The sequence below is a fragment of the Mesoplodon densirostris genome, chromosome 19 (assembly GCF_025265405.1).
Source record: "Mesoplodon densirostris isolate mMesDen1 chromosome 19, mMesDen1 primary haplotype, whole genome shotgun sequence".
NCBI classification, from domain to species: domain Eukaryota; kingdom Metazoa; phylum Chordata; class Mammalia; order Artiodactyla; family Ziphiidae; genus Mesoplodon; species Mesoplodon densirostris.
The window spans coordinates 6,184,774-6,254,631 of NC_082679.1; the positions used below are offsets into that span (position 1 = coordinate 6,184,774).

The 69,858-nt window shown below is 50.9% G+C and overlaps 4 protein-coding genes across 4 annotated transcripts; 3 read left to right on the forward strand and 1 right to left on the reverse strand.

Moving 5' to 3' along the window:
• Positions 1-413: 413 nt before the first annotated feature.
• Positions 414-6,795, reverse strand: LOC132479528 (myeloid cell surface antigen CD33-like). Its single transcript, XM_060083050.1, has 7 exons — positions 6,744-6,795; positions 6,297-6,677; positions 5,817-6,095; positions 5,541-5,588; positions 4,156-4,252; positions 3,135-3,216; positions 414-584 (listed from the first exon to the last, which is right to left on the reverse strand). Exons 1-7 carry the CDS (start codon positions 6,775-6,777, stop codon positions 414-416), a joined length of 1,092 nt encoding a protein of 363 aa, XP_059939033.1. The 5' UTR covers positions 6,778-6,795.
• Positions 6,796-26,251: 19,456 nt separating this feature from the next.
• Positions 26,252-33,469, forward strand: CTU1 (cytosolic thiouridylase subunit 1). Its single transcript, XM_060084150.1, is given in 4 exon segments — positions 26,252-26,362; positions 30,073-30,617; positions 32,097-32,569; positions 32,572-33,469. Coding segments are annotated over 3 exon segments (1,050 nt in total). The 5' UTR covers positions 26,252-26,362; positions 30,073-30,109; the 3' UTR covers positions 32,641-33,469.
• Positions 33,470-46,255: 12,786 nt separating this feature from the next.
• Positions 46,256-50,449, forward strand: KLK14 (kallikrein related peptidase 14). Its single transcript, XM_060083091.1, has 5 exons — positions 46,256-46,295; positions 47,141-47,306; positions 48,860-49,113; positions 49,561-49,697; positions 50,294-50,449. Exons 1-5 carry the CDS (start codon positions 46,256-46,258, stop codon positions 50,447-50,449), a joined length of 753 nt encoding a protein of 250 aa, XP_059939074.1.
• A 13,937-nt stretch (positions 50,450-64,386) lies between these two features.
• On the forward strand, positions 64,387-68,862 carry LOC132480436 (kallikrein-12-like). Its single transcript, XM_060084667.1, has 5 exons — positions 64,387-64,423; positions 64,886-65,036; positions 65,883-66,139; positions 67,737-67,870; positions 68,806-68,862. Exons 1-5 carry the CDS (start codon positions 64,387-64,389, stop codon positions 68,860-68,862), a joined length of 636 nt encoding a protein of 211 aa, XP_059940650.1.
• The last annotated feature ends 996 nt before the right edge of the window (positions 68,863-69,858 follow it).

A 69,858-nucleotide genomic window follows, 5' to 3' on the forward strand; every position in this document is an offset into this window, starting at 1 on the left:
CCTCAGTAAGATCCCCAAATATAACATAACTTGCAACTTTTAGGGTGTACGCTTAGGTCACAATGTATTAAGACTTCTGTTGCATAGTTTGCACTTTCGTTTAATCCTCACAACCACCTTGTGATGCTGGACTTCTCACATCCATTTCACCAAAGCAGAAAACCAAGATGTAGAGGGGTAAGGTGTCTTGTATGATATCATACTCTTAATGAGTGAAAAAGCATGGATTTGATGCCAGGTCTCTCTGAATGCAAAGCCTAAGATAGTTTCCAATATAGCAGGAAACTCACTAACAGTAGTTCATAAACCCATCACCTATGGGGTTGTTAAGTCTCTAAGGATTAGCCTGTGGGTCCCCCGTTCCTGTAGAGGATATGGACGCTCTGGCTGAGGCTGATGCTGCATTTGGTTCCTTACTTGGTCCTGATCTCCGTGTATTCTGAGTGGGTGCTCTCCTGAGGATGCATCCTATGAAAGGTGAGGGAGGCGTAATGCAGTTCCTGCTCCATCTCCAAGGTGGGGGTGGCCCCTGCCGAGCTTGTGGGGTCAGGAGGATCCTCTAACTCGGACTCTTGCTGGTGATCCTGTATGAGGGCAAAGGAAGGGGTCAGATCAAGGTAGTTTCGGGGGGAGAAGGGTCCAGGAAGTGAACTTGACTCTGGGACAGAGCATTTATTCATTCTTCCATTTTGTCACCAAACGTTTCTGAAGGTTCCATTTATTCAGTCATCCAACAAATATAATGCTATGGATTGTTTTCCAGTTCTGCTGAGCACTCACACAGACCTATGTAGAAAATATTACTATGTTACAGGGAGAGAAACTAAGTCTCAGAGAGGGTAGGTTCTTCCCAAGGTCACACATCTATTGATCACAAACTCAACTCCTGGCCCTCTGAGGTTTCCTGTGTACCCAACGTTGGATACACAGGAGGGTGTTTACGGAAAAACTCACTTCTCCTGTGTGTCTCTCCTTTACTCTCACACTATTATCACACTCACAACACTTCTGGCACCAGATGTGTGGGTTCTTTGTACCCCCACACCAAGGAATTCTCCCACACCAGCTGGGTGTCCTACAATGTAACTCAATTCTGACACTATCTGCCTGGAGATAGTGTCAGATCCCACAGGTTAAGGGCTCAGGCCCATGAGACTGCCTCCCCCCCCACCACTTCAGATGTCAATCACAAGTCCAGGTTGTCACCTGTGCTTCTGACCAACTGGCTATAAATCAGAGGTTCCTATGACCTCCTCCTCAGGTTTGATTAATTTGCTAGAGTGGCTCACAAAACTCAGGAAAACCGTTTACTTACTAGATTACTAGTTTATTATAAAAGGATAGAGCTTAGGAAGGCATGAAAAGTCCGATGAAGAAATACACAGGGCAAGGTATGTGGGAAGGGGTACAGACTTTCCATCCCCTCTCCAGACACATCACTCTCCCAGCACCTCCACTTGTTCACCAGCCAGAAGCTCCCTGTACCCCATACTATTGGGATTTTTATGGAGGCTTCCTCATGATTAAGTGATGCATCTCTCCAATGCATCAGGCTTGTCCCAACCTCTGAGCCCAGCACCTGTGGCTCCCTCTGTTTAGAGCCCTTCAACGACTCTCTTTCAGGGGCTCACACTGTGTTCCTTCACTTCCTGCAGGTGTTTTCTCAAAGACTCCCACCCCCAGGACTCTCCCTCCCATTCTTCCATTGCATTTCCCTCCATAGCTCTTATTTCCTGTGTATTTTCACTACTTACCTGTTCATTGCTTTCACCACAACCGCCCCACTCCCCTCTCAATAAATGTAAGTCCTTGACAGCAAGGGACATTTTCCACTTGTAACATATGTCTCTGTAAAAATGCAGGTATTACCCAATGCTCAGAACAATCAACAAGTGGGAGATAGTTGCTGAAGGAATAAGTGAATGCATGGGTGATGGATTTGCTCAAAAACCTCAGTGATGGCCACATTAGTCATAGCTCAAGAAATAAATGAAAGTCAGGGTTCAGAGGATGAGCATGAGTAGGGCTGGTTGATACGGACATGTGAGGAGAAGGGGACAGATGGGCAATGATTCTGAGATGCAAAAAGCTTACTTTGCTTGAGCGAGCCTGTTTGGGTGAAGTGCAGCATTAAAGCTGACTCTGGTTTTCCTGCCCTAAATGTCAATCAAGTTGTTTGGCAGTGTGGAGAAACAGTGCATTTCAGACTTGGGCAGGATGGGACGACTGTCTTTGATGCAGGTAATACAGATGCAGGTAATACAGATGCAGGTAATGCAGATGTTTGGGGGAAGGTGGGGAGGCTTCAGCAGGATAAGAACTAAGTGGGGAGCTCAGCTCAAAGGGAGTGTTTGTATCAAGCTGTATTTAGAAGAAACGCAGACATGCTTTGCAGTGTATCAGTGCAGGAAGAGGTGATGGGGGAAAGGGCTAGATCTCTGGCTGGAAATCAGGAACAAGAGTACCATTGATGAATTGGAGAACTCAGCAGAAGTATGTTTAGGGATGTATTAACCATGTGTTTCTGATGTTTTGACAACTGGGGCTTTGTTAACCCTCTAGGGATTGCCCCTGCCAGTGCTAGTCAATTTCTAGAGATTCTAAGGGATCTGCCTGCAAGCCTGCCCTTCATATTGCAAATCGATCAGCCCAAACCACTTCCTTTATCAAACTCTTACTCTCTGGACCATTATCCTCCTGCTCTCATCACCCTGGGGCCAGGTACCAGACAACTAGAGACAACCCCTACACCCCAGAGCATTCTGAAATCATTCAAACAAGACAGTCCTCAGTCTGCTTACCCTGCCTGTTCCTTCCCACGTAAACCACAAAATCTCTTGCCCAGGTTTCCTCCTCACTCCCTCTGCCTCTTGACAGACCCTGGTACTGCCTCTCATGGCCCTGCACGGTGTGGCATGCCCCCTCCTCTTGGGAACTGTAATACCTGTCTTTTTTGCGGCAATCGTCTCCTGATCTGTTGACCTCACATACAGGAATAATAATAAATCCTACACTTTCAAAGAAGCAGGAAGGGAAAGAGCTCATTTCTGGACATGCTGAATGGAGCATGGCTGTGGGCCACCCCGGGAGACATGCAGGGCAGGCCGCATTGCCAGGATGCCCATGTCACTCACCAGGGAAGGTGACCCTGTGGCAGGGTGGATGTCCTCCATACCCACTGCAGTCCTGGCTGCCTTCTTCCCGTAGGTCTTCACTCTGATGGGAGACACTAGGGTCTGTGACACAGGTTATCTCTTTTGAGGCTGGAGTGAGTGACTAACGCAGGTCAAGAGTAGGGTGAGCCCAATATATCCAGAGAAAACCATAATTCGAAAAGATACATGCACCCCAACGTTCATAGCAGCACATTTACAATAGCCTGGACGTGGAAGCAACCTAAATGTCCATCGACAGAGGAATGGATAAAGAAGATGTGGTACGTATATACAATAGAATATTACTCAGCCATGAAAAAGAACAAAATAATGACATTTTCTGTGACATGGATGGACCTAGAGATTGTCATACTGAGTGAAGTAAGTCAGACAGAGAAAGACAAATGTCATATGATATGGCTTATATGTGGAATCTAAAAAAATGGTACAAATGGACTTATTTACAAAACAGAAATAGAGTCACAGACGTAGAAAACAAACTTATGGTTACCAAGGGGGAAAAGGGGTGGGATAAATTGGGAGATTGGGATTGACATATACACACTGTTATATATAAAGCAGATAACTAATAAGGACCTACTATATAGCACAGGGAACTCTACGCAATACTTTGTAATGACCCATATGGGAATAGAATCTAAAAAAGAGTGGATAGATGCGTATGCATAACTTATTCACTTTGCTGCACACCAGAAACTAACACAACACTGTAAATCAATTCTACTCCAATAAAAATTAAACAAATAAAAATTAGAAGTGTAGATGGAGCCCAGGAGTCTTTATAACAAGACTGTAACAAGGTCCCTTCTCCCTCCCGGCTTCTGGATCTGGGACCAGGGCTGGGAACACACTCATGCCTGGCTAGGTGTCTACTAGCTGGATCCTCACTACCCCTGCACCACCCCACCCTTGCTCTGGGTCCTCACAACCCCTCCAGGCCCTTCTTCTCCTCCACTGGCCCACACCCAACCCAGCTCACGTGAAGAAGATGAGGCAGAGGCAGAGAGCAAGCAGCGTGGTGACACCAGCTCCCCCAATGGCCCCCTCAATCACTCCTGCCCTGGTCCCCGATTTTCCTGCAGACAAGAGAGACTTGGGGAGAATTCCAATCTTGATGAGCAGGCATACGTCTCCTCCTCTCCTCAGCAGGTAGAGAGGGGTGCCCCTCCCTTCCCACCGAGGGTTCAGCCCCTAGGTTCCCCCACCATTTGTAGGACCTCAGCCTTTTCCAGAAGGACACAGTCTATGCCACACTTCCTCTCCAGCCCACGTACTCCCAACAAACTTCAGCTCTTCGTGGAGTCAGCTATTTCTCCATCCAGAGTCTCTCTGCAAAAGACTCCAGACCTGGCCACAGCAGAGCCATGAGGCTCTGTGCCCCGTGGACATTCCAGAGAGACAGACAGACAGAGAGCATTGTGGGATGCTGAAAGGCCTTGTCTCTCCTTCCTTCCGGGGAGGGTGCCTAAATCTGCTCTCCTGGCCTCTATTGACCCTGTCACTCAGGGTCCACGGTGATCTATTGTGCCTTCAGAAGGAGGTGGAAGCAGGAAGCTTCTCAGACCTCCAGGTCAGACCCAGACAGCTCTCCTGGCCCTGCCTGGTGGCTCCCCAACACCCAGGGCAAGGGATGTGCGTCTGGGCATCACCTGTCAACAGTTTGGTGGGCACTGCTGAGAGAGCCCTAATGGGGCTCACTGTCCAGTTGGGGGGCCAGATGTTATGACGAGTGGGAATGCAGCAGTGAGGGGAGCGCTGGGCTCCAGAGAGGGGTCAGGGTGAGGGCTGAGGGGCTGACAGTCAAGAAAATGGCCCAAAGAGATGTTGGGACAATGAAACTATTCTGTATGATACTATAATGGCAGATACATGTCATTATACATTTGTCCAAACCCATGAAATGTACAACACCAAGAGTGGACCCTAATGTCAATTATGGACTTTGGTTGAAAATGATGTGTCAATGGAGATTCATCAGTTGTAACAGGTACCCCCTGGTGGGGGGAGGCCGTGTGTGTGTGGGAAAGTGCAGCGGGGAGAAGGGAAGTCTCTTTACCTTCTGATGAATTCTGCTACGAACCTAAATCTGTTCCTGAAAATAAAGTCTACTTAAAAAATGCCCCCCCAAGGCCTTCGGTGACTGGAGAAAGATAAAGACCATATCTAGAATGGGCAGGGAGGAAGGTGTGGGTCACATTGGCAAGACCAGAGTCGGAGGATACTGCAGGAAGAGACCTAATGGGGGCTTCTAGTGTCCACACCCGACCTGCACCATTTGAGCTCTGAAAGTGCAGCTCTGACCCAACCTGGAAGAGACCCCACTCCAGCCAATGCCCCATGGATGGGTGGGGTGCTCCTTCTTACCTGTGCCATCCCCTAAGCACTCATCTCTTGCTGGGCTCTGTGGAGCACCTAGGAATGGAAGACAGAATGTCCTTCCGTGAGAGGACTGGGGTGAGATAAGGGTAGGAATCCCGCACACACACACCCAGAAGCCACAGAAATGCAGGAGGGACAGGGCTTCTGTCCTTCTAGGCCTCCTCCTCAGCCGGGTCTCCAGGGCAAGAACACCAAGCATCCCCAGCCTGACTCACCTGCCCCCATACCCTCACGCCCCGGGCGTCATGGTGCAGCACTCACAGGTGACATTGAGCTGGATGATCCTCTCCACGATCACACCACTTGTGGGGAACTTCACCTGACAGGTGAGGTTGGTGCCATTGTCCTGGGGCTGTGGGGTGATGGTGAGCACTGAGGAGAGGTGGGTCCTGGGGCCCAGGGAGGTGAGGGCAGCTGACATCCAGGAGAAGATGGGGGGCGTGCCCCGCTCACAGGCCCAGGGCACAGAGCAGGTCAGGTTTCTGGGGCGGCCAGACTCCAGCGTCCCAGAAATGAGGATGTGGGGTGTGTGCATCAGGGCTGATGATGGGAGGGGGAGACGGGGTCAGGAGGAGGATTAGAGGTGCAGCCCTGAGATAAGCTTCAGGCTTTGGTCCAGCCCCTCTTCCTGAGCCCCCACTTGCTTTACCCCCGACCCCTCCCAGGAGGGGGTCCTATCCGAGTCCTGCCCTGGGGCTCCATGTCCTTCCCCTGAGGCCTCTCCCGGACCCCACTCCTTACCCGTCACATGCAAGGAGAGCTGGTTAAACTTATAACTCCGTAACGTTCTTCCTCTTTCCACACGAAAAAAATATGAACCTTCATCCCTCCTCCTGGCGTCTCTGATGTCCAGGGAGCAACTGTTGTCTCCACGGTCCCCTAGGAGGTGGAATCGGCCTTGGGTCTCTTCCTGAACTTTACGATCTGGGTTGTTTGTGGCCACAGGGGCATCCAGCTTCTCATCGGCCCCTTCCTGGAACCAGTAGCCGTGAGCTGGAACAGACTTCTCCCGGTATCTCTGGGGGTAGTAGAAGGAGCAGGGCACGTGGACACACAGGCCCTCCTGCACCGTCACGGACTCCTGCACCTCCAGCCGGTAACTCCAGTCCTGAGCCAGGGACCCTGCGGGGGAACGAGGATCAGCCGCAGCCCCTGCCCCGCCCACCCCTCTCCCTGCAGCCCACCCACCTGCCCACAGCAGGGACAGCAGCAGCGGCAGCATCTCTGAGACGGAGGGCTTCTGGGCGTCCTGTGTGTGAAAAGAGAAGGGGGAGGAGAGAGGGAGGGAAGGCTGCGGGGAGACCCACGGGAAGCGGGGAGGAACTCGAGACCCAGCTGTTCACAGAAGAGGAAGTGCAGAGCCGGAGCTCATCCCCGCCCCGCACCCCCCCCCACCCCCCACCCCCCACCCCCACCGCACAGAGCGGACGGACAGCCCTCGGTCCAGAGACCCCGGAGACCTGCCCGGAGAGGAGCAGGCAAGGAGGAGACCCCTGTCCTGCCCCCCATCTCGGGTGGGTCCTTCCAGCGCCAGAGCCTCTGAGGACACGGAGGCGTAGGACACGGTGAGCACCCTAAGGTCCTCCCGTCTGAGCACCGCTGTCTACACCAGGGAGCCGCTCAGCTCCTGTCTTGACCTGGAGGGTCACAGCCTCACCTAGACCCTCGGGTGGTCGGTCCTGCAAGATGTAGGGCTCTTTAGGGTCTGTGTGAGCGTCTGGGGCAGAAGACAAGAAGGGGCTCCTGGGTGACGTGAAGGCAGCAGCCAATCATCCATTCACTCCTTCACCCAACACTGAGCATCTTGGGCTGCTGACCTGGAGACCAGAAGGGATACGGCTGGCCTGGTCCCTGCCCAGGAGATGCTCCCACCCGGTCCCATCACTTCCTCCCCAAACAGGCAGCACTGTCGGGCTTTAGAGCTGCATCACTGGTGAGATCGCCATGTGTCCTGGTAGCATACTGGGTATTTTCTTTTCATGAGTATGATTTTTTTTAATCTAGTAAAAAAAATAACTCTTTTCAAGTTGAAAACCTTGAAATTCTGTACCTATAAAACAACCAATCCTTATTCCTTCTCCCTGCCAGCTCCTGGCAACCACAGTTCTATTTTCCATCTCGAGGAATTTGACTACTTTGGCTACCCCATATAAGTGGAAACATGGAGTGTCTGTCTTTTTTTCACTAGGTTGTTGAACTTACCATAATGTCCTCAAAGTTCATCCATGTGGTAGCAAGTGTCAGAAATTCCCTCCTTTTTCAGGCTGAATAATATTCCATGGTTTTGCTTATCCCTTCATCTGTTGAGGGGCCGTTGGGTTGCTTCCATCATTTGGCTAATAGTGAATAATGCTACTAGGAACACGAGTGTGCAAATATCTCCTGGAGTCCCTGCTCTCAGTTCTCTTTGAGCGATATCCAGAAGTGAAAGTCAGGATCATATGTTAATTCTAGATTTAAGTTTTTGAGGAAGTATCATACTCTTTTTTTTTTTTTTTTTGCGGTACGCGGGCCTCTCACTGTCGTGGCCTCTCCCGCTGCGGAGCACAGGCTCCAGACGCGCAGGCTCAGCGGCCATGCCTCACGGGCCCAGCCGCTCCGCGGCATGTGGGATCTTCCTGGACCGGGGCACAAACCCGTGTCCCCTGCATCGGCAGGCGGACTCTCAACCACTGCGCCACCAGGGAAGACCGGAAATTTTTTTTTTACCGAACCTCCAAATTATTATGTTTTTCAATTTAATTTAATTTTTATTTTGTATTGGAGTATAGTTGATTTACAATGTTGTGTTAGTTTCAGCTGTACAGCAAGGTGATTCAGTTATACATATACATATATCTATTCTTTTTCAGATTTTTTTCCAATATAGGTTATTGCAGAATATTGAGTAGCGTTCCCTGTGCTATGCATTGTCCTTGTTGATTATCGATTTTATATACAGTAGTGTGTATGTGTTAGTCCCAAACTCCTAATTTATCCCTCCCCCATCCCCTTTCCCCTTTGGTAACCATAGAAAACCATGTTTTCTATATCTGTGAGTCTGTTTCTGTTATTCATATAGTTATTATAGCTTAGTTATTCATATAGTTATTCAATAGTGCTGTTCATAGCAGCACTATTCACAATAGCCAAGACATGGAAGCAACCTAAGTGTTCATCCACAGATAAATGGATAAAGATGTGATATATATATATATGAATATATATAATGGAATATTACCTAGCCATAAAAAGAATGAAATAATGCCATTTGCAGCAACATGGATGGACCTAGAGATTATCATACTAAGTGAAGTAAGTCAGACAGAGACAAACATTATATAATACCACTTACATGTGGAATCTAAAAAATAATACAAATGAATTTGTACAGACTCTCAACCACTGCGCCACCAGGGAAGCCCCTCTTTTTAGTTTTTTAAGGAACCTCCATACTGTTCTCCATAGTGGCCGCACCAGTTTACATTTCCATCCACAGTGCAGAGGGGCTCCCTTTTCTCCACACCCTCTCCAGCATTTATTATCTGTAGACTTTTTTTTTTTTTTTTTTCTTTTTTTGCGGTATGTGGGCCTCTCACTGTTGTGGCCTCTCCCGTTGCGGAGCACAGGCTCCGGACGCACAGGCCCAGCGGCCATGGCTCACGGGCCCAGCCGCTCCGCGGCATATGGGATCCTCCCAGACCGGGGCACGAACCCGCATCCCCTGCATCGGCAGGCGGACTCTTAACCACTGCGCCACCAGGGAGGCCCTATTTGTAGACTTTTTGATGATGGCCGTTCTGACTGGTGTAAGGCGATACCTCATGGTAGTTTTGATTTGCATTTCCATGAGGATCCTTTTCAAATGAAAGTTCAATCCTATCTCTGCTCTCCTCAAAGGCTTCCGGATACTTGCACTGGCCTGGAAGCCCTTCAGATAATTGTCTCTTAGGTGAACACAGAACCCACTTTCTTCCACTTTCAAGTCTTGGCTCAAACATCACCTCGGGCACACTCTCAGAAATAGAAAATTGCCCCCCCAAATGTCACCTGTTCTTTCCCTGCCTGATGCTTCTCCAAACACATATTACCATCAAACAGACTCAATATTTTTTCTTATTTTTTTTAATGTTTCTATCCTTCTTATATCCAGAAGAACAGCTTCTTGATGACAGAGATTTAAAAAAATTTTTTTATTGAAACATAGTTATTTACAATGTTGTGTTTAATGTCTGCTGTCCAGCAAAGTGGCTTAGTTATTCATATACATATAATACATATTCTTTTTCATATTCTTTTCCATTATGGTTTATCACAGTATATTGACTATAGTTCCCTGTGCTGTATAGTAGGACCTTGTTTATCCATTCTATATATAATAGTTCACATCTGCTAACCCCAAACTCCCAATCCATCCCTCCCCCCGCCCCCCAGTAACCACAAGCTTATTCTCTGTTTGATGACAGAGATTTTTGATGCTGTGTCAATGATGCCCCCTGGGAACCTCCAACAAGGGGGCACAGAGTAGATGTCCAATAGTACTTGCTGAATAGTCTATAATTAAGTGTATGCCACTCTTCCACCCAAAACCAGACAATGAAACACACACACACACACACACACACACACACGGTGACATTTAAGACTGAGCCTGAGGATGCTCAGGACCTGGAGAGGCAGGAATGGGGAGGGAAGGATGTTTCAGGGGAAGGGACTGCACATGCAAAGTCTCAGAGTCACAGAGGTCTGGCCAGGCTGGGTGTGGAGATGTGCGGAGATGCAGGGAGAGGAGGGATCTGGGTGGAGAGTCCAGCAGGGCAGAGCCCGCCAGGGCTGCAAATCCAGCCGGTGGTGTGTGCACCTTGGTCTCTGGCCGTGGAGAGGAAACACAACTGTTCCTGCTGGGCAGCAAGTGGATGGTCATGGTCTCTGCGAACAGTCCAGAGGCCTGTGTTTCCCAGGGAGATGGAGGCAGGAGGTGGGTGGGTTCAGAGACCCAGGGAAGAGCTGAGGCTGCTGGAACGACTGGGGTCAGGTTGGGAAGGAGACGGGCATCAGGACGAGCTGTGCTTAGGAGGAAGGACGGACAGCACTTAGTGATTATTGGATCCTGGAGAAGAGAAGCGGGGGTGAAAGGGGGCAAACCCCGTCCTTCCTTCTGGCCTTAGAGATGGGGGCCACCTTGTCATCAGCGTGACAGGGAACCCAGCAGAGAAGTGGGTTTGGGGAGGAAGATGGCAGCTCCACTTTGGGTACGCTGGGCGGAGCAATCCTGGGCGCCATTCTGGGGCAGGTGTGCAGTGGGATGTTGGGTGGTAGGATGCCGACATCACTCACCCGCGGGGTCACCTGGAATGGCGTTTGCAATAGACGCGCCCCCTGCCGTTACTGTCATTACTATCATCTGGTGGCCACAACCTGAACTTCGGCTTCTGCAGATTTCCCACGTGAAGAGGTGGTCCAAACAGCAGCTCAATACAGGTTTCTATGAAAGAACGCTTGAATAAATGGATGAAGGCTGTTCCTCTCCACCTAATTCAAAGTGAAAAACTGCTCTGGATCTTGCATCCCACATCAATCTTTTCTTTAATGGAGGCTTTTGCTTTGGGCAGCACCTCCTTTACTCAAGGTTAACACGTGCAACTGTTTCTCTTGCTTTTCACATGCTCTGAGCACCTTGTACGCGTGTGCCCGGAGATGCCCGATTCACACAGACTACTGTTTATACTGTGGTGGGAAGAGCAAATTGTGTTTGGTATGAAGGCAGGACATAGGTTTGTATCAGTGTGCAGTAAGGTTCTGTTACAAAATTTCCTGTGTAGCAGCCATGAAACGCCCTCCTCTCTCTGCAGAGGTTCCTGGAATGCTACTTTTTACCAACCTCCCATCTAGTGCAGAGCAAGCCAAAACAGAATCTACTGTAAAACCGCAGTTCACCAAAAGAGGATGAGGGAGGGCATTCTTGCCTGTTTGAGACCACCCTCCTTTGGGAATTTTCAGAGGCAGAAATTCAGGTTGTGGCCATCAGATGGCAGTAACGATTCCTCAACTTCTAGTCTTCAACCCAACAGCTTTTGGAATCAGGTGACAGGTTATCTGAGACTTGTATGATTAGCCAGATGTAGTCCAGTTATGGTTGAAGCATGTTAGTGTAAGCATTTAGTGTCAATTAATTACTGTTCTAAATTATTTACCTACAACAGATCCTCTGAGCCTTACGACTGCCTGCCGAGGTCAGTAGTAATGAGCCCTTTCCATTTACCAGGTTCAGAGACGTCAACTCATTTTCTTTCTTTTTTTTTAAGCTGCTTATTGAGATATAATTTATATATGAATTTATATATCATATAGTTATATATGATATAATTTATATATGATATAATTTATAAACATGGGACATATTTAATGTACACAATTTGATGAGTTTGGACATATGCATTTACCTGTGAAACAAGGACTGCAGTCAAAATAAGAAAAATATCCATCACCTCCCAGAGTTTACCTGTGCACAGTACTGGTAACTACAGGCTTTATGTTGTACAGCAGATCTCTAGAACTCATTCATCTTGCGTAACTGAAGCTTTATATCCCCATTTCCTCTCCCTCAAGCGCCTGACAACCACCACTCCATTCTCTGCTTCTCTGAATTTGACTATTTTAGATACTTCATATAAGTGGAACCATGAAGCATTTGTCTTTTTGTGACTGGCTTATTCCACTTAGCATAATGCCTTACAAGAAATGCTTGAGAGACGTCTTCAAGTTGAAACGAAAGGATGGTAAAGAGCAACATGAAAGCATATGGGAGCATAAAACTCACTGGTAAAGGCAGATAAAGAGAGAAATGCAGAATACTGTAACAGGGCAATGGTGGTGTGTAAATCACTTTTAATTTTAGTCTGAAAGTAAAAGACAAAGTTATCAAGGATAACTGTAACTATCCACTATTTGTTAATGGATACATAAGATAAAAAGATATAAATTGCCACACGAAGAACATAAAGTGTTGGGGGTGAAATTGTAGCATTTGTTTATGTGATTAAGGTTAAATTGTTGTCAACTTATAATAGACTATTACCACATGGTGATATTTCATGACCCCGCTTTCTAGAGAGCAGATCCAGCTCTTGCTTGGAGACAAGATTTGAATCTCATCTTCCTGTCTGTAGAGCGGGGGTCCCCACCCCCCGGGCTGTGGACGGTACCCATCCTCGGCCTGTTAGGAACCAGGTCGCACAGCAGGAGGTGAGTGGAGGGCGGGTGAGTGAACCAAGCTTCATCTGCTGCTCCCCACTGCTCCCCGTTTCTCTCATTACCGCCTGAACCATCCCCCCTCCCTGCGCCTGTCCATGGAAAAATTATCTTCCACGAAACCGGTCCCTGGTGCCAAAAAGGTTGGGAACCGCTGCTCTAGAGCATCTGGGGTTTTTTTGTTTTTTAAATTGAAGTATAGGTGACTTACCATGTTGTGTTAGTTTCAGGTGTACAACAAAGAGATTCAGATTTATATATTCTTTTTCAGATTCTTTCCCTTTATAGGTTATTACAAAATACTGAGTAGAGTTTCCAGTGCTATACTGTAGGTCCTTGTTGGTTATCTATTTTATATAGAGAGTAGTGTGTATATGTTAATCTCAGACTCCCAATTAATCCCTCTCTCCTCCACCCACACCCTTTTCCCTTTGGTAACCATAAGTTTGTTTTCTGTGTCTGTGGCTCTGTTTCTGTTTTTAACGGTACACTCCAAATCCCCAACCTGCCTCCCACCCCACAAAAATATATACAGTGAGGGATAAAATGTGGATTGGAGTTAAGTATTGGCTTGTCCACAAGGTCTGGGGCTCCTGTCTTATATGCCTCTGCCTCCTGAGTCCCCTTTATTTTTTTTATTCAGGACACAGTTTGACCTGGCTTTAGATGTGGCTGGATTTCAGGGTGCATATGATGGAAGGGCCTCTCTCTCTCCTTGCTTTTTTGGTGGTGCTGTTGATGATTTGATTCAGCCTGGTTTTTGTTCTCAGATTCATACAGGTAGGAGCTGTGATGTCCACTTTGCAAATGAAGACACTGAGGCCTGCAGAGGTTAGGTAATTTTCCTTTAGAAACTGGAGTCTGGGCACATCTCACTGCTCCATGAGGTCCGGACCCTTGCAGCTGTGCATCTAGCTCAACGTCCCCTGGGGAACGTTGGTAGGGCGCCCTTTGCTGCTCATCCAGGGAATGACTGGGATCACTGCACAGATTTCCACTGCCCTGATCATCTTTTTTTTTTTTTTTTTGGCAGCGCTGTGCTTATTTCCCCCGCTGGGGATTGAACCCACTACGGCAGTGAAAGCACTGAGTCCTAACCACTGGACCGCCAGGGAATATCCCAACTTTTTCTATTCATATTTTTTCACTATCAGCTGCTTCCTGATGCCTAGTTCCCACCCTATCACTCAGGGGCTAATCTATCTCAAGATTTATAGTCTCACTACATAGGTATGATAAATAGGAAATAATAACATTATTATTACTGTTATTATTAACAGTGCTATTGTTTTTTAAGTTATTTATTTATTTATTTTTGGCTGCGTTGTGTCTTCGTTGCTGCTCATGGGCTTTCTCTAGCTGTGGCGAGCGGGGGCTAATCTTCGTTGCAGTGCGCGGGCTTCTCATTGCGGTGGCTTCTCTTGTTGCTCTAGGCACGCGGGCTCAGCAGTGGTAGCTCGCGGGCTCTAGAGCGCAGGCTCAGTATTGTGGCGCATGGGCTTAGTTGCTCTGCGGCATGTAGGTACCTTCCGGGACCAGAGCTCAAACCCGTGTCCCCTGCATTGGCAGGCGGATTCTTAACCACTGCACCACCAGGGAAGCCCCGCTATTGTTAATCTTAATCTTATTACTATTTTCCCATTCCACTCCCTTCTTCTCTGGAAGCTGATCGGGGACCCTGACACTTACCCTCTCTATCCAGTTCTTACTGTACCCCCATGAGGATGTAGACCAAGAACGGCATTGCCGCGTTTCACAGCTCCATGGCTCCCCCTGGCGGTCGGATGCACTTGGGGTGATGGGGTTTGCCCAGGCTGGTCCACAAGGATGGGGGCTGGGGGTATTAGGACTCCACCTTGTTTACAGTTCCACAAAGATTCCGGGTTAATAGTCCTTGTGCTCTCCAGGCCTGATACATAGGTGGGAGTGGAAATTTATTAATGTCCATGCTGGCTACACCAAGCAAGACTTTGCCCTGGGCGGGGCTGTGACGTTTTGCTCTTCTGATAAGAAAGAACAAAGCTGGGCTCCAGAAAGCGATTAAGGTCTCTTCGAGACTGCTCCCCTGGCTGCCACCTGCTCCCAGGTGAGCCCTGGGGCTGGCTAAGGGGAGCTATACCTGGTATTAGCGTGTCTTTCCGGAGGGAATCAATTCCCCAGCATCGGTCAGACTTCTCTGATTCCGGATGTTCAGGGGCTGATGATGTAGGAAATCTCATGCTCTTGACTAGGGTTCAGACAAGATGCTCCAAGTGATAGGGAATCCAGGATGGAATGGGCCAGGGCCAGCTCCGGCGTCTGCTTGAAGGCAGGGGAGTGAGTCTCTGGAGGCCGGGAGGTGTTCCAAGCCTGCAGTCACCTCCCGAGGGTCTCATTGCATTAAACTCTCAGGTTCGTGCGATGAACCGGAACTGGGCTCTGAATGAAACCGGTTCTATCTATCTTGGTTCCGACTCATCGGACCAGTCATCGCTGATCATGTACAGTCTGAATAAAAGGGAGGGACATTTCCCTGCAATAATTTGGCACAAAACTCTATCTAATGGGGCTGCTCCATGTCGGATGTCGCCAAAGAGGTCCGGTCAGAAGCTCTCTGTGAGAGAGGTTGCTGGTCTCCTCCTAGTATCCCCCACTTCCCTTTAGTAATAAAGACCCCCTCTCCACCCCACCCCCCACCATGGACACCTGTTCCTTCCCACCCCTTTTGTATGTAACATTCAAGATGACCCAGGGGCAGAATTCTGATAGCATCACAACGTGTGGGAGTTTGGTGAAACTCAACGTGAATCAAGGTAAGTGTGTTCCAGCAGGATAGGTGTTAGCTCTTCTCTAAATGTTTGATAGAATTCGCCTGTGAAGCCATCTGGTGGCATGGACATATATACACTACGAAACATAAAATAGATAGCTAGTGGGAAGCAGCCGCTAGCACAGGGAGATCAGCTCGGTGCTTTGTGACCACCTAGAGGGGTGGGTGGGAGGGAGACGCAAGAGGGAAGAGATATGGGGATATATGTATATGTGTAACTGATTCACTTTGTTATAAAGCAGAAAATAATACACCATTGTAAAGCAATTATACTCCAATAAAGATGTTAAAAAATATAAATAAATAAATAAATAACTCATGTAGAAGAAAAAAAAAGTTAAGTGTGTTCTAAGACTGAAAAAGTGGGGGGAGTGATAATGCCCCCCAGAAAGGCTATGCTTTTCATCCAAATCAGAACTTGCTTTGAACGCAGGAAGAAGGCAATGACATTCTAAGAAACACAAAAGACTGAAGAATTCTATGACATCCTTTCTTATCACATTAGTTCCCTGCCTTAGCCAACAGCTTACACTGAAAATGATGCCCTCGGAGGAAACGGAAAGACAGGGCCCTGGAGTTCTTCCCCTTCTCATCCTTCCTTTACTCATCAGGAAGCGGAAGGCAGAGCGTGTGGGCAGAACGTGCCTGTATCCGGAAGTGACATAAAAACAACGGAGGGCTTCCCTGGTGGCACAGTGGTTGAGAGTCCGCCTGCCAGTGCAGGAGACGCGGGTTTGTGCCCCGGTCCGGGAAGATCTCACATGCCGCGGAGTGGCTGGGCCTGTGAGCCATGGCCGCTGAGCCTGCGCGTCCGGAGCCTGTGCTCCGCAACGGGAGGGGCCACAACAGTGAGAGGCCCGCGTACCACAAAAAAAAAAACAAAAAAACAAAAAAAAAAACAGCTGAGGTAACAGGGAACGTTATGAACCTACTGTTTCCCCCCAACTAAATTCATATGTTGAAGTCCCAGTCAGGACCTTTAGAGACATCATTAAATCAAAATGAGGTCATTAGGGTGGGTCCTAGTCCAATGTGCCTGGTGCCCATATAAGAAGAGGAGATTAGGGCACGGTCACACCAAGAGGCAAGACCCTATGAAGACAGCAAGAAGACCGCCGTGCACAAGTCAAGGAGAGATGATGCCTCAGAAGGCACCAACCCTGCAGACACCTTGATCTTGGACTTCTAGCCTCCAGAACAATGAGGAAATAAATGTCTGTTGTTTAAACCACCCAGTCTGTGGTACTATGGTATGGCAGGCTGAGAAGACTAACACAAAACATTATTGTATAATACGTGCAGATTTCCAGTTTCAGAAGATGAAAAAGGTTTGGAGAGTGATGGTGGTGACGGTGCACGACAATGTGAATGTACTCAAGGCCACGGCACTGTATATCACTTAAAAATGGTTAAAAGAGTCAATTTTATGCTGCGTATACTTTGCCACACACACACAAATCTGAATTAGTGCAGTGCAGTGTTTCCACTATTCTGTTAAGAACAAAATACATACACCTGTACCACTGACAAATTAGGAATCGTGCAAACTCCAGGATTTCATAGATGAGTTAAATGTTCTTGTATTCAAAACTGGCATTGCACAGTATAAAGACGAATGGTAAGCTAATGCTAATAGTTTAAATTTTAATTGGCATTGCACAGTATAAAGACGAATGGTAAACTAATGCTAATAGTTTAAATTTTAATTTTTCTTGGAGCGACATTAAATAGAAAATATAAATCACCACGATGAGTCAAGAGAAGCACAGCAGAAAGAAAAGGAAAAGATTTATATTTTAGTACGCTTAATGACACCTTTCCCCTGATTTTTGAACAAGGAGCCTGTATTTTGATCTTGCACTGGGCCCCACAAATTATATAGCCGGACTTCCACCCATGTACATGTCTATTGATTGGGATTACTTTATTTTTTATTTATTTATTATTTTTTTTGCGGTACGCGGGCCTCTCACTGTTGTGGCCTCTCCCGTTGCGGAGCACAGGCTCCGGATGCGCAGGCTCAGCGGCCATGGCTCACAGGCCCAGCTGCTCCGCGGCATGTGGGATCCTCCCGGACCGGGGCACGAACCCGTGTCCCCTGCGTCGGCAGGCGGACTCTCAACCACTGTGCCACCAGGGAAGCCCTGATTGGGATTACTTTAAATCAATATGGAGAAAACTGACATCTTTCCAATCCTTAAACATGATATATTTTTTCATTCATTTGAATCGTCTTTAATTTCTCTCAGCAATGTTCTGTATTTTTCAGTGTGGAAGTATTGCATATATATATATATTTTAAAGCTGTTCCTTTATGGGTTTTGGTGCTATTATAAATGGGCTGGGGTCCACTTTTAGGACCAAGTTGATCTGCACTGAGGGTGGAAAATTTTACAGGAGTAAAATCTTATCAGAGCACCTGGCACCAAGTGTTTGCTGAACACAGGCTGGATCCCTGAGCTTTGAACAGAAAGGTCCTACTGGGAATTTCTCCTGACTCTGGAGAAAACCAGCATCAGACCTCAGTCCTTGCATGTTGGGTCCCTCCTGGAAATGCCCACCCACCTGGCCTTCACCTGCCTCTGTCTTTGAAAGCCGAACTCAAGAGGTGGCTTCAGTGCCTCATCCAGTTCTTTGATTTCTTTCCACCAAGGCTACTTTATGAAGTGATTGCTGTGATATATCCGTTTCTTCGCGTTGGTGCTATAGGTGAATTTTGGGATCATGTTGTTTCATTCATCAGATGGACGTGTGATCACTTGGGAACCTTCCTCAGTCATTTGGTTTGTTTCTATAAGGGGGGAGATCATGAGCTGCTGCTTGACCCCCATCTCAACCCAGAAACCCACCTCTTACTCCCATTAACTTGTCCACCCTCAGTGCAGATCAACTTGACCAGATCTCTCTAAATTGGATCATATGAAGCAGCAACCATTTTGCTTTTAGGAACTTATCCCACAGACATACACACACACACATGTGAAAGTAGACACAGGATTATTCCTTGCAGTGTTTCTGTTAGTAGATTAAATGAATCCCATGATTTTCTGCTAACAGACAATACATACAAAATCAGAATCCATCCACGTGATGGAATACTCCACAGCCATGGAGAAGAAGGAGGCCAGTCTCACTACTGGTATCCATGACCTATTAGCTTTTAGGTGAAAAAACCAAGGCTCAGAGCAGCATATGGACCCTGGTTAGTTCCCGCGAGGGGACTGTGCTTCTGAGGACAGACTCTGCTGAGCATTTTGAATTTTGCATGCTCAAAGGTACTTAAATAAACAATTGTGGGCTTCCCTGGTGGCGCAGTGGTTGAGAGTCCGCCTGCCGATGCAGGGGACACGGGTTCGTGCCCCGGTCCGGGAGGATCCCATATGCCGCGGAGCGGCTGGGCCCGTGAGCCATGGCCACTGAGCCTGCGCGTCCGGAGCCTGTGCTCCACAACGGGAGAGGCCACAACAGTGAGAGGCCCGCGTACCACAAAAAAAAAAAAAAAAAAGTTAGAGGTGCAGCCCTGAGAGAAGCCTCAGGCTTGGGTCCAGCTACTCCCTCTGAGCCCCCACCTGCTTTACCCCAACCCCCATCTCAGGAGGAGTGTCTCATCCCAGCCCTACCCAGGGACCTCTAAGGCCTTCCCCTGTGACCTCTCCTGGATCCTACCCGTTATCCATCACATACAAGGAGACCAGGTTAGACGTGAATTCCATTTCATTCTTCCTCTCTCTATCCTAAAAAAAGTATTTTCCATTGTCCCTCTCCTGTCATCTCTGATGTCCAGGGAGCAGTTGGTCTGGGGGTCCCCAAGGAGGAGGATTCAGCCCTGAGTTTCCTCCTGTAGTTTATGATCTGGATTGTCTGTGGCCACTGAAGCCTCCCAGTCTGTATCTTGGAACCAGTAGCCATGAACTGGGGCAGAGTCAGTCTAGCATCTCCTGGGACAGTAGAAGGAGAGGGCACATGGACACACAGGCCCTCCTGCACCGTCACCAGCCCCTGCACCTGCAGCATGTTATCCTTCCTGGACTCCCTCTGGCCCTCGCCCCCTCCCTCTACCAGAGCAGGGCCACCAGCAGCGGCAGAAGCATGTCCGGGGTTGACCGTGCCAGGGTTCCCCAGGGAAAGTTTGTTTCTCAGGGTTCGTCTTTCAGAAACTAAACATTGCAAGATTTAGAGGAGGCCCCAGCAGGAAGATGTGGGTGAGGTCAGAACAGTGAGCCTCCTCAGAGGAGGAACTTCACAGCCAAAGACTGTTGACACCAGGAGAGCCCTTAGAGATCAACCACGCACCACCCCACGTCCACTCCTGGGGACACTGGACCAGGGAAGGTGAGGGACTTGCCCAAATTCACACCCCATGCTGGGCCTGAGCTCCATTTCCTGCCTCCCTGTCAATGCCCTTCCCCTCAGGGGCCATTTTCTGCAAAGTGAAAGTGGGTCCCTTCTGGCCAGACCCCTCGAGTCGCAGGGTGTAGTTTGTGGAGGTCGGTCCAGCCAGGGTGGGACGTAGGGACATGGGAGGTGGAGGGTGACCTCCCTCAGTGTCCAGGTGATGGGCATCCCCTCTCTGCTCATGAGGTCACACACCAGACCTAGACGCTGTCCCTTGAGTCACTGTCCAGTGGGGAGACAATAGATGTCCTAGCACCTGGAGCTGTGATGGGGGATGCACAGCGGGGTAGGGTGTCGCTGTCCCCACAGGGCTGGAAGTTGAGTGTCAGGAGGACTGGGTAGAAGGGAATCTCGGGCAGTGGAGTTGAGGATTCTGGGTATTAACACACATGGAAGACTTGGAGGGGAGGTGGGCTTTCAGGATGCCTGAGAAACAGAGCACGGTTCTCTGTACGGATTTCGAAAGGGATGGAAACTAGCCCATGTGTTGTGGCTGTCCAGGCGCCAGGATTATTTCTTCACTTCTGGTCTGTCTCATGACCACACTTCTGTTTATTACTCTGGAGTGTGGTGGGGTCTGTCAGCCTCTGGGGCTTTGCCCATGCAGGTTCTGCCCCCAGAAGTACAGGTGTGCAGGAGACCTGGAGCGAGGAACACCAGCCTGGCAGGTGCCCACCCTCGGGGGTGGTGAGGATTTCATGAGAGGAGAGACATGCACTGAACTGACAGAAGATTATTTTTAACTGTGTGGCTGAGAGGAAGTGGTGGGAAGGCATGGCAAGTGGTGACTCCTCAGAGCCACGCTGGGTTTTTTTGAAATATTAATGGGGAGAGATTTAAGACAACTTAGTGATTCATCACAAAACGAACACCCTCCAAGAAATAGAACGCTGCCAGTCCCCCAGGAACTCCCTCTTGTTTCTCCTCCCCATTCCCACACCCCACTCCTTCAGTAAGCCTCTAGCCTCACTTTAGTGCTATTTGGTTCCTTGCTTTTCTCTGTAGTTTTAACATCTGAGCATGCTGCCTTTAGTACTATGGCTTTACACTTGTTTTTCTTAAGACTTGGTATAAAGAGAGAAAACTGCCATCTGTTTTCTTCCATTCAGCTTCATGAATCTGCCCGTCCTATATCATCCCCTTCTTGGAACCATTACCCATAACACGGGGTAGCGTCGGTGCTGGGATAATTGAGAAGGGAAGGTGCAGGGTCTAAGCATGCATGGCACACGCACGCCATCACCAACTCCTGCATTTTCAGCTGGTATCTCATCCTGCAGCCCTATTCCCCTCCTGTGCCCCCCCACCCCGCATCCTGGCCAACTCACTGTCTCCTAGCAGGGGCAGTTACAGCATCTCTGTGCTCAGAGGGGCTGGGCTATGCCCAAACTATTTCCCATGGTCCTCAATTTGCAAAGAAAAGCAGAATAATTGGAGGAGAGACACAGGGAAGCCACAGAGAATCTAACAGTGTGCGAAAGAGGAACTTATGACCACAGGACATCAGAGCTAGGAGGACTTTTAGCCCCACTTATTCAATTCTCAGAAGAATACACTAAGGTCCAGAGTGGGCAAGTGAATTGTCCAAATCACACAGGAGCGCTGTCTCATGCACCATTGACTGCACAGGGAGACACTTCATCAATCTTTGCCCAGGGTTCATTGGCTGGGTGATAAGAAGTGTACGTTATTATGAGAAGGAAGAATTGTCAACTCTTACAACGAGGCGAGGGAAGAAATTTCAGTCATTCATCAACCATCCACACTGTGCCTTTAGGTTTCTAGTAAAGATTCAGCTCTTGCTCTTGAGGAAAGCAGCATCTGATTGGGGGACAGGTTACCTGAAAATTTCAGTGCCATAGGGTAAACGCCTGTGATGGGGGAAACAAAGGCAGGTGATGGGTGGGGCTCTTGTTCTTCTGGACTAGAAGGTGAGTTCCCAGAGAGGAATAGGCCAGGTAGACATAGTAGGGACTTTCAGGCACTCACAGGGTGAGTGTGAATTCTGCAGATGGTCCTGCACTCTCAGGTACTATGTTCTCAATCCCACTTACTCTCCCACTGTGCTGGGGATCCTCCACCAGCTGCCAAGTTCTGTGCTCTGTTTGTGACCACCCCCACCTCTGTCCCAGCAGGGGTCGGGCCTCTGCCCAAGACTTGCTCCTAGGGATCCTGGGGACCCCTGGGAAAGGGCGATGTCGCTGTCCGTGGTGCTGATTCAGAGTCGAGTGCTGACTCAAGATGTCTGCAGCTCTGGGGCAGAGGAGGGGGAGCTGATCACAAAGAACAGGGACCCTAGGTCTGTATTCAGGAGGGTCAATATGTCAGATGTGCTGGAAAGGGTCCAGGTCTACCTGGGAGGAAGCGCTCCGGGGAAAGGAAGACCTCTGTTTCTCCTCCTTGACCTTCTGGCAACCCTCAGGAATGTCCTATGGACATTCAACAACATAGGCTGTTGACACCGGCCCAAGCTCAGGGAAGGTGAAAGCTTTGTGCTACCCTTTTACAGATATGGTCCCATTTCATTTTCTGAACACCCCTGACAGAAAGGGGTAATCCCCCCAACAGATAGAGGGTGCAGGTGACAGACGGATGAGTAGCTGTAGGTACTAGTCTCCAAAGACCACTCCAAACGATCCTACCCCTGCCTTATGTAAACATGGCTATCCTTTTATTACATAATGGAATTTATTATGTCTTCCTCTCGAATCTGGATTAGGCCCATGACTGCTTTTCCCAATAAAATGTGGAGGACAAGACGTCCTGAGATTTGTATGACTCAGATATTAAGAAGGCCTGGCAGCTTCTGTTCCTGCCTCATGGATCCCTGGGTATCTGTGTAAGCAATCCAGGGGACTCTGATGGAAAGAGATGCTACACAGAGAAACCCTGAGGGGTTAGACCTTCATCCCCAGCCCCAGCAATCATTTCAACATGACTGCCTGAAAGACCCCAAGGAAAAACTAGAAGTGAAACTGCCACCTGGTCTCTGGCCAATTCATAGCACCATGAGATGGAATTAAATGATTGTTTGGGCCATTGAGTTTTGGGGTGGTTTGCTGTGCAGAAATACATAACCAAGATAGTAGCCCACACGAATTATAGCGAATAGGGGAAAAGTGAAATTGGAGGCTTACTCACCACCAATTTTCTCACGTACTGTATGTAAGTATGTATGTATGTACGTATGTATTTATTTATTTGCTGCAATGCACGGCTTGCGGGATCTTAGTTCCCTGACCAGGGATGGAACACGGGCCATGGCAGTGAAAGCGCCGAGTCCTAACTACTGGACAGCCAGGGAATTCCCCCACATACTGTATTTAAAGGATGACTTTTAAATGGTAACTTGAAGCCTTCAGTGAAGATAACCTGTGGAATCTTTGTCAGGCTGGTGAGCTCCAAGCAACAGGATGGCGCTGCCCATGGTGCTGAAATAGAGCCAGGTCCTGAGCTCAAAAATCACCCAGCTCCAGGAGGGGTCTGATCCCTCAAGCATGGGATCCAAGACTCAGGCCAGGAAGGCAGCCATATAACCTGGAGTGGTGAAAAGATAAGGTCTTCTTAACAGAAAAGGATTGGGGGACAAGAAGACCCTCTTATCAGTGGGCTGGGGTTCTCATATTTTTCTATCTGCTTCCTAGTTCATCCTCAGGGATGCTTCTGCATGTCTGCCTGTCCTAATTGCTTAAAGGAATAGAGGACAGTGAGTCTACAGGAAAGACCATGGGGCCTAAGGTTGAGGACACTAATGGGGACCAGAGAGAGAAGGATTACAGGAGAGTATTGGGCCTTATGTAGAGAGATTGAGAAATGAAGTGATAGGAACTCATCGGGGAGAGACCGTCAGTTTCAGCAAGTAATTATAATAACAGTGAGAAGTATTCATAATCCTCATTAACTGACTATTATATTTCAGGAAAAATGTTAAAATACGTTTTCTCATAAGACCTTACTAGGTAAGATTTGTACTTATTAAATAGAATGTTTAGATCTAGGTTTTGGAGGGGCCAGCTGACTTTCCCTCATTCTTGAATGTTGATTGAACACCTACTCTATGCAAAGCACCATCCCACACATGAGGTTAAATGGAGTCACGGTATGGTCTATAACATCATCAACACCAGGTCCAGCTTCCCAGAGCCAACGACATTTGATTACCACCTTGGTAGACTTCCTTCTTTTTTTTCTGGGCATTCGTTTTCTCTATTATATGTCCTATTGGAAGTATGATTTTATGTTGTTCTATTTTATTTTTCTGGGCAATTACCTAGTCTTCTAAATTCAATTCTCACTTTAAAAAAATATTTATTCATTTAGTTGCACCAGGTCTTAGATGTGGCAGGCAGGCTCCTTAGTTGTGGCATGCGAACTCTTATTTGAGGTACGCATGTGGGATCTAGTTCTCTGACCAGGGATCGAACCCCGGCCCCCTGCATTGGGAGCGCAAAGTCTTAACCACTGCGCCACCAGGGAAGTCCCCTCACTGTTTTTTTAAAAAAGAGGAAATGTGCTATATTTAATAAAACTTTCAAATGAGGTTGGGCATTTATTTTGCTTCCACTTTATCTTGAGTGAAAGTGCTTTTCTTTTCTTTTCTTTTCTTTTCTTTTTTTGGCTGTGCCGTGCAGCATGTGGGATCTCAGTTCCCCGACTAGGGATCGAACCTGTGCCTCCTGCAGTGGAAGCACAGAGTCTTAGCCTCTGGACCTCCAAGGGAAGTGCCCCAAAATGCTTTAAATTCACCACCTCTGGAGATTCATTTTACCAGTTCTTTCTAATTTGGCAACTGGAATAAACTTTCTAGAGCACAAACCACTCTTTGTAGGTGTTAATTCAATTTGACTTCACATAAGCCCTTTAAGGCAGGTATTGCTATTATCATCCCCATTCTACAGATGAGCAAACAGTGCATGGAAAGTGCTAAGCACACTGTCTAATAACTTCTGCTTGAATTTTCCCCCGATGCCCTGGCTAGCAGTGATTGAGGCTCAGCTTCCAGAGTTCCTAACACCCACGTCAAGCTTTGTCACCTGTATTAACTATGTCTCTCTCACCCCCACCAGGCAGAGGGCTCAGAGGACTGTGACTTTGCTTGTGTCACCAGAACCTAGCACAGGGCCAGCCTGGCACAAGGAGACCTCAGGAAATGTCCATTCAACAAATGAACCGACGAGCTAGTGATGACAAGAACTGGCCCTTGATGGTGACTTCATGGAGGCCATCTCATCTTAAACTAAGGCATCATGGCTCCCCTGTCATGAGGAAAACATGGCCTCCACAGTGCCTGTCAAGTCACTCGTGACATCACTCACCACAGACCCGCACACCCTGGGGCTGTGCACCTCTGTCTTGGGATCCCTGAGGCTCTGGTCCCTTCATCGTGAGGACCTTTGAGCACTAGTTTTGGGGGGATCTGGTTTGGGGACCCTGGGTCTCAGTTTCTGAGGCCCAGGATCTCTGGTCTTCTGCGTCTAAGAGATCTGAATCTTTGGTCTTCTTTGGCCCCCAGATTTCAGTTTCGAGGGCCTGGGGGGTGAAGTCTCCAGGTCTCTGGGCTTTGGTTGGGGAGAGTTGTCTCTGGAGTCCTGATTCTCTCGGCTGCTTGAAGTCTCAGGGGTCTGGGTCTCTGGGTCACAGGAACTCCGACTCTCTATGACACTTAGCCTAGGGACTAGTGAGTTTCAGGGATCTGAGTCTTTGGAATCCTCAGTCTCAGAAGTCAGAGGCTCTAGGGCTGACGCACGCGCAGAGACCTCAGCTTACACACACACTGCTCCCTCTCCCCACCCTACACGTCCACACGCACCATTACCACCCCTGCAGGCCATGCCTAGATCCATTCCGAACCCCCACCCTCAGGCTCTCTGCGCTGCGCATGCGCTGTCTCCTTTTACACCCACGACCAAACCCCGCACTCCCACCTTCAATTCCCACCCGCAGCCCCACCTCAAAGGGTGAAAATAATATGCTCTATAATCCTTCTAAAAGCCTATAATAATCCCACAAAAGCAGATAATCCGAATACAGCCATTTCGCCTTTTAAGCCTCCTGCATGGTAACAGATTACTACCACAGCAAACAGTACACGCCCCACCTCCCTGGCCCGTGCGCAGGCGCAGAAGGAAACAAGGCAGTGCATTTTGGGAGTGGTAGGCAGAGCGAAACAACGGGCCGCAGGGACTGCTGGGAGGTGAAGGCCGAGGGCCCAGTAACCACAGGTGCTTCGGGTGGAGCTGTTGCATGGGGTTCTGGGAGTCGTAGGCAAGACAGCCCCCAAGGCCTTGTGGTAGTCGTAGTCTCTGGAGCCACTTCCGCGCCGGAGTTTCGCGTGTTCGGCAGTTTGGACCGTCCAGCACCGCGTTCTACTCAGGTATTTCCTCACCAGCTGGTCGGCTCGTGAGCGCGCGCTCTTTGTTGCGGTGCCGTGTGAGGGTTGAGGGTCGAGGGTCTCTCTAGGGGTGATGACACTCGCCTTTGATTTCCCAACGCTTGTATCCCAGAGGCCTTCTGACCGGGATCCCCACTTTGGGCACTGCGGTCCGGCCTCTTGCTCGCCCATCCCCTCCCCCAGGTTGCAATTCGACCATTTCCCTGCCCCCGCCTCCAACTGGGTACGTCCGGGAGGTCCCTACTCTGCCGTCCTTCCGACAAGGCTGCGATTCGGAGGCATCCCTGGGGGTCTGGGTCTCGTCTTCCGGGCGCATTTATTATTCCCTCAGCCTACAGATCTTTCCTGAGCACCAACCCTGTGCCAAATCCCGTGCGAGGCAGGGGAAGTCAGTGGTGGCCGAAGCAGACCCTGTCCCTGCCTTTAGTGAGCTCACAGTACAACGGGGGAGACAGGCCTATCACCATGAAGGATACCGTCACGATCCGGTTGGGATGGGGGCATACATGGGGCTCTGCGAGCCCAGAGGAGGCGCCTGACCCAGCCTGGGGTCTATAAAGTCTTCGAGGGGAAGATGCTTAACAGACACTTCAAATCTGACATGTCCAAATGGAATTCTGGTCAGCGTCCCCTCTAAGTGGTCCCATCATCCTCCCAGGTGCTCAGGCCCAAACCTCCAAGTCATGCTTCTTTCCTCTTTCCTCATGACCGCACCCTCCACCCCAATCCAAGTCCTGTGCAAAGTCCCGTGGACCCTACCTTCAAAATAGATACAAAATCCCACCTTTTCTTGTCATTTCCACTGCCAGCACCCCAGTCCAGGCCACCATCATCTATGACTATTGCCATAGCTTCTTCCCTGGCCTCACTGCCGCTGATCCTGTCTGCCACGGCCTGTTCCCCACACGGCAGCCAAAGGGAAACTTTTAAAACCTAAGTCAGATCGTATCCCTTCTTCGCGCAAAACCCTCCCATGGCTCCCATCTCTCTCTGAATAAAATTAAAACTCTATCATGGGGCTTCCCTGGTGGCGCAGTGGTTGAGAATCCGCCTGCTGATGAAGGGGATATGGGTTCGTGCCCCGGTCCGGGAACATCCCACATGCCGCAGAGCAGCTAGGCCCGTGAGCCATGGCCGCTGAGCCTGCGCATCCGGAGCCTGTGCTCCACAATGGGAGAGGCCACAACAGTGAGAGGCCCGCGTACTGCAAAAAACAAACAAACAAAAAAAAAACACAAAAACAAAAAAACAAAACTCTATCATGACTTATGAGCCTCTGACAATCTGCACAGACTCATCGCCTGCCAGGGTCTTCCTCACTCAGGAGGTAGACCCCTAGGACCGAGTGACCATAGATTTAGGGGGAGAAGAGAGATGAGTCCAGGGTGACTTTATGTCTTGTCCTGGGGAGGAGCTGGAAGGAAGTGGCAGTCCTCTCAGGAGACAGGGAACAGCTGGGCAAGAACAGGTTTCTCCCTGTGGGGAGCAGGGTGACTGGTCAGTTTGGGCGCCTAGGATCCCAGAGGACCAACGGGGATCCTCAGTGGGGCATTTGGAGGACCAGCCCGATGGACGTCATTATTCAGAGTCATCCACAAGGAAAATGAGCTGGGCAGGACCTGAGAACCATAAAGAGGGCTCTCCAAAAGAGACTGGAGGCTGAGCAGGAAGCAGACCAGGAGAGCGAGGGAGAATCACGTCAAAGCCGGGGGTGGGATGGGGGGTGGTGGAAAGATTTCAAGGGGGCGTTGCTCAGCTGTGACGGATGTGCCGAATGGTCATGGCCAATGGGTCCTGAGGGCTGCTTACTGGGCCCAGTGGCAAGGAAGAGTACTTGGGCAGAGGGAAGAGCAGTGCTAACACTTTCCTGGGTAGGTGTTTCCTGGGGTGTTGGAGAGGAGAGGCCAGAGTGGCTGAAGGAGAGTGGAATGTGAGGTCAGAGACAAAGGGAGCCTCATCAGCCATAAGCTTTTACGAAAGTGAGATGAGATACATGGGAGAATGCAGAGAAGACACTGGGCAGGATCCCACTGGCTGTTTTGTGGAGAACTGTGTGTGTAGAGGAGGGGAGGGTGGGGCAGGGAGACCAAGGGGGAGCCTCCTGCAGTCAGAGACATGGCTCAGCTCAGACTAGGGTCGCAGTTGTGGAGATGCTAAGGAGTGTTGGGCTTCTGGATCCGTTTTGAAGCTACAAACAGGATTTGCTCCATTCCGGTTGGGCATATGGGGTTTGAGGTCTGAGGAGGATGCCCCAGGTGCATCTTCAGTGGCGCACTTGGAGGAAAGGCTGGGACTTGACATTGCAGTTGGGAGTCACCCACAGGGAGAGTGAGAAGAAAGAGCAGGCTGGGTCCTGGACCACAAGGCTCCTGCCCTGAGTAGCTGGAGGGATGGAGCTGCCCTTTACTGCGAGAGAAGCAGGTTTGGGAAGGGGAATCAGGAGTCTAGGTTTTGAGATGCCTGTCAGACGTCTGGCTTGCACTGGTCCTTAATTGGTGTTACAGGCAGTAAGCATACAAGTCACATAAAATGATTCCACACATTGTGGTAAATCCTGGAAACAGGGTGACCTGCTCAGGGGCTACTACACTAGTTCAGCCTGGAGATGATGGTGGCTTGGGGAGGAGGGGCTCAGTCTGGTGGGTTTTTATGGGTTCCCCAAGCAGGTGGGTCCAAGGAGAGAGGGTTGGAATTTGTGGTTGGGTGGGGAGGGATGAGGTGGGGGGGAACAGAAATGAGTCAAAGCTGGGCTGATCCAGGTCTTGGTAAGGCCACAGAAGCTTTCGGGAGATTCTGAGACAACAGCAATCCTGGAGCACCCCCCCCCCGCCCCCCAAACAGAAGCCGCCACAGTTGATCTCCTTGGAGGTACGACCCAATGCTGCCTCTGTGTCTCCCTGGAGGAGATGACTGCCCTGCCCTTCAGAGGGTACCATCGGGACCCATGCCTGGAGACAGTATCCCACCCCCACCAAAGTGAAATCCAGTTGGTCTTTTCTGTTCATCCCCCTTCCCCTAACAGGGCTGCAGTTCCCTTGACTCCCTCTGTTCTTAGATCACTGACCCCTCCCAAGCTCTCTGAACAGCCCTGGAAGCCCAGGTCAGTGATAACCACCCTGTCCTCTGATCAGGGTTGTAAAAGGACTGGCCTCCCTGGAGACTGTGCAACCGGTCCTTAATAGGCACCTCCGTCCCTCCAAACAGAATGCGACCTAATTCTGGGTGTAACTTGCCTGTCTCTCCCCTTCCCCTCCACCTCTCCCAACCAGCTCCTTCTCTTCTTGGTGTGTAATGGGTGTAATCCAAGAAGCCTTCCTGGAGGCACTAGCTTCCTTAAACTAGAATACAGTTGACCCTTGAACAACGTGAGGTTGAACTGCGCTGGTCCCCTAATACTCTGATTTTTTTTTTCAATAAATACATACAGTACTACACCATCCGCAGTTTGGTTGAATCCGCGGATGCGGAACCAGGAAGGCCGACTGTAAAGTTATGCGGATTTTGGCCGCGTCCCTGGCCCCCGTGTTGTTCAAGGGTCAACTGTCTACGTATAACCCTCCCTTACTCTGGAAAAGGCGTACTCGGCCTTCACTAATCCTGGCAGAGACACTACGCAAGCAGCCTCTCTGTAGGCAAGGACTCCTGCAATCCGGAATCCACGTGTAACCCGCCTCCTCTCTCCACCCATCCAGGAGAAGCCGACCCCTCCCGCCTCGCCAGGAACTCGCGATGCCCGCCCCGCAGTGCGCCTCCTGCCACAAAGCGCGAGCCGCCCTCCGCCGTCCGCGCTCGGGCCAGGCGCTGTGCGCCACCTGCTTCTGCGCCACCTTCGAGGCCGAGGTGCTGCACACGGTGGTCGCGGGCCGCCTGCTGCCGCCCGGCGCAGTGGTGGCCGTGGGCGCCTCGGGCGGCAAGGACTCCACTGTGCTGGCGCACGTGCTGCGCGAGCTGGCCCCGCGCCTGGGCATCTCGCTGCACCTCGTGGCCGTGGACGAGGGCATCGGCGGCTACCGGGACGCGGCGCTGGCGGCCGTGCGGCGGCAAGCAGCACGCTGGGAGCTCCCGCTCACCGTCGTGGCCTACGCAGAGCTCTTCGGGGGCTGGACGATGGACGCCGTGGCCCGCAGCACGGCCGGCTCCGGCCGCAGCCGCTCCTGTTGCACCTTCTGTGGGGTGCTGCGACGCCGGGCGCTAGAGGAAGGGGCGCGCCGCGTGGGAGCCACGCACGTCGTGACGGGTGAGCGCAGGCGCGGCACAGAGGGGCGTGGTAGGAGGAACGGGTGCATGCGCGGGCGAGGGGCGGACACTGTAAGGCCACTGAGGCGCATGACGCAGAGGTCGTAAAGAAGACTGCGTATATCCTAATTGGGCACTTTAAACAGGGAGGAGGGGATGTGCATGCACACTGAAGGTTCATAGTATGTGCGTGTCCTTAGGATGGGCATGGTAAGCTTTTGAGTCACTGCCATCAGCTTTGTACACACACGCTGGCAAATAGAGGGGTGACAGGGTACTCTCTAGGGGCTAGGGCTGTGGTTCTCTGTACTTTTTTTTATGACACTGTGTCCCTTGTCACAAAAGGAGGGGTATGAAGGGGCATCTCCCATCAGAAGCATCTGTAGTCTGAACGCAACTGTGTCCTTCTCCCTATTCGCTTCTCCTCTCTGATAACACTTTCTCTGTACCAAACAAATAATTTGTACCAAATTGGTAATTACCAAATACCAATTATTTGTACCAAACAAATAATTGTTGACCATTTATTGTGTGCCAGATGCAAGCTATATAGCCTAGAACAAACTACCTAACCTTGGTTTCCTCTTTTATATAATGGGGATATTAATACTATCTAGGTCCTAGAGTTACTGGGAATTAGATGAATTATGGGAATTATGTATGAAGCACTTAGACAAGACACTGAGAAACAGTCAACATATAAATGTTTGCCGTCATGATGATGCACAAGACAGTCTCTGCTCCTGTCCGTTTCTCACATACGTAATTATAACCTGATTATAATTATTTCCTGTGCCACTAAGGAAAGTGACACAGGAGGACCTAGTGAAGGGAGAAACGTGGGGGTTAAGGAGGCGTTTCCTGAGTGAGCGGAGACCTGAAGCCGAGTGGGTAACTAGGTGAAGGACAAAAAGGGGGTGGGAGAGGTTCTGAGCAGAGGAAACAGCTTATGCAAAGGCCCTGAGGAGGGGAAGTATGGCCGACTTGTAAGACCGGTGTTCTACTATAGGCTCAAGTATAAGATGACAAGTTGCAGAATAAGTAGAGATTTAGCTTCCAATTTATGGTGACTGCTGTGTAAATATGCACTTACTTTCTCCCTGGTCCGTCTAAATACCACAATCTGCATTCCCAGAGGCACTTGTGTCAACAGCCCACGTGAGCATCTCCATCAAATGCCATTTTGATGTCTGTGCAGTCTGAAGTACGCTTTTCACTAAGACTGAAATTATATGTGCAGCGTAAAGCAGTTTTACTCACTACCTGAAAGGGCACCGAGCACAGAGCCTGGTTTGCAATAAGAGGGGGGCAAACGAGGGCACCCCAAGTTGCTCCACGGGAGCCTGGAGTGTTCCCCTCTCCTTTCTCGCGGGGTCCACCCGCAGCCTCCCCCTGGCCGCCCCACGGTACCGCGGGGTCTTCTCCCGCGGACCCGCCGGCCCCCGCGCCCCCTCCTCACCGGCTCGCGTCTCTCCCCCAGGACACAACGCCGACGACATGGCGGAGACGGTGCTCATGAACTTCCTGCGGGGCGACGCGGGCCGGCTGGCGCGGGGCGGGGGCCTGGGCTCTCCGGGCGAGGGGGGCTCCCTGCCGCGCTGCCGCCCGCTGCAGCTGGCCTCGCAGAAGGAGGTGGTGCTGTACGCGCACTTCCGCCGCCTGGACTACTTCTCCGAGGAGTGCGTGTACGCGCCCGAGGCCTTCCGCGGCCACGCGCGCGACCTGCTCAAGCTTCTGGAGGCGGCGCGGCCGTCGGCGGTGCTGGACCTCGTGCACTCGGCCGAGCGCCTGGCGCTGGCCCCGGCCGCGCGGCCCCCGCCCCCCGGCGCCTGCTCCCGCTGCGGGGCGCTGGCCAGCCGCGCGCTGTGCCAGGCCTGCGCCCTCCTGGACGGCCTGAACCGCGGCCGGCCCCGCCTGGCCATCGGCAAGGGCCGCCGGGGGCTGGACGAGGAGGGGCCGCCGGGTCTCCGCGGGAGCCACAGCCGTCCGGACCCCCGACTTCGGAGCCCATCCCCGGCTTCTAGAGACTCCAGTTCTCCCCTGGGATCCGACGACGTGGGAGTGCGGGGCCGCCTGTAAATGACCCTGTGAAGGAACCCGAGTTACCTTAGCCCGGGCTTCGGCGTGAGGTTGGGAAGGGGTCGGAACCCCTTACCTGTGGTCCTGCAGAACCTGGGGCTCTGCGCTCCTGGGGCTGCGGAGGACTCCTGGGTGTCTGGGGGACCCCTGGGCCTCAGAGAGGAGAGAACTAAACAACTTTCCATTCCTGAGCGAGTGGGAATTAGGGGGCTGCTTGCCTGTACCTCTGTGGGGCTCTGGGCATGCTCAGATAGTCCTAACCCTTCTTGAGCGCCTACTGTGTGCCTGATGTTTCATGTTTGCGTGTAGTGGGATAAGCAAAACCATGTAACTTGATGGGCACGTCAGGTACAGCAATCGTGATGCTTCTGTGTGAGCGCTGTGTACAGGGCAGGCGCTGGATCATCTCATTTCATCTGCACCACGATCTCATTGGCTGTAGCCTGAGCCTCATAACTGGCCTGAGGTCACCTTGCTGGAGCCCCAACTGGGGGCTCACACCCAGGTCTGCCTGGGGCTCCTCAAGACAGTGTATTTAGCCCTTACCCCCCCCTCCCCGCCCACCACCACCTGAATCTCTGTGTGATGGGTGGGGAGCCGCTGGGTGAGCTCCCCAGCCCTCAGATTTCTGGAGGCAGAGCTGGGTGAACCTGGGTCAGTGACTTAACCTCTCTGGTCTTCCATTGCCTCCTCTGAGAATGGAATCAAAGCCTCCCACTGAAGCACTGTTGTGAATATTTGATAAAGCGCTCAATAAATGGTGTCCGACTTGGTTGTTCGTATTAAAGTTTGGCCCCCCGGGGGGCTCTGGGTTGCAGGGTTGCCTCCCTGCCGGTCCAGACAGGTGTGAGGCTCAGAAACTTCCTGCCTGACCCCTGGGGAGACTTGGTGTCCTCAGTCCCACCTCCAAGCTGTGCTGGGCTGGTTCCCTGTCAGGAGTGCCTTCCTTTCCCATCTTCCAGCTCACAACCTCCAGGGGCCTCCTGGAAGCATCCCTGATTCTCTCCTCCCACCCTGCCCAGCCCGGGACATTAGGACTCTCCCAAACCCCAGCCCCTGGGTCCTGTCCTCCAGCCATCCACACTCTTTGGGGCTCGCTTTTCCTAATTAGATTGGGCTGGAGGGCAGGGACCAGAGGCCCCGCCTCCTCTGTGAGTTAATTGAGCATCAGGATAATTATTCATTTGACAAACGTTTATTGAGCACCTCATCTGTGGCCCATGTGCCAAGTGCTAGAATACTGCAGTGAGCAAAAGACAAAAGCCCCTGCCCCCATGAAGTTCACAATCTGGGGGAAAGACAATAAGTCAATAAAAATAAAATGTCAGATAGTGATTAATGCAACAAGTAAAAATAAAGCAGGATAAAGAGAGAGGGAGATAGCAAGAGCCAGTGTCCATAGGCGTCAGGGCAGGGCCTCTTTGAGGAGGTGGCATTTGAGCCGAGACCTGAATAAAGCAAAGGAGTGAATTATAAAGCCATCTTGGGGGAGAGCTTTCCAGGCAGAGGGAACTGCCGATGCAAAAGCCCAGAGGTGGGAATAAAGTTGGTAAGTCCAGGGAACAGCAAGGAAGTTGGTCAGGGCAGAGTGGGCAGGGAGAAGAGCAAGAGTTGAGATCAGGTGGTAGCCGGGGCTGGTCCTGCAACATCTCGCAGAGGCAGGAGCCCATCTCCGTTTTCTAAAAATCCCTGCAGCCGCGGTGGAGAGAACGGGCTCTAGGGGGCGCAAGATGATCACGGTCAATTGGAATGATTCTAGCGCACCAGGCACTGCGGAACGCTCCTTCCTTGCGTTTTGATCCCCAGTTTTACAAAGGGTAAATTTTTTTTTTTTTTTTTTTTTTGGTGGTATGCGGGCCTCTCACTGCTGTGGCCTCCCCCGTCGCGGAGCACAGGCTCCGGACGCGCAGGCTCAGCGGCCATGGCTCACGGGCCCAGCCGCTCCGCGGCATATGGGATCCTCCCAGACCGGGGCACGAACCCGTATCCCCTGCATCGGCAGGCGGACTCTCAACTACTTGCGCCACCAGGGAGGCCCTCAAAGGGTAAATTTTTGACTCAGAGGGGTGAAGTGACTTTCCCAAGGTCACACAGCAGCAAATCAGTGATGCAGCTAGGGCTCTTGAACCTTTTTGCTATGCCGCCTGCTGGAAGCAAGAGGACCTGGGCCCTTGTTGCAGGTCAGCCACTGATTCACCCTGTGGTTTGGGGCAAGGGACTTTTCTGTAACCGAGTTTCTCCCGTTACACCTTCACACCTTCACACCAGGAGGTGGGTGGTTGGTTAGATTTCTCTTGTGGTTTAGAGTAGCACTATCCAATAGGAATATAATGTGAGCCATATGTGTAATTTCAAAATTACGAGTAGCCATAATTTTTAAGGGGGGGAGGGGAAATTTTAATGTATTTTATTTGACCCACGACATCCAAAATATTACTATTTTAACATGTAATCAATATTTTAAGACCTTGAGGATGGGACTTCCTGGTGGCTCAGTGGTTAAGAATCCGCCTGCCAATGCAGGGGACACGGTTTTATCCCTGGTCTGGAAAGCTCCCACATGCCGCGGAGCAAGTAAGTCTGTGTGCCACAGCTACTGAGCCTGCGCTCTAGAGCCTCCGAACTACAACTGCTGAAGCCCACGCGCCTAGAACCGGTGCTCCGCAACAAGAGAAGCCACAGAAATGAGAAGCCCGCGCACCACAAGGAAGAGTAGACCAGAGAGAGCCCGCGCCCAGCAACGAAGACCCAACACAGCCAAAAATAAATAAATTAATTAAAACCTTGAGGATATTTTACCTTTTTTTGGTACTAAGTTTTCAAAATCCGGTGTGTATGTTACACTTAACAGCCCGTCTCTATTCAGATTCAACCACAGTTCTGTGGCAAACGTGACAAGAGGGCCTCAAGTGGGAGCTGAGGAAAATGCTGTTCTCAGCTCCAACCACAGGGGGATCACTGTGACCACACCTTGCATCGGGTGGCCATTGCCTGAAGAGCAAAGTCTTTCTTTCTGCTGCCTGGCTGGGGAGCTTTGCACTCTCCTCCCACCTCCCCACCGGTCCCCCTGACCTGAGCCAGCCTCCAAGGGCGAGAGACACAGTCTGGCAGAAACCTGAAGGTCCCCTGTGAACACTGGAAACCTTCCATGACCTCAAGATCCATGTGTACATTCATTCATTCATTCATTCTGCAAATACTTATTGAGCACTCAATTTGTGACTGCAATGAGGAAAACAAAAACCTGCCCTCGTGGGAGAGGCCCAAAAAGGAGGAAAATAAGTAGAATATGTAGTGTGTCAGATGGTGATACATGGATTAATCGGAGGATGGGAAGCATGCCACACATTTAAGTAGGGTGGATAGGGCAGCCCTCGAGGAGAAGTTGACATTTGAGCAGAGACCCACACAAGGTGAGGCATGGGCTCTGCAGATTTGTGGGAAGGGCGATGCTGGCCAGGGAACAGCGTGTGCACACGCCAAGGGAGGCAGGCGAGTGGTGGAGCGGGTAAGTGGAGGAGAGAGGTAAGAGGGGCCAGACTGCACGGACGCAGCTGTGATTTTGAGGCGGAAGCCATGGAGATTTTGTAGCAGAGGAGAGATAAGGACCATCCCTTTATTCATGAAGCCAACATTTGCTGGCACCTCTCAGGAGCCAGGCCCTGCACGGGGCACTGGGGAAACAGAGCTGGGTCAGCCCCAGTCCCTGCCTTCAGTGGGCTCTCTGTCTGATGGGGGAGGCGGCACGGACCGACACTGGCAAATCAAGACCCAAAGGGATACGTGTCACGGCGGGGGTTAGTAAGGGCACAGGGGAGCCCAGAGGCGGGGCGACCAACTTAGCGTGGGGCGTCATAGAACGCTTTCTGAAGGAGGTAGTGTTTAAACAAGGCCCCAGAAGATGAGTAAGAATGAGCACGGGGAAAAGGGTGGAGGAGGACAAGTGCACCTGCGGCCCAGAGAACAGCAGGTGGAAAGGCCTGCAGGGAAGGACACACTGTGAACCGGGCGGAATGGTTGCTTCTGGTGCAGGACGCCTGGGTAGGAGCTGGTGAGGGTGGCCAGCGTCCCCCCACCCCACCCCCAAGAGGGTCAGAATGCCATTGCACAAGACAGATTTCCCGCTGGGGTGATGGGGCACCAGGAAGGGTTTAGAGCAGACAGGCCTCGCCCCGGGTGTCAGAAAGAGCCTTCTGGGTCTGTGTCTAGGAGGACTGTGGGGTGGGGATGGAGGAGGGGGACTTAAAGGCCAGGAGGCCAGGGAGAAGCCAAAACCATAAGGGGGTGGGAACGGTGGGAACAGAGATGAGGGCTATTTAAGAAGTCTGGAAATCCTACTAAACTCTAGGGTGTGCTTTGTAAGTGTTAAGAGCTCCTGCCTAAACCCCCAAAACTGTAAATACAAGAGAAACCTCTCCTAGACAGGCTGAACAAAAATAAAGATGTTTGCCACTTAGGCAGACGGCCGTGGTGAACACGGGAGAGTCTTTCTGAGGGAGAAAGTCATGGTAAACAAGGAGGGTGGGGCACGGGTGTTGCCCAGGCAAGAAGCAAGCCTAGTCATCATGGAGCAGGGCTTTGGCTGAGGCGGAGGTCACGAGATTTTTGAGCAAAGGAGTGATAAGGAACATCCCTTTATTCACGAAGCCAACATTTGCTGGCACCTCCCAGGAGCCAGGCCCTGCATGGGGCACTGGGGAAACAGAGCTGGGTCAGCCCCAGCCCCTGCCCTCAGTGGGCTCTCTGTCTGGGAGCCCATGGGCCTTGGTGAAGGCAGCCCTTACCTAAACACAAGGGGTCCTTTATACTTATCGAATGTCTGTGAAAGGACCAGGACTGATGAGGCAGGAATCCCCACGCCTTAAGGTACCATCCCCTGGAGTCAGAAGCCTTCTTCCATGCAAGGATTTGGAACCTAATCTCAGAAAGATGGGCTTCTCCATCTTCCCCCTGTGTGTGCTCTCCCAGGCCTGGGTAATTAGAGATTCCTGTCAGATCTGAAGATGTAGAGGTGTTGGGTGCAGAGATTCTGGGGAGAGGAAGGCTCTCAATAATCTCACTCTCATTCAGCCTGTTTTCATAGAGACCCTGCACATGCCAGGTACCAGAGTGGGCTCCAGGGATTCAGCAGTGAACACCTTAGACAAGGTCCCTGCCCTCATGAAGCCTCAGTCTGAGTGAGAGAAATGTTTCTTCATTCCATACATGTTTACTGAGCACCTACTATGTGCCAGGGAACAGAAGCCAAGAAAGCAGGCAAAACCCCCTGCCCTGTCAGAGATGGCACTCAAGTTGTGGGAGATAGACTACACAGAAAAGGAGATAAATAAAACATGAGGGACATCCAATGGTGATAAATGCCATAGAGAAAAAACAACAACAACAATAAAAAAGGAAGCAAACACATAAAGCAGTTATAGATTGAAAGGAGGCATAGAAAGGAAACCAACAAGGGGCTGAGATAGAAACTAGAAGGGAATGTCTACTCTAGAGAAGGTGATCAAGGGGAGAGTGATGGGACGTGTGTCCCAGGCAGAGGGAACGTCTTCTCTAGAGAAGGTGATCAAGGGGAGAGTGATGGGACGCGTGTCCCAGGCAGAGGGAACAGCAAAAAGACAGGCCCTGAGGTGGGAAGGCACCTACCATGTCAAGAAAGTCAAGGAAGTCCTGGGTGTTTGAGGCACAGTGCAGGACGGAATGGTGAGGCTGGAGAGGCAGACATAAAGGCAGACACAGAGTGCCTTGGAGGTGTTTAGGCTTTATTACAATTGCAGTGGGAAATCATAGGTGGGCTTTAAGCAGCGTTTAATATGATACTCTTTTATATTTTAAGAACACATTGGCTGCCAAGTGGAGAATGAACTTAGTGTGGGGTAGGAGTGGGGGGAGGTGGGAACGGGGTTGAATGTGGAAGCAGGGAGACTAGCTTGGATGCTCTTGCACCTGTCCAGGTGAGACATAAGGGTAGCTTGGACAAGGGTGAGTGAGAGGAAGTAAGTGGGTGGATTCAGTGTCTATTTTGGCACTAAGGTGACATGAATTGCCCAAGTAGGAAGTGGGAGTGAGGGAGGGATGAAGGACCACTCCCAGCTTTTGACAGAAGCAACTGGGGAGAGGATGGTGGCACCACCAACAAAGGGAAATAAGAGATTGATGATGGAGAGGGAGGGAGGTGGGGCAGAGATGTTCGCTGGCTGTTGACGGGGCATCAGGGACACCCAGGTGTGTATGCAGAAGCTGCCTGCCATGTAGCAGGTTCAGGTGCTGACTCAGAGCCATCTAAGAGATTACCCAGAGAGAGTCTGGGTAATCAAAGAGACACATGAAATCAGCAGCAGAGGAGCATGGAGTCAGATGCACTGGGGTTCCAGTCCAAGCTCCACCACTTGCTTGTTGGGCAATTGGCCTCATTTCTCTCCGTTTCCGCATCTGTAGAATGGGTGTGATTGTGTGCACCTCACAGGGCCAATGGGGGAATTAAGCAAGACGTGACACTTAGGAGGTACTAGAGAAATTGCCAACCAAGAGCTGCTGGGGGACAGAAGACACAGGTGAGGGTCCGTTGGTTTTTTGTTTGTTTTGTTTTGGGTTTTTTTTGTTTGTTTGTTTTTTTTGTTTTCGCAGCCTGCGGGATCTTAGTTCCCTGACCAGGGATCGAACCCATGCCCCCTGCAGTGGAAGGGTGGAGTCCTAACCACTGGACCGCCAGGAAATTCCCAAGGTGAGGGTCCATTTGCACACACCAGAAACATTCTTTGCACAAACTCTCAGACACTGGGGCTGTTCCAGAAGACGAGGATCCAGCAGAGAACTCCCCGCCCTCGATGGCATGGAGACAGATTTGGAGGCAGAATGGCATGGCATTTAACAGCCAGAGGACCCAGGTTCCAATCCCGGCAAATGCCATTTGCACAAGTGACTTCTGCCTGAGACCTGGTTTCCTCATCTCTAATGGGGTACTAACCCTAACCCTAACCCTAACCTCATAAAGCTCTTGTGAGGATTAAATGTGATAATGTATGGAAAGTCCTTGACAACCTGCCAGATTTGTATTATAAATGGAGATAGAGACAGGCATTTGCTGACAGGGAGTCAGGAGCCCCCAGGAACCCCCAGGAGAGAGGACCCCCTGGCTTCACAGTCCCTCAGCCTCCAGGTGGCCGCAGACCACCTCCCCCATCACCCATTCCCACAGGTACACCCTGGCCCCTACATCCATCAGAAGAGCTCCACCTCTAAAATCACAAAATCCCACATCCCACTCCCTGACCACAGCCTCCCATGCATCCAGAGCTCTGTCATACCTGTTCTTCCACCTCAAAGACACCCTGACCCTCTTTGTGCAGCCCTCCCTCCACCAAGGCCCTTCCTTCTGCACTTCCTTTACCCCTACCCTCCGCCCCTTTACCACATCCCCTCCCACTGTCCTTTGCTGGAGGAAAACAAAACAAAATCATCCAGCTGCTCAGAGGACGCCTCTTTAAATTCCTGATCACCAACCTCACCTGGGAACCTGCTTGCCATCCTCACCTCCCCAACCAGGTGCCCGTTGAGATGAGTTGGCCTGGGCCTCCTAGTCTCCCTGGCCCAGCCCTCCCTCCACTTCTGGCCACCCGACCCACACCCCACGTGCAAACTCCCCCACCCTTTCCTTCTTCCTTCCTGAGCAGGGGAAGAGGTGTCTTTCCTTTGGTCTGGGGCTAAACCCACCACTCGGCTGGGCAGTTGCACCATGCACACCTTTGTTTTCGGGCATCCCTGAGGTTGTTAAGAGCTCTCTGCCTGGGTCTGTATCATGGTGCCACCACTCAGCTTTGTGTAACCTTGGATGGGCGTCTCCACTTCTCCTTCTGCACGTGGAGAATAATAAGTGTACCTTTCTCACCAGACCCTGGGAAGGGTTGGATGAGTTAACTTACGAAAAATGTGTTAAAACAGTGTTGGACACACAAATTAGTGCTCAGATGGAACTGAGGCTCAGATCACCTCGGAAGAGCATAGAGAGGATTCAGAGAGTCCAGGAGTTTGTACGCTTCCTCCTGCGCTTACCAGCTGGATGACCTTGGACAAGCCACTTCCCCCTTCCCCCAGCCTCCGTTTCTCAGACTGTAAAATGGGCCCAAGATAGTCCCTAGCCCATGGAGCCTGGACTTTCCACGACCTCACCACCCTCATTTCCTTCTATTTTCTTCCCTGGCTCATGCTGCACCAGCCACACTGGCCTCCTCACTGGTCCCCAGACACATCAGACCTCCTTCCACCTCAGGGCCTTTGCACGTGCTGCTCTCTCTGTCTGGAACAGTCTTCCCCCAGTATCCCTGACAATCTGCAGGTCTTTGCTCAAAGATCCCCTCAATCAGGCCTTCCCCGGACACTGACCTCCTCCCTGCTTTCTTATTCTTCTTAGCACTCATAACTTGTAATCGTGTACATTGTATTTATTTAACTTTCTTTTGCTTGGTTGCCTTTCCTTCCACAATGGAAGCATCAAGAGGGTAGGGATCTCCGTCTATTTTGTTTACTGCTATATCCTCAGCACTTACAACCATGCCTGATACCTAGTAGGTGCTCAAGAAATATTTGTTGAATGGAAGGAAGGATAGGGAGAAAGGGAGAGAGGAAGGGAGGGAGGGAAGGAGGAATGAAAGAAGCTAACCCACATAAAGAAGTTACCTGGATAAACAAATTGTGGCGTATCCATACGGTGTTGTATGATCCAGCCTTAAAAAGGAAGGAAATTCTTGAGACTTCCCTGGTGGTCCAGTGGTTAAGAATCTGCGCTTCCACTGTAGAGGGTGCAGGTTCGATCCCTGGTCCGGAAAATAAGGTTCTGCATACCGCATGATGCAGTAAAACAAAGTATTAAAAAAAGGAAGGAAATTCTGTCCTTCTGACATGAACCTTGAGAATATTACGCTCAGGGAAATAAGCCAGACACACAAAACATAATCACACAATTACTACATGATGGCACTTATATGAAATACCTAGAGTAGTCAAATTCATAGAGACAGAAAGTAGGATGAAGGTTACCAGGGCCTGGGGGAGGGAGGATGGGAAGCCCGTATTTCACGGGGACAGAGTTGCAGTTGGGGAAGATGAAAAGGGTTTGGAGTCGGATGGTGATGGTGGCACAACCAAGTGAATGTGCTTCATGCCATTTAAAAATGTTTTAAGGGGCTTCCCTGGTGGCGCAGTGATTAAGAATCTACCTGCCAATGCAAGGGACACGGGTATGATCCCTGATCCCGGAAGATCCCACATGCCGCGGAGCAACTAAGCCTGTGCTCCACAACTACTGAGCCTGCGTTCTAGAGCCCGTGGGCCACAACTACTGAAGCCCACGTGCCTAGAGCCCATGCTCTGCAACAAGAGAAGCCACTGCAATGAGAAGACCGTGCACCGCAACGGAGAGTAGCCCCTGCTCACTGCAACTAGAGAAAAGCCCGAGCACATCAATGAAGGCCCAACACAGCCAAAAATAAATAAATAAATAAATAAATTTGTTTTAAATGGTAAGCTTTATGTTATGTATTTATTATATTTATGTATTTATTATATTATGTATGTATTATACTTCACCACAGTAAAAAATTTTATTTTTAAAAAAGTTTTGAACATTAAAAAAAAAGCAGAAAGAAGAACATAACACAGCACCTGGCTGAACCAAGACCTCAGTAGACGTGTGGGTTTTGTTTTTGGTTTTGTTTTTTGACAATTTAAAGTTGGAAATTCTTTTTTTTTTAACTTTTAATTTTGTATTGGAATATAGTTGATTAAAAGTGTTGTATTACAATGTTCATTGCAGCTCTATTTACAGTAGCCAGGACATGGAAGCAACCTAAGTGTCCATCGACAGATGAATGGATAAAGAAGATGTGGCACATATATACAATGGAATATTACTCAGCCATAAAAAGAAATGAAATTGAGTTATTTGTAGTGAGGTGGATGGACCTAGAGTCTGTCATACAGAGTGAAGTAAGTCAGAAAGAGAAAAACAAATACCGTAAGCTAACACATATATATGGAATCTAAAAAAAAAAGGTCATGAAGAACCTAGGGGCAGGATGGGAATAAAGATGCAGACCTACTAGAGAATGGACTTGAGGACAGGGGGAGGGGGAAGGGTAAGCTGGGACAAAGTGAGAGAGTGGCATGGACCAAATGTAAAACAGATAGCTAGTGGGAAGCAGCCGCATAGCACAGGGAGGTCAGCTGGGTGCTTTGTGACCACCTAGAGGGGTGGGATAGGGAGGGTGGGAGGGAGGGAGATGCAAGAGGGAAGAGATACGGGGATATACGTATATGTATAACTGATTTACTTTGTTATAAAGCAGAAACTAACACACCATTGTAAAGCAATTATACTCCAATAAAGATGTTTAAAACAAACAAACAACAAAAAAAATGTTATGTTAGTTTAAGGTGTACAGCAAAGTGACCCAGTTATACATATACATGTATTTTCAAATTCTTTTCCCATTTAGGTTGTTTTATAATATTGAGCCGCAGTACCCAGCTTAGACAGACCGCCCTCTGGAAACACTGTCCCCGCCCCTGGGGCTTCATCAGGCTCTTCAACACTGCCACCCCACCCCACACCACCCCACACCCCCATTAGAGCACACATCACACCAGCCTGAGTTTCCTGTTGCCTCTTAGGCCTTTCCTGCCAGACGTGAGTTTCTTGAAGGCAAGGACTGTGGCGATATGTTCCTTCATTCATTCATCATCAAATATTTTTTGAGGACCCCTGTCATGGCAAACAGTACTGTGGCGGGTGGAGTAGGGAGCAAGGCAGCCCAGAGTGGAGTCTGACGGGAGGGGAATGAATAGCCTGGCAGTGACCCTGAGGGAACTGGGGGCTGGGACGGGGAGGATAAGGCAGTTAACTGAGCACTCCCTGGGGTTTGCCAGGGCCTTCTGCTTAAGCCAAGTGCTCTTTCTAGGAAGAGGGAGATCTCAGGGTTACCTAGGCCTTCTAGCTCAGCAGAGGGTCCCCATGAGTCCCCCAAATCACAGCCTTCTGCTCAAATGGAGGGGGGCAGGGCTTGCACTTACCAGGAATTTGCTTTGTTGTTAATTCTTTATTTTGAAATGATAGACTCACAGGAAGTTGCACAGAGAGTACAGAGTCCCAATACCCTTCCCCCAGCTTCCCCCAGTCGTGACAGCTCAGATAACTGCAGTCCAAAATCAGAGTCGGGAAATTGACGAGGGTACCATGCTACTGACCAGACTACAGGTCTCATTCGGTGTTCATTGTTTACGCGCATATATTTGCCTGTGCACGTATGTGCACGTGTGTTTCTGTGTAATTTTATCCCAAGTGTAGATCCGCGTTACCACAATGGCATCAAGATGCAGAACTGAACGCTCACAGAGCGGCTGCCTGCGCCACCCCACGCCTTTAGAGGGGTTTCTGTTTCTGTCATCTCGCCTTTCTGGTTTACCAGGGCCTGAGCCAAGACCTTCAGTTCAAAGCAGCGACGCCCCTCAGCAGAGCCAGTTCACGGGAAACAGACACGCACAGGGGGCTAGGTGGGCATGTGGATTCAGAGGCACAGAGGGACTCCCTAGGGGTAGAGACCAGCCCAGGGGGAAAGGGGAGGAAAGTGGTTTGGCAGCAAGCGCCGGGGTTGGTGAGGGAGGGAGAGCGCAGAGACGTGGCCTCCTGAGTCGCTGCATGATGGTCCAGATGGGCTGCCCAAGCCCAGAGACAGATGCAGTCATTAGGGAATTTAAGAGGCTGGGGGAGGGGCTGAGGCCAGCGAGCCCTGCGCAAAGTTAGGATGAGTCCACCAAACCCAGGCCCTCCTCTGTCTGCCTGGAACCGCTCCCCACCTCATCACTCTGTCTCTCCTGCTCTCTCTGGGTCCCTGTCCCCTTCTCTGGGTCCCTGTCCCCCTTCTCTGGGTCCCTGCCCTCCTCTCTCTGGGTCCCTGTCCCCCTCTCTCTAACTCCTGGTCCCCCTCTCTCTGGGTCCCTGTCCCCCTCTCTCTGGGTCCCTGTCCTCCTCTCTCTGGGTCCCTGTCCCCCTCTCCCTGGGTCCCTGTCCCCCTTCTCTGGGTCCCTGTCCCCCTCTCCCTGGGTCTCTGTCCCCCTCTCTCTGGGTCGCTGTCCCCCTCTCTCTAACTCCTGGTCCCCTTCTCTCCGGGTCTCTGTCCCCCTCTCTCTGGGTCCCTGTCCCCCTTCTCTGGGTCCCTGTCCTCCTCTCTCTGGGTCCCTGTCCCCCTCTCTCTGGGTCCCTGTATCCCACTCTCCCCTGACCTCTCTGCAGAGCCTGAGTTGGGGGGCACAAGTTCTGCCCTGAGCCCCCGCCCTCACTCCCTGCCGGGGCCCTTGCTCCCCCACCTTTCAGGACTGTGAGGACCACAAAGTGAGAAAGCCTAGGAGACAGGACCACCTGGCACCAGTTGCCTCCAGCATCTCCAGTCTCCTGCCGGCTCCCGCCCCCACCCCCTTCTCTCTTCCTCTGCGGCTGTGTGTCCTCTGTGTCCCCTCTCCGTCCATCTCCCCATTGTCCTCTGCCTGGGCCTGCATCTCCGCCGCACTGTTCCCCGTATCACCACTTCCTTACTTGTCATCTCTTGGCCTCCTTTCCTCATCACCGCTATTATTCTGTGCGTTTGGAGTTGGGGTGCCTCTGCCTCTTTCCTCTCTCTCCACTTTTTTCTCTTTCTCTGTGTTTCTATTCTGCCTTCCCTTCTTCCCTCTGTTTTTCTGTTTCTGTCTCTCACTTTTCCACACTCACCTCTCCATGAATGTCTGTCCCTGTGCCCTGCCCCATCTGTTTTGTCTTTTTCTATCTGCCTCCCTTCCCCACCTGTATTCACCTCCTGCTCTTTCTCCACCTCCCTAAATTCTCTCTGCCTCTGACTCTTCTCTCTCTGGCCTGTATTTCTCTTACTCTTTCTCTGCCTCTCTACCTTCATATGCTACTTCTCTCACATTTCCTAGACTCTCTCTCCTCCCATGGCAGCCCCTCTCTCCGCCTCTGTCCCTCCCTCTCTCAGACCCTCTCCCACCCCCACCCCGTCCACCCAGCCCTGGGGTCCCCCTCCCTGGATTCCTTCCAGATTACAACACCTTCACCTACCAGGCAGGCAGGTTCTCATTAACAATTGTGACTACTTCTCTGGTGAGAAGAGAGAGGGAAGAGATGGGACATGGATCCTGGAATGGGTCGTAGGCAATTAAAAAAAAAAAAAAAAAAGTCAGAAGGGTGGAGGAGAAGCGCCATCTACTCAGACCAGAGATAAAAGGCCTCCGTGAGTGACAAGGAAGCAAGACATCTTCCCCACTCCTCCAGACAGGAGACATCAAGGCAGGACCTGAACCCTTCTCAGCATCCTCTCTCCAGCCACCAAGGAGCCCCCGGACCCTGCCCTCCTGGTCTCTGGCCTCTATTCTGTCCCTCATCCATGTCCCTAAGGGTCTTAGTCTCCATCTAAGACGCTCTCTCTGCCTCTGACCTATAACTTCTGGGTCTCTCGCAGCTTCCTTAACCCTCACTTTCTCTCTGCATTGGCCAGAATCCAGCTCCCGACCCTCAGAATGTTCCTCCTGCTGACAGCACTTCAGATCTTGGCTGTAGGTAAGAGAGCAGTGGGGCCTGGACTCTGAGAAGAGATGGGGAAGGGTCCTGGGGACCCGATGTGCTCACAGATGACCTGGTGAGAAGGGGCAGGGAGTCGTCTGGGGACCATGGCTGAGGAGCGTGCTGGAGGGGGCGCCTAAGTTCTAAGTTGTGGAGGTATTAGGAGATTGCAGGGTCCAGGGGGTGGTAGGAGGTGGGGAGAAATAAAAGAGGAATTGAGCAGAACTATCAGGTCTTGACTGGGTCTTATTAGAAAGGACAGCAGGACACTTCTTGATTGTGTTAGGGAAGAACTAATACGGGAAAGAAAACGTGTTGCCAGAAATGATGGTGGGAATGACGGTGGGGTGGTGAGGTCCTGGCAGGGAGGTTGGTGTGGCATGCAGAGTGGGTGTGGGGAGAGATCGTGGATCCTGGGGGGTCACATTGAGTGAGAAGTTTGCGGAAGGGACAGGGAGCTCCCTGAAGGTGTTGGAGGATTACTGGCTGGAATTGTGCTGTATTGTGAAAAGTGATGACAGAAAGTATTCATGGAAAAGCAGAGTCAAGCATAGTAACTGTACCAGGACCCTGGATGAGGTGGCCCTGGGATCCAATAATAGATACTATGGAGGTGCCTGGGCATGAGGCGGTGTCAGAAAACTCCCTAGTTATGTTGGGACAATAATGGGGGCAGTGTTGGGCATATCTCATACAGAGTGGGGTAGATAAAGTGGGTGGTTTAAGGATTAGGCAAAAAAGGGGGGATTTGTGGATTCCAGATGTCCTAGAGAGTTGAGGGTAGATGGTGAGCATTTGTTCATCCACTTTCCCCACTCCACCTCACCCTTGCCTTCTCCTAGCCATGGCACAGAACCAAGGGAACAAGATAATTGGTGGCTACAGATGCATCCGGAACTCCCAACCATGGCAGGCAGCCCTACTGGCAGGTCCCTGCCGTAGTTTTCTCTGTGGAGGGTCCCTGCTGTCCGACCAATGGGTCATCACTGCTGCTCACTGTGCCCGTCCGTGAGTGACCCCCTCTTTATTCTTCTGCCAAGTGAATTCCAGAGTCTAGCCCTGTGTAGAACCCAGTGTAGTAGCTGGACCCTGGTTTGGGGTCTAGATAAGAGCTTAGAACAACAGACCCGGCTCAGAACATGGAACCCAGCCATAAATCTTGAACTCAGTTTAGATTCTAAAAGCAGATCAACCATTTAGAACCCATACACAAGCTTAGAGTCCCACACAGAATCTAGAATCTAACACATAACCTGAGATCCATCCAGAGGCCAAGCTCTACATAGAGACTAAGATTAGGAGTCTGTTCCAGAGTAGTGGTTGAATTCTGCACACAGTCTACCTTCAGAAATTCAGGACCCCCCTCAGAACACTGCCTGGAATCCAGAGTCAGGTTCAGAACCCACAGTCCAGCCATAAATCCAGAAACCTGCTTACAGCTCAGAGCATAAGATAAAGACAGAAGCTGAAGCTTGTTCTAGATCCAGCATTTAATCCAGAGTCTAGTCTACAGCTCCTCTCTGAGCAGCCTAGAACCCAGACCTCAACCCGCCATCTACATCCCAGAATGAAGACCATGATCTAAAGCTTCATATCGAACCCAGAGCCCTTCTCAGATTCTAGACTGAAACCTGGACCTCAGACCCCAGACTAGAAGTCAAAGTCCAGATAAAAGCTCATCCAGTGCCCATAAACCAGATCTAATGCCAAAAACTAAAGTTCAGTGTAGAACCTAGGGCCCAGAGTCTAGAATGGAAACCAACATCTAGAACATGGGATCCTGACCATAACCTGGAGCTCCATCTAGAACCCAGGGCCTGGCCTGAGGTCAAGGGCTCAGACCAGAGTCTAGAACCTAGAGCCCAGGCTATCACCTGTAATTTGATCTAAGACAGAACCCAACCTAGAATCAAGAATGCAGACCAGTGTTTAGAGCCCTGAGCCCAGCTGGAGCACAGAGCTCAAACCGTTGTCTACAACCCAGGTCATAAACCAGAGCTTAATCAAGAACCCAGAACTCAACCTAGAAACTGGAGCTCACACCGGCATCTAGAAGTATGCTATCATCCAGATTCAATCTAGAACACAGCGCCTAGCTTAGAGTCAAAAGTGCAGGATGTTTAGAGTCCAAAGGCCAGGCTAGAACTGGAATGGAGCCTCCCTGAAGCAATAGAGTAACTGGAATGGATACTCCAGAATATCAATTCTGATCTAGAGCCTAGAGCCACAGCCCAGAGTCTCACTTAGAACTCAGAGTATTGATCCAGGTGCAGACCCTAGGACAGAGCCAGGGCCGTTCTCAACCAACCATCACCTTATACCCAAGTCAGAAGGCAAAGTGCAGCCCACAAGGGGAAGGGGAGAATGGTAAGATTGGGTCCAGAGAGAAAGCCCAGGCTGGGGGAGAGTGTACAGGATGCCAGGAAACACTCAGCCTGCAGTTAGAGGGAGGGTTAGACTTGAGGAAAACTCATCACCAGGGAAGGGAGCATCGCTGGAGGGTGGGGAGAGGTCTCCAGGTCAGATCCTGAGCAGCGCTACTCTCGGGGGTCGTGGGCCAGGATCCTTCGAGTAGCCCTGGGCAAGCACAACCTGAGGATTTGGGAGGGCACACAGCAGGTGCTGCGTGTGGTCCGCCAGGTGCCACACCCCCAGTACAACCCCCGGACCATCGAAAACGACCTGATGCTGCTGCAGCTGGAGCGGCCTGCTCGACTGTGGAGGGCAGTGAAGCCCATCACCATGGCCAGCTCCTGTGCCAGCGCAGGGACTCCCTGCCTTGTGTCGGGCTGGGGCACAATATCCAGTCCCACAGGTGAGAGTCCTGCATCAGGAAAGAGAGTCTGAGTCCTGTGTCTGAGGGAGGAAGGGCTAGGGGCCTGGACCCCTGCGTCTGAAGGGGGAGGGCCTGGGGTCTGGATCCTGGGTCTGAGGGAGGAGGGGCCGGGGGCCTGGACCCCTGGGTCTGAGGGGGGAGGGGCTGGGGGCCTGGATCCTGGGTCTGAGGGAGGAGGGGCCGGGGGCCTGGATCCTGGGTCTGAGGGGGGAGGGGCTGGAGGCCTGGATCCTGGGTCTGAGGGAGGAGGGGCTGGGGGCCTGGATCCTGGGTCTGAGGGGGGAGGGGCTGGGGGCCTGGATCCTGGGTCTGAGGGAGGAGGGGCCGGGGGTCTGGATCCTGGGTCTGAGGGAGGAGGGGCCGGGGCCGGGATCCTGGGTCTTGTTGGAGGGTAGACTCCATTGTAACCCCTCAGTGCCCCTGCAGCCAGGTTCCCTAACTTTCTGCAATGCGTGAACATCAGCATCTCCTCGGATCAGGAGTGTCAGTCGGCCTATTCTGGAGCCATCACTGCTGGCATGGTCTGTGCAGGGGTCCCCCAAGGTGGGAAGGACTCTTGTCAGGTGAGGCCCAGGGAAAGCATGGGCAGGGGGATTGTTTGGAGCAGGGACTTAGGTACAAAAGGACCGCAGGAACATGACGATCAGGGGAGCCCCACCCCTCCACACACACAGAGAACGAGAGAGGTTGTAATAGCCAGGCTGCCTCCACGCTGTTCGCCCTTGGGTATTGGACCTCAGTTTTCTCATCTGTCCCATGGGGGTAGCAGGTCTTAGTCGGTGGAATGAGATGAGATAGTCCATGGGAAGAGCACAGAGCTCTGATCACCACTCTCATTGCCATCATCACATACGGGTACCTGGAAAGCCGGGCTCAGGTCCTCTAGAGATCTTAATCCATCCCTGAGCAATGGCTCCAGAGACAGGGGATGTGGAAACACACACATAGTTTTCTAGAGACAGAGCTAAGATGAAGAGGGGCCCAAGGGACAGAGACAGAGTGGGAACCCGTGACCCCAACGCCCAGGGGCTGAGATCTCCAGAGCCCCTGCCCAGGGGTCTCAGCCCACCCCCATCCCATCTTTGCCTCTCGGGTTCTCCATGCCCACGGCTCTGGTCATCTGTCTGTGGATGTCTCCATCTCTGTCTCTCCCCCTCAGGGTGACTCCGGGGGACCCCTGGTGTGCAGAGGAGAGCTCCAGGGCCTCGTGTCCTGGGGGATGGAGAACTGTGCCCAGCCTGGTTACCCCGGCGTCTATACCAACCTGTGCAAGTACCAAACCTGGATCCAGGAGACCATACAGAGCAGACCATAGCCGATATTACAGAATATCACCTGCCCACATGCTCCCCAAAACCCTGCTCTTCTTTCCCAGAGCAGTTCCTTCAGGGGTTCTCTCTGCACCCCACAACATCCCCGTCATTATTCAAGGTGCCCCTGAGACACACAGAGCAGGAGCGTGAAGGCAAAGGCGCTGCATTGGCACCATATTCCAAAGAAGACAATTTTCAAGACTCATAGTGTCTGTAAAAACCAGACTAATAAAACTTTAACAATCCTAAATTCCATTCTCCATTCATTTAGTTCACCCAACAGATATGCACACAGAGGTCCAATCATGCCCAGCCAGGAGCCAAGCTCCAAAGTGCATGGTGTCCCCTGGGGGTCTGTCCCCTCACCATCCACTGTACTTGGTGTGGTAGAAGGAAGCGCCCCAGCCTTGCGCTGCGACCCTGAGCAGGGACTGCTGAGGTCCCGGACAGGGAGGGCAAAGACCTACCTTGTTTCCTGGAAGACACTATGGAAGTGAAGAGATGCTCTTTTCCCTGATCAGATCTCAGGTGAGGAGAGTTGAGTTAATCACACTCAGGTCCTGACAGAGCTCTGCTCTCGTTTTATTTATTTCCATTTGTCATCCCTGGCTCTGGTTGCCCTCCCTCCCCAAAGGCATCAACACAGATGGCCTTGAATACCCTGTATCCTTGGAACACATGCATTGTCACATTGTGTTGCTTCTAATTTACACAAAATCATTGTGTTATGAATCTCATTCTTACTTTCATTCAAGAACGATTATTTATCGGGCACCTACTGTGTGCAAGGCATTGGTCTACTTATTGCGCACCTACTATGCACCAGGCATTGGTCTATTTACTGGGTACCTACTATGCGCCAGGCATGGTTCTAGGTACTGGAGGTAGGGCTGCGAATGAGCCAGACAAATCTAAATGCTTCTCATCACAGAGCTTGCATTCTAGCAGGAGGTCACAGACAAGAAACAGTAAACATAATTTAAAAGCAAAGTAGAGAGTCCCTATGAATAAAAAAAATCATTAAACTTGGGCTGGGTGGCAGCTCTTTTGCATGTGCCAGAGCCAGTTCATACCAGCCCATAAGAGCCTCTTGGCAAATTTTCAGGAATTTTGAGAGCCGGTTGCTAAACACAGCCATTATTAAAAATTAAATTACATAAACTTACAATTAAGTAATTTATACTTTTTAAAAGTCAATACTCAAAACTCATCAATTCCTAATTATTTTTACTGATATCTCTGCTTGGAGGCTGTTTATGTCTGTCACATTCCATCTGTAATGGTGAGCATCTGGGCATCCCTTCCCGATTCCATGTCCATCTTCTCGTGGTTCTGTGCCTGGGTACCGCAGAGCTCAGATACGGTTCACCTGCCACATGTGTTCACCGCCTCTGTTGGGGAAAGCCCAGGATCAGAGAGTTCTGAGGTGGCAGGTCTGGAACCCGCCTCACTACAATAGCTCAAAAGCTTGCTGGGGTGAGGGCTTCCCTGGTGGCGCAGTGGTTGAGAGTCCGCCTGCAGATACAGGGGACAGGGGTTCGTTCCCCAGTCTGGGAAGATCCCACATGCCGCGGAGCGGCTGGGCCCCTGAGCCATGGCTGCTGAGCCTGCGCGTCCGGGGCCTGTGCTCCGCAACGGGAGAGGCCACAACAGTGAGAGGCCCGCGTACCGCAAAAAAAAAAAAAAAAAATTGCTGGGGTGAATATAGCCAATATTTTATAAAACTATAAATGGAGCATAACCTTTAAAAATTGTGAATCACTATATTGTATACCTGGAAATTATATAATATTTTACAGCAACTATACTTCAATTAAGAAAAAGAAAAAAGAGGTGAAAACAAGATTGCTGGGGGGACTTCCCTGGTGGCACAGTGGTTAAAAATCTGCCTGCCAATGCAGGAGACACGGATTCGATGCCTGATCCGGGAAGATCCTACATGCCGCAGAGCAACGAAGTCCCAGGGCCACAACTACTGAGCCTGAGCTCTAGAGCCACGATCTACAACTATTGAAGCCCACATGCCTAGAGCCCGTGCTTTGCAACAAGAGAAGCCACGGCAATGAGAAGCCCATGCACCGCAGTGAAGAGTAGCCCCTGTTCGCCACAACTAGAGAAAGCCCGGGCACAGCAACAAAGACCCAATGCAGCATTAAAAAAACAAAAAGAAGATTGCTGGGAAGTGGAGACTGCACCTTTTGTCATGGTGATACAGACACACCTTGGCTTTCCTGTGTGGCAACCACACGAGCTCTGTGGAGGAAAGGAGTTGAAAGCAGCTGTGTACTTGAGTAGCTCTGAGTCCCCAGAGAGATGAAGACACGGACCATCCTGTAATTCTTGGCCTGCATCCTACTATAAAGCTAAGTAAAAATAGTTTAGATTAAAGTAATCTTTAATCTGATTTCCAACTCATATTCCCAGCTGTGATGGTTACGTACCCTATTTTATTGCTTCTTAGATGCACATCCCTCTCCCATTTTTACAACCTCCGTAAGTGGGAGGCATCTTATAATTAGCTGATGGTGTTATGTCTTAGCATTATGCCCTAATTTCATCGATGGCTCCTTTTTCTTTCTCAGTGGTATACAAAATAATAGTGCCAATACAACTGAGGCATTTTAGATTGATGAAATAGGGTATGCAGGCAGGTGGGTGTGGGTGAGGAGTCAGGTTTCAGTATTAAATAGGCGATCTTATTCCACCAAAGATGGTGTGACGTTATTTCACACCAAAATACTGTGTTAACAGCCTATACATGTTACTGTCTGCCCATCTGGTTTATTACTGCTCACTGCCACGGTGTTGGTGTTTTCCCAACCTGTGTTGTCCAAGATGGTAACCACTAGCCACATGTGGTCATTTAATTTTTTTTTTTTTTTCTTTTGCGGTACGCGGGCCTCTCACCGTTGTGGCCTCTCCCATTGTGGAGCACAGGCTCCGGACGCGCAGGCTCAGCGGCCATGGCTCACAGGCCCAGCCACTCCGCAGCATGTGAGATCTTCCCAGACCGGGGCACGAACCCGTGTCCCCTGCATTGGCAGGTGGACCCCCAACCACTGCGCCACCAGGGAAGCCCCTGGTCATTTAATTTTTAAACTAAAATTATCTATATTGAATATGCATTACAATTCCATTCCTCAGTCACACTCGCCACATTTCTGATGCTCTATAACCGTGTGTGGCTGGTGGCTGCCATATTGGACAGCACAGATAAATAGATCTCCATCATTGCAGAGAGTTCTGTTGGATAGGACTGCTTGAGTCTATACCCTTGCTCCTAGTGTGGTCCAGGGGACAGCAGTATCAGAATTATCTGGGGCTTATTAGAAGTCAGAGTCTTGGACCCCACCCCAGACCGACTGAACCGGAATCTGCATTTTAACAAGACCCCCAGGGGACTCAATGCTTATTAGAGTTTGAGAAGCACCACTCCATGGTATACATCCACCAGGTTTAAGGACCCAGTCCCCCAGTGATGGACACCTAGTTTCCTTCTACTACCCAAGCAATACTGCAATGACCATTTGGGGTCAGGCCCCTTATATAACTATAGAAGACTTCTCTGGAATATCACAGGAGCAGGAGCACTGGGCCAAAAGCCTTACTTTTAATCAATTTCACCAAGTACTGGCAAGTTTTTGCCCAGATAAGAAGGATTCATATCTCTCCACACCCTCAAAAATGCCTGTAGTTCATTCATTCATTCAGCAAATATTTACTGAATCCTATTATGTGCCAGTTACTGCTCTAGGAACAAAGCAGCTAATATTGTTGCCCTCGGGGAACTCACTTCTGGAGGTGAGGCAAACAAGGGACAAATAAATGAGTAAAACATGAAATATTGGGAATTCCCTGGCAGTCCAGTGGTTAGGACCCAGCACTTTCACTGCCATGGCCCAGGTTCGATCCCTGGTCGGGGAACTAAGATCCTGCAAGCCTCACGGCACTGCCAAAAAAAAAAACAAAACAAAAAAAACCATTAGATATTACAGATGGGAGTAAGTGCTTTGGAGAAAAATAAAGCAGAGTAAGGGGATAGAGAATGTCAGAGGAAGGTTATAATTTTAAGTGGGTTATACAGTGGGTGGTTAACTCAGCAGGGCTATGTTGTCCAAACCCTGCACATTACAAAAAAAAAGTTAGGCCCTTGCCTAACATCTGGGAGATAACCTCTAAACCTTTGTAATATTCTGCCTCATAACAGTGTCTTTCTTTACCTGGGGACCTTGGGCCACGCCAGATAGTCTATCCTAATAGGATGATTTGTGATGGAGGTCTTGGGGCATATTTGACCTGAGGAGGAGCTGGAGACTAAGGTCAGCCATGCAGGCAGACAGCCATGTGCCTATGTGACTGACCCCCAATAAAAAACATAGACACCAAGGCTCAGGTGGACTTTCCTGGTGGGTAATCCTTTGTACGTGTTGTCACACGTTGTTGCTGGGCAAAGTAAGTGCTGTCTATACGACTTCTCTGGGAGAGGACAACTGGAAGCTCGTGCCTGGTCTCTCCTGGACTTGGCCCCCTGTGTCTTTTTACTTTGCTGTAATAAACCAAAATCATGAGTGCAGGAGCTTTTCCGAGTTCTGTGAGCCCTTCTAGTGATTCCCTGAACCCATCTCAGGGATCTCCAACTACAATGGTCAAGGAAGTCTTCATGGAGAGGATGATAAGAATGGAAGAAACCAGGCAGACATCTGGTTTGGAAGAGGGGTCCAGGAGTGGGAATTAAAGTACTAAAGTTCTGAGATGGGATTGTGCCTGGCATGAGAGGGGCAGGAGAAGAGGAAGCGGTAGGTGACATCAGAGGACTACTGGGGCCAGATGGTCTAGAGCCTTGTTGGCCACCATAAGGAAACCTGACTTTCACTCTAGTGAGGTGGGAGGCACCGCGGGCTTTCCAGAAGAGGTGTGGCCTGCCCTGACTTACATTTTATAACAAAAGGTCGCTCTGGCTGCTGTGTGTAAACAGTGTAGGCAGACAAGGACAGAAACAGGGAGACCAGATAAGAAACTTGCAATAATCCAGATGAGAGATGATGGTGGCTGGGAGGGACCCGGGTGGCGAGGATGGAAGATGTTGAGAAATGGTCCGATTCTGGATCTCTTTTGAAGGTAGCGCTGGCAGGGTTTGGTAACAGAATGGATGTGTGGTGTGTGAGAAAAGGAATTCAAGGGCGAGACTGAGGTTTTGGCTGAGGAATGAAAGGACGAAGAAACTATTTACTGAGAAGATCAAGCCCATCTGGAACACGAGAGAGGTGAAGGACAAGAGTTTGGTTTTGAACGTGAATCTATTGAGTAGGCAGTTGGATGTCAAGTCGAGAGTTTAAGAGCGAGGTCTGGCTGGAGACATAAAATTTGGGAGTCATCAGCATGTAGATGGTATTTAAAGCCACAGGAGCAGGTGAGATCACCGGGGGAGTGAGCATAGACCGAGCAAAGAAGGGGGCCAAAGGCTCCAGCGTGTAGAGATCGGGGACGTGAGTAGGAAACAACACCAGTCACGAACGAGAAGCAGTCAGTGAGTTATGAGGAAGACCAGGAGGAAGGGAGTGTCTCAGAAGCTGAGGACAAGTGAACTGCTTGTTAAATGCTGCTGATAACTAAGATGAATCCCAAAGGGCTAGCCACTGAGTTCAGCAACATGGACCTTATTGGTGCCCTTAAAAGAGGCACAGTTGGTGGAGCGGTGGGCATGGAAGCCTGCATGGAGTGGGCTCAAGAGAACAGGAGGAGAGCAACGCCAGACAGGACGTGTAGCCCACAGTTTGGAGTATTGCAGTCCAAGGGGGCAAAACGTGGGTCAGGGGCTGAAGGAGAGCACAAACGTTGAGAGAAGGTTTTTAAAAAATTCTTTTCACAGAACATGGGAGAAATGGTAGCATGTTTGTATGTTAATGGAGAAGGAAAAAATGGATGATGCAGGCAAGGCGGCAGAGGGCTGCTGGCCGGAACAGTGTCCTCGAGGAGGTGAGAGGGCAGGGGGCACCTCGCACGAGTGGAGGTGTCTTTCTTAGACGGAGGTGAAGATTGTTCATCTGTAGAAATGGGAGAGGAGGCGGAGCCCGTGGGCACAGATGCAGGTGGGTGGCAAGACTGACCTTTCTTTCTAGGGTTGGTTATTCTGATGGGTGAAAAGTGGTATTTCGTTGATGTGTGAGAAAGATGATGACTGGGACCAGCATCCTTCATAACATGGATCCAGCTCTAAAGAAGAAGTCACGTGTCTCAATTTCTTGTGCATCTTTCTCTCCAAAAGACCATGTCTGATTTCTCCCCAGGCGTCTCTCTTTCCACCTCTTACGTCGTCTTGCCTTTGTCTCTCCCTGCATTTCCTCTGCTCTCTCCCATCCACCTTGTTTTTCTGTCTCTGTTATTTATCCCTTTGGGTCTTTCTCAGTCTCCCCATCCCTTCACATTTGCATCAGGGCCTCTGCTCTGGGCATGGGTGTAGGGCTAACTTTCTCATCCCAGCCAGCACTTCCAACCAGAACTTCCAGTTCCTGCTTGACAAAGTACCTCATTTTGAAGCCAAGCTATAGGGTGGGGCCCCCGGGAACCTCAGACTGCCTCCATCTCCAGCTTTACTTATTTAACAAGCATGTTTGTGGCCTTTGGCTCGTGTCAATCTCTCCTATAAGCATCTTCAAATATTAGCTCATTTAACCCTGCTCTATGAGGCGGGTGCTATCGATAGTGCCATTTTACGGGGGGCACAGAGTGGCTATGTCACTTGAACTCAGTTCTGAACCACTAGGAACACTGTCTCTTTTTCTAGTCCTTTTTCTTTCTTTCTCTAGCCCTTCTCTCTGAGGGGGACAGACCCTGATCTATGAGACAGTACCCCTGGATTTGGTCTACCTGGCATGTGACTTTCAGCTGCTCACTGAACTCCTTGGGCTCCCGTTGCCTTACTGATCAAGTGGGGAGGTAGAATACCCCCAATTCTTGGTGGGTCCATGACCTCACTTCAACAAGAGTCGGCCAGTCATAAACCCTAATATCAGTGTTGACCTGGCACTCACCCCTCAGCAAATACCAAAGACAGCCACCCCACTCCAAGTTCCAGCCATTGCCAAGGGGGAAAGGCTTTTTCTGGAAGTGTGGACCTGGGCCACAAGAGAGCACAGGTACCCCGACTTCCCACACACACCTGTCACCTCACTTAACCCACATCCTCCCTCCTGCCACTCAGCCTGAACACAACTCAACTCAAAAAGAGTGACCTCGGTCCCTACTCTGGGTCCAGTCCTGGGAAGTGGGGTAATTCCAAGGTGGGGAAGGACAGTAGCCTTTCTGTCACCTTGAGAGGCACTCACATCTATGACCCAGCCCACTCCTACCAAAACCCTAGCCTGACACAGATACTCGACCTCACATCTAGTGTTCATTATCAATGTCAACGCACACCACCAACTCAACTGTATTTCAACCCCTCCCCATCCAAATACTCAATCTTGGCCTCATCTCCAGCCCCAACCCAACTGGACTCTGTCAACAACATTATCTCCAGATCCCTCCCATCTACAACTTAATTCTATCCCCCAAACTAACTCCAACCCCATCCTCACCCTAGGTCCATTCTCTTCCCCAAACTCACCTGCATTCCCAGTGCAGTCATCAGAGCCCCTCCCCCAACACCAAACACCATCTTAAACCCGACCACAAACTTTTCTTCCTAGTGTAGGGAAAAACTGTGAAAGACTTTAAGATGGACCCAACAGAGGTCATCAATGGAAAACGAGGTGGGTTATCTGATTCTATGGGGTCTCAGCTTCTTTTACTGTCTTTGAGCTACTTTACAACTCTGTAAATGATAAATAGTGGATAGTAGTGCAAATAATTCTTGTCCATAACCGTGCAAATGAGTTGTGTCAGGTGGAAGTACAATTCTCTCCCCTCCATATAGAATAAGCCAGTTTTGCATCTATTTGTTAATTCATGTTAGCGCTTCTTATCGCCTATACATGTGTGGTTCTTTGTAACATCTTGCTAGCTCCATCGCTTATTAACAAATCCAAATAACATCTTTGACATATGTTCATTTTATAGATGCAGGGGAGTCACGGTTAGATACTTTAAAAAATAAATTATGGGCTTCCCTGGGGGCGCAGTGGTGGAGAGTCCGCCTGCTGATGCAGGGGACACGGGTTCGTGCCCCGGTCCGGGAAGATCCCACATGCTGCCGAGCGGCTGGGCCCGTGAGCCATGGCCGCTGAGCCTGCGTGTCCGGAGCCTGTGCTCCGCAACGGGAGAGGCCACAACAGTGAGAGGCCCGCGTACTGAAAAAATATATATATATCTTTTAACGCTAGATTTGACCCTTATATCCAAACTTTAGCTCCCCGATATGGACCACGCCGGTTTCGAGATGAATCCTCACTCCATCCATCTCAACCCCTTCTCCTTATCACGACACCATGGCTATCTCTCTTTCCAAATACCATCTGGTCCCCACCTCTGGCTTTCTTTCAAATTCTGACCCCACCTCTGTCCTCTCTAATCCCTAGTCCTACCCCCCTCCACCCCCTAGGATTAGCTCATGTCCCCACCCAGTCACAGTTCCAGGAGACGCCTACTCATTCCTAAAACACTCTTCCTCCTTCTTCTTCCTCATCGTCTTGTCCCCAGAGCTTCCTGACTCCTGCTTCTCCCTCCTCACCTAGGTCCCCATGGACTGCCTCACCCCATCTGGCCCTGCTCTTAAAAGGCTATTTATCCAAAATATTGCTTTCCCAGGTCCAACCCCTGCCCACAGCCAAGTCTAAGTTGACTTTCTATCCACCTATCTGAAGATTCCTTTCTTGTGCCTGACTGGGGGAGGAGGGAAGGGTAGAATAAATTTGGGCATCCCTGTGTTTTCCAGAAGAAATAGGGCTGGAGATGGAGTTGGAGCTGGAGATGAGGCTGAAAACTGGAACTTAGATGTGTTGAGTTTGCTGTAGAGAGATAAACTTGAGATAAGGCTGTTGATGGGAATGGGTCTGAGGGATAGGCTGACGGTAAGGGGAACCGTTAAAATTAGCTGGGAGGTGGGAATAGAGTGGAAAATGGCCAACCAGGAGCTGATGTATATTAAGAATATGTATAGGGTTGGAGGGGGGATGAGAGAGTGGCATTAAAAATGGGTTGATGTTAGGGAGGGCCCTAGGGATTTGGGGTGGGCCTGGAGAAGGGATTGGGCTTCTCCCTTCCCTCCAGGTGGGTCTTGCTGCCTGAAAGTTCACAGTGGGTTCAACTTGAGCTTGGGTGGAGCCAGATCTGAGTCCTGGCTTGTCCTGGTAGCTCTGCGCCATACGACGGGCCAAGCCCAGGCGGGGATGGTGGTGGGGTGCATGGCGACAGCCAGCTGAGCCATTGGGGGTGGAGAGGGGACGGCCAGCACCAGGGAAATGCTGAAGGCGCTAGGGGGAGGGAGTTCAGGGGTTAAAAGCCATGGGTTGAGGCTGAAGTTTGAGGCAGCTGGCCGTGGAAGCTCTTCACCGGGGCCCTTACCCAGGAAGGGTGAGCCTAAGGTAGGGGCGGGAGCATTGGGAGGGGGGAGGGTAGGGGAAAGAGGGAGGCTGTTGAGTCAAGGAGATGGAGCCGGAAGCTGGAAGCTCAGGTATAGAGACAGAATCTGCGGAGATGTTGAGAGGGGAAGCAGCTGAAAGATAAGATGCTCAGTTTTAGACCAGGCGCCTGGGGCCCACCCTGAGAGGGGAGAAAGGACACGGGGAGGGTAGAGAGGGGCGGGAGGGTGCACCAGGGGCCTAGCTCGCTGGAGGGCAGGGATGGAGGGACTAGCCCCCTCGTGTGAAAGGCTGCAAGCCAGAGCCCCGGCGGGGGGAGGTGTGCAAGCTGCCCCGCCCACCACGTTCCTGGGACTCGCCCCCCACCCCACCAAGAATGGACCTTGGGGAGGGGCTTGCAGATTCCAGCGTCAAGGTTTTCAGAGTAAAGGAGAGGACATTCAAGATTGGGAAACAGGGTGGGTAGGGAGTGTCCAGAGATGGGAGTTCAGGCCAGCTCTTAACACCCTGTTCAACTTCTCAGGCTCCGCCCGCCCTGCCCCCCACCACAAAGTCACCACGTGGCCCCTGGCCCCCCCCAATCGCTTTCCGGACGGTGGCCTTGTCAGAAGGTAAGAATGCGCGGGGGTGGAGGCCGGGTGGCCACTCCAGACCATGGTAGGAGGGGTGGGAGGGGGCGTGGGAACCGTGAGCTCCGCCCCCCGCCCACTAGGGGGCCGGGTCCCACCGGGACACATGAGAGCTTCCTGCTTGTCCCTGCGTGACCTCGTGTCCCAGTTGGGGTCAGTCCACTCTCCCCACCGACCCCAGACCCTCTCCCAGCTCAGATGGGCTCGCCCTATTTTTTTTTTTTTTTTTTTTTTTGCGGTATGCGGTCCTCTCACTGTTGTGGCCTCTCCCATTGCGGAGCATGCGAACCCATGTCCCCTGCATCGGCAGGCAGACTCTCAACCACTGCGCCACCAGGGAAGCCCTGAACCATACACTTTTAATGGTTAAGTGTACAACATGTAAATTTCAACTTAATTTTCTGAAAAAGCTATATGATAATAAATACAGTAGCAAAAGATACACAACAATAAAGATAATTAAAGGATACACAATAACAAAAATAATAGCAAAGGATACACAATAATAAAAGCAACAGCAAAAGATACATAGTAACAGAAATAATAGCAAAAGATATACAATAATAAAGACAACAGCAGAAGGAAATGAAGGTAAAAGGAAATAAAATAAAGAAGGAAAACAAAAGAAGGGCCTTGGGCTTCCCTGGTGGCGCAGTGGTTGAGAATCCGCCTGCCAATGCCGGGGACACAAGTTTGATCCCTGGTCCGGGAAGATTCCACATGCTGCGGAGCAACTAAGCCTGTGCGCCACAACTACTGAGCCTGCGCGCCTAGAGCCTGTGCTCCACAACAAGAGAAGCCACCGCAATGAGAAGCCCGCGCACCGCAAGGAAGAGTAGCCCCTGCTCGCCGCAACTAGAGAAAGCCCGCGTGCAGCAACGAAGACCCAAGGCAGCCAAAAGTATATAAATTAATTTAAAAAAAATAAGAAGGAAGGCCTTGTGCTGATGATAAGGTGCCACCAACGAATTCAGTTCCCTCCATCTGAGGATTAAGAAGTCTTTCAGTAAATTAATAAACTTAAAAAAAATAGAACCTACTTCAGAGGGCTCTTGGGAGGATCGAGGTAATACGTGAGAGTGCTCCCTGAGAAGAACACCTGATACTGAGTGAATGCTTACTAAGTGGTGGCTGTCATTAGTATTATTGTTGTTCTTTTTTTTTTTTTTTTTTTTGGCGGTACGCGGGCCTCTCACTGTTGTGGCCTCTCCGGACGCGCAGGCTCAGCGGCCGTGGCTCACGGGCCCAGCCGCTCCGCGGCATGTGGGATCTTCCCGGACCGGGGCACGAACCCGTGTCCCCTGCATCGGCAGGCGGACTCTCAACCACTGCGCCACCAGGGAAGCCCTCAGTTAGTCATTCCTTTGCTCATTCACGTATTTGGAGAATGATGAACAGTACAAGTTCTGGAGCCTGTCTGCCTCAGTTCAAACTCCAGTTCTGCCTCTTACCAGCTGTGTGACTTTGGGCAAGTGGCTCCATCTAGCTGTGTGTCAGTTTCCACACCTATGATGGTATCCATGCCCTGAGACATCACCCCATGTGTTGGGATGCCTGAGTTGTCTTTAGGGAATGGGCTTCATAGTGAGCTTATGATGACGCCCAAGAGTAAAGCATGAGGGCTTCCCTGGTGGCGCAGTGGTTGAGAGTCCGCCTGCCGATGCAGGGGACGCAGGATCGTGCCCCGGTCCGGGAGGATCCCACATGCCGTGGAGCGGCTGGACCCGTGAGCCATGGCCGCTGAGCCTGCGCGTCCGGAGCCTGTGCTCCGCAGCGGGAGAGGCCACAACAGTGAGAGGCCCGCGTACCGTAAAAAAAAAAAAAAAAAAAAAGAGTAAAGCATGAGGTACAGGGACTTGAGCGCTCCAGGGGCTCCCTGGATGAGGTGGTAAAGGTGCTCAGAGCTTTTTCTGAAAGCAGGAGGTCTGTTGTCTTTGGGTCCCCAGCTACAAAAAGGGATTGATTTTATCCAGAAGCCACAAGCTGCAAGTCTGTGTGCCAAAAGAGAACCACTAAGCAGTCATTCCCCAGCCCCACTCCCTGCCGCCCCAGGCAATCACTAACCCGCTGTCTCCACCAATTTGCCTTTCCTGGATATTTCATATAAATGGGATCATACAGTTTGTGGGCCTTTGTGACTGGCTTCTTTCATTCCACATAGTGTTTTCAAGGTTCATCCATGTGTAGCACACATCAGTACTTTGTTCCTTTTATAGCTGAATAGTAGTCCATAGCATGGATAGACCACGTTTTATTTGTCCATTCATCATTTGATAAACATCAGTTTAACGGGTATGGGGTCTCCTTTGGGGGTGACAAAAATGTTCTGGAATTAGCTGGTGGTGACGGTAGCATAACATTTTGAGTGCAGTGGAGTTCACGGCATTGTAGACTTTAAAATGGTTCGAAGGCTGGATCTTTTTTTTTTTTTTTTTTTTTTTTTTGCCGTACGCGGGCCTCTCATTGTTGTGGCCTCTCCCGTTGCAAAGCACAGGCTCCGGACGCGCAGGCCCAGCGGCCATGGCTCACGGGCCCAGATGCTCCGTGGCACGTGGGATCTTCCCTGACTGGGGCACGAACCCGTGTCCCCTGCATTGGCAGGTGGACTCTCAACCATTGTGCCACCAGGGAAGCCCAAGGCTGGATCTTATGTTATATAAATTTTACTTCAAAAACAAAAACAAAAAGATAAGAGGAGAAAGAGAGAGATTCTGTCCTGAATCTCTTTCACTCTCCCTCTCTCTGTTTCCTGTCCCCTGTCTCTTTCTTTCTCAGTGGAAGTCCCTATGCAAAAAAAACTTTCATGGAGTTAGATAAATCGACCTCATATATAATAAGACCTGTGCTCTGAAAGCGGGCAACAGAGTTGATCGTGCATTTAAAAACTTCAATTAGAACCAGGCTTCCTTAGATCCCAGTTTGGAAACTCCTCTGTCTCCCCTATTTTGGAACCTCTTCCCTTTCCTCCTCTTCTTTCTCAGGCTCTCTCTGTCCTTGGTTTCCTTGACTCTCACTTCCACCCTCTTGCCCCTTCCATGAAACACTCAGGGAAGAGTCCCAGGTGTCTACCTGCCCCACCTCCCTGAGGCTTCATTACTGGAGTTGGGGAAGATCTCAGATCACCTTGAGTCATTGGCCTCAGGGCTGCGGGCTAGTTTGCAGAGGACAGGAGAAGGAGAGGGCCTGGGTCTTCCCTCCAGAGCCATACTGCCCCCCCCCACCCATTTAACTGTAAATCTCATTAAGTGTCATTAGCCAAGAAGAGTTTCTACGGGATTAGAGGGTGCCCCGACCCATGTCTACCTTGTCTCCTTCCCTCAACCCATAAATCGCATGAGCTGGGACAAAGAGAGTTAAAAGCTGTATCAGCTGCTGGTCTGGGACAGACAGACGGGAGGAAGAAGACAGGTGGTGCAGCATGACAGGTGGCTGAGAGGCCAGGTGAACAGTAGGAGAGCTGACTGGCAGGGTGGCTGGCAGATGAAAAGACTAGCAGGCAGGTGGCCAGACAGATAGCGGAGAGACCGACAGGCCGAGACTGCAACAGTTAGTTACGTGGAGGAACCGGCAGGTGGAGAAACAAGGTGAGGAGAGGGCAGGCCATCACCAGTGAGGGGGTAACACTCGGGGGATGGGCACAGAGAGGGATGGGCCTGTGGACCATCCCCTCCTCGTGGAATTGCTGGTGGAAGGGGAGGAGAAAGGGAGGGTCCACTTGACAGGGAAAAGGAGGGTCCAGTTGCCATCTCTGAGATGCCTCACCTTTTCCCCAGAATCTGGAAGTGGACCACCATGGTGTCCAGCATCTTTTTTCTCCTGTGTTTTATTGGTGAGCTCCCCAGAAGGCAAGGAACCCTCATGAGGATGCCTGACCCTGAGGAGGGGAGGGAGGCTGGCTGACTCTATGCCTCTGTTCACCTCCATCTCCAGGGGTCCTATGCACCTCTCTCTCCCTGTATCTTACAATCCATCTCCCCTCTGTCTCTCCCTGTCACTATGTCTCTGTCCTTTCTCTCTCTGGATCTCTGTTTCGCTTATCTTTAAGCATCTCTCTTCCTCTTTGTGTCCTTTGGGTGTTTCACTGTGTCTTTATATATCACTGGGTCTGTGTCTCCCTGCCTGTGACTCTCTCTCTCTCTCTCTCTCTCTCTCTCTCTCTCTCTCTCTCGGTTTCTTTCTCTTGCCTCTTTCTTGCTCTTTCTGTATCTCTCTTTCTATCTGATCCACAGTCTCTAGGTTCCTGACTCTGTCTCTCTGGCCCATGCCATTGTCCTCAGGGCTCAGCCACGAGGACACACACAGAAGATTTTTAAAGGCACAGAGCGTATCCCTCACTCTCAGCCTTGGCAGGTGGGGCTGTTTGAAGGTACACAGCTGCGCTGTGGGGGAGTCCTCATTGACCACAGGTGGATTCTCACAGCTGCTCACTGCAGCAGCAGAAGGTAAGCCCCCAACTTGGGTCCCTGCCTACTCAGGGTGGGAAGGGAGGGTGATGGGGAGGGTAGCACTGGGGGGGAGGGGGCTCACAGGAGTAAGGAGATGGTCCTGCAACAAGAGGGTCTGAGGTTAGACAAGAAGTAGGACTTCTTCACAATGGGCCTGGGGTGGACTTGGGTGGGGGTCGGTGGGGTGGAGGGCAGGGGAGGGTTCTGGAATCTGCCCCCCCCAATGTTCCCTCATGTCCCTCTTCCTTCCCATATGGTGTCACCAGTCCAGCATCCCCTGACCCAGTCTGAGTTGTGGACCCATGTCTGACCCAAACTCTTTGTGCAACTTCAAAGGTTACATCTGGTACCTCTCTGGGCTTCAGTGGCCCCATCTGTAAAATGAGGGGATTGGGCTTTGTAGGTCTGATGCTCTGGATTTTTTTTTTTTCCAAAAGGGAAGTTTCAGACATGGAGAGACAGAGATATTTGGGGACAGAGAGGGACACCAGCAGGACAGAGTCCACTCATTATTCCCCCATTCATTTAGTTGACAGTGTTGATGGCCCAGGCCACCTTCTGGGTGGTGGGAACAGAGCAGTGAATAGGACTAATGGATGTCCCTGCCCCCATGGGCATCATCAGCTAAGAGAATCAGAAAGTGACACAGACGCAGTAGCATGGAGAGGAGAAATGGGACCAACGCTAGAAATGGAAAGACGGCAATGGAAATAGAGACCAAGAGATGGGAGGAGACAAGGAGAATGAGAGCAAGGGACTGAACAGCCATCAGAGAGGCAGGCAGGTCTGGGAACCCCAGGCCAGCCCACCCTGCCCCTGCTGAGCCTCTGTGACCCCCAGCAGGTACTGGTTGAGCCTGGGGGAACACAGCCTCAGCCAGATGGACTGGACCGAACAGATCCGGCACGGTGGTCTCTCCGTGACCCACCCTAGCTACCAGGCAGCCCTGCAGAACCATGACAATGACCTCCGGCTTCTGCAACTGGGCATCCCTGTCCTCTTGACCCACAGCATCCAGCCCCTGCCCCTGCCCGCGACCTGTGCAGTGGCTGGCACCAAGTGCCACACCTCAGGCTGGGGCACCACCAACCACCCAGGGAGTAAGGGGGTCCCGAGGTCAGGGGTCAGGATTGGCAAAAGTTTGCAGTATAGGGTGAGAGGTCAGGAGTCATGACACCTCAGAGGAAGGATGGGTAAAGTGTCACACATCAGGATTCACGCTTTGGGGTCTGAGATCATGGTGTGTCGGGGTCTTGGGAGTTAAAGAGGTTAAGTGGCTGTGTATGGAGTTAGGAGTCATGGGTCAGGGATGTGGTTAGAGGTCAGAGTGATGTTATCGGACTGGATGGAGCAAAAGACATATGTAAACAGGATCTTGGGGTCATGGGTCAGGTACTCTGATGTTAGTCATTGTAATTCACTGTTGTGGCTTCTCCCGTTGTGGAGCACAGGCTCCAGACACGCAGGCTCAGCAGCCGTGGCTCACGGGCCCAGCCACTCCGCGGCATGTGGGATCTTCCCGGACTGGGGCACGAACCCGCGTCCCCTGCATCGGCAGGCGGGCTCTCAACCACTGTACCACCAGGGAAGCCCTGATGTTAGTCATTGTAGAGTTGAGGTCATGGGATCCAGATGCTGGCCACAATCCGAGGATGGAAATTGGCATTCGATCAAGGATCACTGGTCTGGTACAGGAAGCCACAGGGCTTGGTGTGTGGAGCTAGAGGTTAGGGGTCATGGAGTCTGGAGTCAAATAAACTAGGATCAGAGGTCACTTTGGAGGATTCAGAGCTGAGGTTGGAGGTTAAGGTGAAGACAAGGAACATGGGGCCAAGAGACAGAGAGAAGACATGAGGCCAAGTTGGGATCAAAGGGCAATAAGATTGAAGGTCAAAGGTCACAGTAGCTGGGATTGAAGGAGAAAGTCGGGTCTGGATTCATTGTGTCTGAGTCGTAGGCTAAAGGTCAGGGAGACTGGGCCAATGAATTGAAATCAAGAGCTACTGTGTTCCTGTTTTACCCCTAGGTTCTTCATGACATTTTTTTTCTTAAATTCCATATATATGTGTTAGCATACGGTATTTGTCTTTCTCTTTCTGACTTACTTCACTCTGTATGACAGACTCTAGGTCTATCCACCTCATTACAAATAGCTCAGTTTCGTTTCTTTTTATGGCTGAGTAATATTCCATTGTATATATGTGCCACATCTTCTTTATCCAGGAATAAAGACACAGACCTACTTGAGAATGGACTTGAGGATATGGGGAGGGGGAAGGGTAAGCTGTGACAAACCGCGGAGAGGCATGGACATATATACAGTACCAAACGTAAGGTAGATAGATAATGGGAAGCAGCCGCAGAGCACAGGGAGATCAGCTCGGTGCTTTGTGACCGCCTGGAGGGGTGGGATAGGGAGGGTGGGAGGGAGGGAGACGCAAGAGGGAAGGGACGTGGGAACAGATGTATATGTATGACTGATTCACTTTGTTATAAAGCAGAACCTAAAAAAAAAAAGAGCTACTGTGTAATCAAGTCATAATCTGAAATTTAGAGCTTGGAGGATTGTAGTGGAGGTCACAGGGAGGGGGTGGGGTATAGACATGTATTGGGTTTCCTTGAGAAGAGGGATGTGGCCTCTTTGGGGAGATGAGGGAAGCTTCGGGGGATCCTGCAGCATCCATCTTCCATCCCCAGACCAGTTGTCAGACCGACTCCAATGCCTTAACCTCTCTATCGTCTCTAATGCCACCTGCCGGGCAGCGTTCCCCGGGAGAATCACGGACAACATGGTGTGTGCTGGCGGCGTCGCTGGGGAGGATGCCTGCCAGGTGAGCGACTGCAGGCAACATCCAGGACAGAAAGTAGGGGAGGGAGAACTGGGGAGGTGGGAAGGAGGAGAAGGCAAGTCAGGGAAAGGAGATGGGGAGAGAGATGAGGTCAGGAAGAAGGAGAGGCACAGAATGCGGGAGGAGAGCCAGGGAGTGGAGAACGGGGCGGGGGGGTGGGGTGGGCAGAAACAGAGAAGGAAAGATGGGCGGGGCACAAAGGGAGGGAGAGGGAGAGACAAAGACAGACGACGGGGGAGGGAAAGAGGCAGCGGGCATTTGGAGCTCAGGCAGGTAACCGGCTGTCTCTCCAGTTCTGAGTTTCCCCATACCATCCAGCTGGTGCTGGCCCAAGTAAGAGTGAGACATTCCAGGATGGAGGAGGAAAGGGGGCTGGAGGACTCTCACCCTGTAATTCTGCTACCTTATCCTCTTGGTCCTTCACGGAGGAGGCTGCCCCTCCCTACTGGCCAGGGCCCCAGCCACTGTCTTGGAGCGAACTCTTAAGGAGTCCCGCCCTCCTTCTCTAGGATTGGTCACTGGTACAGGTGCTCTCTTCCCTCATTGGTCAGGGCCCCAGCCATTTTCCTTGACACGGAGTCCCGTCCTCCTTCGCTGGGATTGGTCATTGGTGCCTGTGCTCTCTTCCCCCATTGGTCAGGGCCCACCCATTGTCCTTGAGGGAACCCTCTACCCAGCATAGAGTCCCTCCCGCCTTCCCTGGGCTTGGCCCCTAGGGACAGTGTGTTCTTCTCTATTAGTTAGTCATTGCTGTTGTCCTCTGGGAACTTGTGTGTTCTTTTTTCTCTGCTGACGAGGCTTGGAGCCACGGTCCTCAAGGCCCAGGAATGGGTGAGGGGGCAGGAGGCTGTGGAGAGGAAAACTGGAAAAGGATTTCTCCCATATTCAGACCATGCTCCTTCTCCTCTGCCTTCCAGGGTGACTCTGGGGGTCCCCTAGTATGCGGAGGAGTCCTTCAGGGTCTGGTGTCCTGAGGATCCGTGGAGCCTTGTGGGCAAGAAGGCATCCCAGGGGTCTACACCAATATTTGCAAATACGTGGACTGGATCCGGATGGTCATGAGGAACAGCTGACCTGCTCCCTCCACCTTCATGCCTCAGCTTGGGGGCCACTTTGACCCTCAGAGCGCCAATACCTCCTCTATCTTCACCTCCAGCTCCCACTCTTCTTGGACTGGGGATCTTCTTCCTGGAACTCCAACTCCAGCCAGCCCTTCTAAGACCCATGGTTGGGGGAGGAGGGAGTATGCGACTATCTGGAATAAATATAACTGGAGGAGGGGCTGTGTCTGTCTGTTTGATCCCCCTGCTGGTTGAGATTGGAGGGAGAGTTACCCATCAGTTACCCTACCCACAGGTGTAGAAATAGAGATCAGAGAGTGTGAGGGTTTTCCCTCAGGGGCCACACAGGAATGGACTAGAGAAAGTTGCTTATAACAGTAAAAAATTAAGGCCGTTTTTCTCCATCTGCCACAACAGGAACACTGCCTAGAGCTTATAAGCTGAAATGGGGGAGGGGTGTGTGTGGACAGGATTGTTGGCTCCAAAATACCAAATGAAAACTGCAAAATCAAAATCCACTACCATTTAGTTAAGTGTCTATAAAACGTAACATTCTTCCAACTAGCCGACTGCAACTTGGCTCAGCTGGAGTTGAGCACGTGTTCTATTTAATGTGGGTGCGGGTTTGTTTTAATACATCTGCAATGATGGAGGGTGGGGTGCAGCCTTGGAAGGCAAGAGGACCCAGCCTAGGTCTTAAAATAGTTCTGCCCACCTCTCAGGTTCTGTCTTCACAGCTTCTCCAGGAATTGGAAAGAGAATGTCTTCTCCGCAATGAATGGAAGGGAACTTTGAGGTGGGAGAGGGTGAGGGGTGACTATAGCAGCTGTGGGAGCATTTGCTGACTGCCTATTGTACTTGGCTCTCCTGGAGTCCTCATCCCAAGCCCCTGAGGCGCGGCTGTCACCC

Excerpts from the sequence above, each read along its gene's own strand:
- KLK14 (XM_060083091.1), top strand. The coding sequence starts at position 46,256 with ATGTTCCTCCTGCTGACAGCACTTCAGATCTTGGCTGTAG. Across the intron at positions 46,296-47,140 it reads ACTTCAGATCTTGGCTGTAG|CCATGGCACAGAACCAAGGG; the intron begins GTAAGAGAGCAG and ends GCCTTCTCCTAG. Across the intron at positions 49,698-50,293 it reads GTGGGAAGGACTCTTGTCAG|GGTGACTCCGGGGGACCCCT; the intron begins GTGAGGCCCAGG and ends TCTCCCCCTCAG.
- LOC132480436 (XM_060084667.1), top strand. The coding sequence starts at position 64,387 with ATGGTGTCCAGCATCTTTTTTCTCCTGTGTTTTATTG. Across the intron at positions 66,140-67,736 it reads CACCACCAACCACCCAGGGA|ACCAGTTGTCAGACCGACTC; the intron begins GTAAGGGGGTCC and ends TTCCATCCCCAG. Across the intron at positions 67,871-68,805 it reads CTGGGGAGGATGCCTGCCAG|GGTGACTCTGGGGGTCCCCT; the intron begins GTGAGCGACTGC and ends TCTGCCTTCCAG.
- LOC132479528 (XM_060083050.1), bottom strand. The coding sequence starts at position 6,777 with ATGCTGCCGCTGCTGCTGTCCCTGCTGTGGGCAG. Across the intron at positions 3,217-4,155 it reads CTCTGCCTCATCTTCTTCAC|AGTGAAGACCTACGGGAAGA; the intron begins GTGAGCTGGGTT and ends GTCTCCCATCAG. Across the intron at positions 585-3,134 it reads CCACAGGGTCACCTTCCCTG|GATCACCAGCAAGAGTCCGA; the intron begins GTGAGTGACATG and ends GCCCTCATACAG.